The sequence below is a fragment of the Oncorhynchus nerka genome, linkage group LG3 (genome assembly GCF_034236695.1).
Source record: "Oncorhynchus nerka isolate Pitt River linkage group LG3, Oner_Uvic_2.0, whole genome shotgun sequence".
Classification (NCBI taxonomy): domain Eukaryota; kingdom Metazoa; phylum Chordata; class Actinopteri; order Salmoniformes; family Salmonidae; genus Oncorhynchus; species Oncorhynchus nerka.
This window is the reverse complement of record NC_088398.1, coordinates 62,953,474-63,025,562: the sequence shown is the minus strand read 5'-3', so window position 1 is coordinate 63,025,562 and position 72,089 is coordinate 62,953,474. Positions and strand designations below refer to the sequence as shown.

The following is a 72,089-nucleotide window of genomic DNA, read 5'->3' as shown; positions in this document are numbered from 1 at the left end:
GCTTTCCACCAGACACTGGGAGATGAACTCACTTTCACCAGGACAATAACCTAAAACACAAGGCCAAATCTACACTGGAATTGCTTACCAAGAAGACAGTGAACAACAAGACTGAGTTGCCAAGTTAAAGTTTTTACTTAAATCTACTTGAAAATATATGGCAAGACCTGAAAATGCTTGCCTAGAAATTATCACCAACCAATTCCACAGAGCTTGAAGAATTTTGAAAATAATTATGGGCAAATGTTGTATAATCCAGGTGTGGAAAGCTCTTAGAGACTTACCCAGAAAGACTCACAGTTGTAATCACTGGCAAATGTGCTTCTACAAAGTATTGACTCAGGGGTGTGAATAGTTAAGTAAGTAAATTAGATATTTCTCTATTTCATTTTCAATAAATGAGTTACAATTTCTAAAAACATGTTTTCACTTTGTCATTGTAGGGTATTGTGTGTAGATGGGTGTGACTTTTCTTTTTATTTAATCCATTTTGAATTCAAGCTGTAAAACAACTAAAAGTCAAGGTGTATTAATACTTTCTGAAGACACTGTATGTGTACATCACTGTGGATACATCATTGTACACACCCATCTGAATGGGGAAGTTAGGAAATTAGTTGGGAAGTTAGGAAATGTTTGGAAGCGCTAAGAAGTGTGAGCATACCTTAAGAAGATAGGAGCATACCTGTATCTCTTATTGTCCACAGGAACAATGTCCATGGCTATGTAATACTGCTGATGGGGGTCAAGACCCACGATCTTTACTCTCATTGCAGGGAACATCCGCCTATGAGAGGACAGAGAGAGGGAGAGAGAGAGAGTGTGTGATATTAGCAAACTAGCTTGCAAAGTTTAATATTGGATTATGAGTATCAGCAATAAAAAGGGGAAACGAAACCCTGCACCATGCAGACATTAAGTATAATTAATGCAGACATTAGGTATAATGTCACTTGAAATACATTCTAGTGCACCACTGGGCAAATCACTGAGAAAATTCACAACACCCAAGAGAGAGACAAGGTTTGAAGTTAGACCAATGTTTTGCCAGTCATATGAGGTCATTTTCACCCCTCATCCCATCATAACAGGGCCTAGATGCACAACTTTATGATAATTCATTAAAATGTCTATCAAAGTTCCATGTCTTCATTAAATAAATATTATTCTGATTTAAGAAAGTAGGTAATTTCATCATCAAAGAAGATTGAAACTGTCTTAATGCACGAGCTGGCAACAAACTCACTCTTCCTTGACAATGTGTACCCAATCATGAGAAGTTTTTTTGTTGTTATTCGACACAAATCAAACCAGGAAAATAAGTTTAGAACGCAAACAGACGCCATATTAAAAGCAGGACTGCATACACAGAGACATTTACAAGTTAATTCCTCGTTGTACACTTCAAAAGCAGCATTTTTATTTCATTTAAACGCCATACATCTTTTCCCTCATAATGAGAAAAGAGGGCTGTTTTCTTACTTCCTTCCCCCTCTGAATTTATAGGCTTATTATTAGCAGAGCCATGAAATACACGCAGCCAGTCCTGTAAACTCTAGGCCTACTGCATTGAAACAGGGACTGATTCTATTCATGGGGCGATTAACAACGTAAATCTGATTCATGAATATCATAAAAACAACGTTGATCATATATTGTTTAGGTAAATCTGATTTACGGGTTAGCTGTCAAATTAGCTTACATATATTATTAACATAAGAGCAAACCGGAAAATACAACTTTACAACTTCACAGTACAACTTTAGAATATTATGCAATTTGATATTGGCCGAGGCCTACCAAAAGAAAATTCAACACGCAAACAACGTGGTCCTTGACATTTCTCCATAAAAACATGTAGACTAATTGGCCAGCTTCAAATAAATTAAGTTCGACAAAAATAATCAGTGAATATCTAGTTTAACAAAATGGAAAGCATTTTCAAATGAGAAGGGAAATATGCGCATCCATATGTTAGGCCATAGAACATTCCGCTCTGCCCTCGCTCTCCTCTGATGCATGTTACATAGTCAGAGGAATTATCATATGTTTAATAAATGTGATTAATATCATAATATTTTTGTTGTTCAAATTAATATCGTACGATCTTCTGTTGTTAAAAGTAGTAGGTCTATATTAGCCTATACTAGCCTAGACTAGATGGGGACAAATCTAAAGGTTTGATGCTGATGTTTTTACTGGGCCTCTATTTCTCCTTAATTGACATTAAATGGTAGCCTAACACATAAGTAATATTTCTGATCCATAAAAAAATGAAATCTATATATATGTATTTTGTTTCAAATATTTTTTATTAAACACACACAAGAATGGTGTATAAACAGGTATACAATTCTTATCTAAACATAAAAGAGCATACAGGAACAACAAGACCCAGAGTTCTGGGTGCAGAACAAATAATACAAAACATGACATACAAAACAAAGACATGTAGAAAGAAAGAGGGTAGATGCGCCCCCCCTCTGAACTCAAAACAGGGTGCTGAAATGGCCTTAAAGGAGTAGGTCATTATTTTAGAACTTGATGTTAGATGGTTCCTCACCCTGAAAATAAGAGAAACTGTAATCCATGGTTCAGTTATCGTTAAACCACTACAAACTTCAGCTAACTTTAGCCACCACAAGCTAACAATCAATGGAAGTGATGGGGGCATGTGAGCATGTTTTTTTTATGGCCAAATCACCTTTAAGAAACATCAAACCAAACATGGAGTTGAGTTGAATTTATTTCAGGTGATTTGGACATTTTTTTTAATTAAACATACTCAGATTCTCCATCACTTCCATTGATTGGTGGCTTGTGGTGGCTAAGGTTAGCTGAAGTTTGCAGTGGTAAAGAAAACTGAACTGTAAAATCAACTGGCCTACTAAACTAAACTAAAGTCAGTTATGCCTAGGTTAGATAAACCTCTTCACCTTCTATCTGCAAATACCCTAATATCTGCAAATACCCTAATAAACAAATATGTAAATAGGTTAATGTATTACAAACTATAGACCTACAGAGGAACATTCTTTCCCAATGTTTTTCATTTGTTTCATGGAGGGAATAGTAATACCCTAGACCGGTTTATTTTTAGGCTTACTTTGTGAATAAGTGGACTTCATAAATTTCCTTGACGGCAAAAAAAAAAAATCAAGCAATAAGTTCCCTTCTCATATTGCTTGATCATAAAATTCGAAATGGACGGGAAATACATGGCCTTCCCGGTGAGAGCGCGCAGGGGAAAGGTCTTCCTGAGAACAGTGTAGGTTTAGTTATATGCTCGGTTTAGGTTGTAATTGCTACCCAAAAGGGCAAGAAAACCGAAAACATGTTTCAAAGAGATGAATTGGAAACAGTTCCTTTCTGCTCCGGCTATTCTCTGACATCAGCCATGGAATACCCTCACACTTCATGTATGGCCTGTGATTGGAGCGGCCCTCGCACGTCCGGAGCCCTTTCCCCCATGTGCAACACATTAGCACCCCTCAAAAACAGGGTTAATTCCCATAGAGGACGGGCATCTTCTGCGCAAAACTAGGCTCGGTGTGCGTGTGTCTGTGTGCGTGGAAAATGTAGCAATTATAATCAATTTTGCACAGAACTTCATAAACAATTTTGCGTCATCAGAGGCAATGCACCTAGTCGTAAAACCTATAGAAAACTAGGTCATATGCCTAGTCTATCCTATAGTAGGCCAACACAGAACATGTGTTCAGCGCAGCCTATTCCTAGAAGGAAATATAATATCAGATGAGTCCCTTAATAAATCATAAATATGCAGCAGTTGCTTTACCTCCCCGCTTTAGTGATGATCATCTCCGTGCCAATTTCATGGAAGCGCTTCCAGAGGTCTGCGCACTGCAGCTCCACCTGAATATCCTCCATTGAGGCAGCGGGAGACGGCTCGCAGGCCGCCGGGGCCAGGTCCACCGGGGAGCCGAAGGAGCACGACGTCCTCTCCGCCAAACCCTCACCGTCTGATCCGGGGCTCGCCTCCGAATCTGTGGAGATTATCAAGATTATGAAAATGCAGCCAGAAGTAGAGCCGGGGCTTTAGGAAAATTGGCGTTGAGCATTGACCTGTTTTTTATGGTCTCTGGTATTGCCCGTTGAGGCCAAATCACCTGCAGCATGGAACTCAAAGAAAGCACCAAAACTGGAGAAAATTGAAATCTGACTAAAACTATTCCACTTACGTTTGAAATGTCATAAAGTATCCAGGGGTATACCAAAAAGCACAAGGGTAAAGCATGCATCAAACGAAATTAGTATTTTACATGAAAAAAAATGACCACGAACAAAATAAAAAAATATGAAAAATGAACCCAATTGAATGCCACGCCACAGTCAATGAGAGCATAAAAAATATAAAGTATGACTAACAGACTCATGCTCATATGAATTTAAATCCATTTAAATAATTCAAATAAACATACTCACGAACTGCACACTTTAATTCATATTACGATGTATATAGTCTTATGTCATATATTACTACGCCATATGAAAAGGATCCACGACAAAGTTATAACAAAGTTCTTCTATTTTTTCCCATGAAATCTCTAATAGAGGCAACACAATAACATCAATGAAAATGGCAAAAGAAGTGTAGCCTACATAAACAACATGAATTGACAACATTTCCCAGATTAACTGTTCCAGATCTTAGTTTCCATATAAAGTAATGGAATCCAAAAGGGTTCCAAAATGGCTCTTTGGCTGTCCCCATAGGAAAACCATTTTTTGCTTCCAGGTAGAGTTCTATACAGTCTACTGTAAAGTTATGCATTCTATTTCTTATTAATGTACTGTCTCCTTTGTTTGTGCCAATATCAAATCAAATCAAACCAAATTTTATTAGTCACATGCGCTGAATACAACAGGTGTGGGTAGACCTTACAGTGAAATGCTTACTTACGAGCCCCTAACCAACAATGTAGTTTAAAAAAATAAGGATAAGAATAAGAGACAAAAGTAACAAGTAATTAAAGAGTAGATAGTCTGGGTAGTCATTTGACTAGATGTTCAGGAGTCTTACGGCTTGGGGGTAGCAGCTGTTTAGAAGCCTCTTGGATCTAGACTTGGCGCTCCGGTACCGCTTGCCGTGCGGTAGCAGAGAGAACCGTCTATGACTAGGGAGGCTGGAGTCTTTGACAATTTTTAGGCCCTTTCTCTGACACCGCCTGGTATAGAAGTCCTGGATGGCAGGAAGCTTGTCCCCAGTGATGTACTGGGCCGTTCACACTACCCTCTGTAGTGCCTTGTGGTCGGAGGCCGAGCAGTTGCCATACCAGGCAGTGATGCAACCAGGATGCTCTCGATGGGACAGCTGTAGAACCTTTTGATGATCTGAGGGCCCATGCCAAATCTTTTCAGTCTCCTGAGGGGGAATAGGTTTTGGTGTGCCCTCTTCACGACTGTCTTAGTGTGCTTGGACCATGTTAGTTTGTTGGTGATGTGGACACCAAGGAACTTGAAGCTCTCAAACTGCTCCATTGTAGCCCCATCGATGAGAATGGGGGCATGCTTGGTCCTTATTTTCCTGTAGTCCACAATCATCTCCTTTGTCTTGATCACGTTGAGGGAGAGTTGTTGTCCTGGCACCACACGACCAGGTCTCTGACCTCCTCCCCATAGGCGATCTCGTCGTTGTCTGTGATCAGGCCAACCACTGTTGTGTCATCGGCAAATTGAATGATGATGTTGGAGTTGTGTCTGGCCGTGCAGTCATGAGTGAACAGGGAGTACAGGAGGGGACTGAGCACGCACCCCTGAGGGGCCCCTGTGTTGACGATCAGCGTGGCGGATGTGTTGTTACCTACCCTTACCACCTGGGGAAAACCTGGTCAGAAAGTCCAGGATCCAGTTGCAGAGGGAGGTGTTTAGTCCCAGGGATGTAATATTGTATTATTTATTGAGAGCCCTGACATGAGTAGGTTTCTTTGGAAGGACACACCAGGTAAGCAGGGTTATGCAGATGCAGGACTGCTAAAGACTGGAGTGTGGCCCAGGACTAACCACCAAGTGATCACCAGCCCCAAAACAAGAGACAAGAGCATTGAGTGGAGACATGAAGACACTGCAGGCAGGACAGATACACCACAGAGACAGAGAGAAAGGGATGAGAGGGAGGGAGGGAGATAGAGAGAGATTGGGGGGATGAGAGAGGGAGAGAGAGGGGGTGAGAGAGAGAGGGAGAGAGGGGGTGGGGGTGACAGAGAGGGGGGTGAGAGAGAGAGGGGGTGAGAGAGAGAGAGAGAGAGAGAGAGAGAGAGAGAGAGAGAGAGATTAGTGAGAGAGGGGGTGAGAGAGTAATATGAGAGAGAGAGAGAGAGAGAGAGAGAGAGAGAGAGAGAGAGAGAGAGAGAGAGGAAGAAAGAGAGCGAGAGAGGTGCAGAGAAAAGGAGTGAGATATTTAAGGGAAAGACTTTTCGTCATCCACTTGAGAGATCCTTTCAGCGTATTGGCGGTGATGATCCTCTCTCTCACACCATGTGTGAGCCGAAGAACAAGGCTGACAGAGTGGCTGTTGATTTGGCCCATACAGCCCCACAACCATCAGCCACACAGTGGGAGAGGCCAAACCAGATATCTGTGCCTGCTCAGAGCAACCATGACAGCCTGGTTGCTGCTGTCATCTCAGGCCTTTGCTGTCATCAAGCTGCACTGTGTACGTCTACCAGCCCTCAATGAGTCACCACGTTGTCCCTCATATGTCACCAGACCAGTCCCTGTCCACCACAGTTATCCCACTGTCCCCCTACTCACTGACAGCCTGCTCTGTCTCACCCACTATAACCAGTCAGTACAGCTGAGCAACACAAGTGAGAGAAACGACACACATCTATCCCACATTACACAGGATATTGCTGTGTAAAAAGAAACATATCGAGAGAGAAATGGGGAGACAATGAATGAGATGTAGTGAGAGGAAGAGAGGAACAAATACATATATTTAAGGAAGTAGCACCTCGCTGCAGCTAATAGAGAGAAAGGTAGAAGCAGAGTCAGAAATCTGGCGCTAACCTCAACTGCATGATTAATGCAGACCAACTACAATCATAGACAGTTGTCCAATAAAGACTGCACCAGACTCTACTAAACTATGGAGAACAGCACTCACTTTTTCAAAACCCTATAAACTAACTTGTGGTTAGGCACAGAGAAATCAACTTGTGTTGAACCTCATTAGACGGAGAACATTGATTTTCCCTGTACGTCTACCAAGTTTGAAAAAAATAACAATAATGATGTCTTCGGTTTGTCACAACAAGAAGTCTGGATAGTTTGAATGTGAATTATAACACTTTTATAACACAAAGAATATTATGGATTTTAGCTTCTTATTCTCACACACAAACTCATTCACTATGTAATGATCTAATTTGGAAAAAAGCATGTTAAGAAACTAACAAATGTGTGTGTGACTATTGAATTGGAACAATGGACTATTCAAAGAGTATGACTGATCTGGTCATTGGTGATCATTACACACTTGCCTTACAAGGTAAAGTCCTTCCTATGGAAACAGGTTTATGAATAGAAGATGCATTTAATACAGTTGTAACAGAGTGGGTAAGTAGCAATCTACCAACCATGAAATTGAAGAGTAACCCAATCCACAAGAAGCAGAACCACCTGTTTCTGCCTGAAGTTAATTCAGACCCATGTTAGGGAGAGGCAATAAAATAAAGATTTAACCATTTTAATAGCGCACACATATGTTGTCTTACATTTTGGCTTTTCTTCTCAGAGGCAGAATTTTTACATTTGAGTCACTAATGTAGAAAATGGTTCTGGGATAATCAGTACCAAGTGACAATTTATATATCATACAGTATATAATATATTGTTATACAGAATATGAAAACATATTTAAACCACAGAGTTAAATGAAGTACGGACAGAATAAACACAAAATCACAAATATATGGTTTAAAATAAAGATTCAACAGTTCAGTGACAGTAGCCTATGCCTGTCTCTTAAGATCCAGTGTCACCCCATAGACTGTAAAAATACAAATACAAGTCTAAATTATTATCCATAATATAATTACCGATTCCCTGTATGAGACATAGATGCTATACAAACCATTTAGTAATAGGCCAGTAATAGGCTTTCTTTAAGAGTGAGATTAAAGGCAATCTGCAATATGTTATATATATGTATTTGTAAATCCACAATGACAGTACTCTGTCTTATTATTACAGGTTTTGTATGTTCTCTCTTCCACACACCTGACAGTGCTGATATTTACATTTCAGGCAAGTCATTTAATATTGATAATAGTCCTTGCTTTGGAGGGGAAATTCTGCAGACAGGCCTACATGTGCTTATCTGAAACTAAGGTCATGTTTGTCATACATGTTGGTTCTCTGGGAAAACACATTGGGATTCATTCAGTTTAAGCTATTGTGTGGTGTTCTCACTATTTTTATATATTCTTCCAAGACGTGTCTTTCAATAAGAATGTTATATGACCATGTCGGTTTGAAAGCTTCACATGGAGGCAAAATCATTAAGTAAAAAGCCTAAACCGCACAAACTGACCACAGAGACGAGCTGTTTTCAATGATGGCTGGTCTACGCGTCAATTGGAGGCTAGTCAAGGCTGGATACTCTCACACACTGCCTGCAACGCTGCCAGGAATCTGGCTCATAATGACATGGAGTTCGTCGAAACAACGTGACTTTTCAATTAACGACGACTCCAACTGGAACAGCTCATGTGAAACCGTGGAGGATATATAACCTGTATTTGACTGACTGGCTCGCTGTCCAATTGTCAATGGTAGTACCGATACCCTGCATCTCAGCTGTGAACTAATTTAGTTCGGTTCTCCTCATTTGTGAGGCATCCACCAAATGCCCAACGCTTGGCGGCTGGCGTATTTCAGTCAGCAACCTCTGTGCGCGGGGGTCCAGTCATTTTGCGGAAGGCTTCTCGACCATGCAGCTTGACCAGGCCTCAACAATGTATTGTAAAATTAAAAATAAATATGTAGATCATAAAGCCATGCACGTGACGCTAAATTAGTCTACAGTGATTTTAATGAACCAAATAATATATATATATATGGGCATATAGCCTGTAATGCAAAACGTTTTAGACCATTTTAGATCATTAATGCAGGCCTACATATTTGAGAAAAAGCAGGAGGGACTTCGCATTTTGTCTATAGGCTACAAGACCTATTGTGAATCCAGTTGTAATGGGGATTGTTGGTTTACGTGTCTGTTGAAATTCAATGTAGGCTATATTGAGCTGAGAGGATATTTATCAATTTATATTAGGCCTACGATTAATATCTGAGGCCAGAGGAGGTTAGAATAGGCCAGGGTATGGAATATCTCCATCGTCATGTAGTTAATAAAGCAATGATACTCAAGCTCGAAGCCTCAAGATTGTGTCATTGTTGTCTGCTTTTGACATCAGTCTCTCCGATAAGATCAATGCAGTGTTCTTCAATTCAATCCTGCCCCAAATCCCACAAAACGTAGAAAATACGATTCATTAGTGACATATAAAAGTTTTTCATACAGATTTTGCTGTCTTCGTTAATAATTTAGAACATTCTAGCATTTAAAATTATAGATAGGCCTATCCTAACTTGAATATAATGTGACAAGGCCCAGGCCTGCAATAACTTCGACCTATTGAAAATCCTGATAGGCTAAGCTACTTTCTTTTGCTTATTACAACATTTCCAACAAATAAAAAACGATCAAAGATTTTGAAAAGATTTTGAGAATTGCGATTTGTGGATATGAAATGTTTTGACAGCAATAAAAAGCCTACGTGATTCATAGCAGGCCATTAAAATTAGCCTGGGCATTTCAATTTTGGGATTTAGGCATACACAATTCATATTCATCCATTTGAATTAAATATACATTGATGTCCCAATTCTGTTTTAAGCTATTCTGTATACCCACCATTGCTCATATAGGTGAGTGCTACTTGGAGATTGAGGCCCGAGTCTCTACATAATCGCCGTTTTTCCTATAGCGAATACACTGTAAAAATACATATATTTAAAACGTTACAAAATAATATTATGGCTCAAGAATTGACTGAAAGTTGTGTTGATGTTTTCCTTAGACTTAAAGTAATCCACTGAACACATTTTGAGTAGGCCTATAGGTCAAACGCAGACGGGGGTTGCGTGTTCTTCATTTCATATAGCGAAATAAACCAATACAACATAATAATACAAATTGTTTAAACGTACGTTTCATTGGCCTATTGTTTCCCAAATATGAACAATTATGGCGTCAGACTAGGTCTGTATATGCTGCACGAAATTGGAATAGAAAATACACACAGGCTAACCATGTGCAAACAACACACACACTCTCTTCACACACACATTGTCTTATATTATATTTGGACTCACAATTTTTTTGGTATAAAACCCCCAGATTTGGCTTATTTCTACGATATCTTGTATGCAAAAATGCATGATTTGCATTGAACCACAGAAACTACACTAATTCGTGTAACCTTGCTGCTAATGTAGGCCTCATCTCATCTCTGCCAAATATCTCTCTCAATTCAAGACCATCTTAATATGTAAATATTAATTACAATTGATCATGTCTCCACTGGCGTCACCTGTATGGCCAATTGTATTGTATCAATAGAGACCCTCTGGTCACACACTGGTTGAATCAACGTTGTTTGCACGTCATTTCAATGAAATTACATTGAACCAACGTGTAATAGACGTTGAATTGACGTCTGTGCTCAGTGGGAAGGCACACGTGAAATAGATTTTACCCAGCTAGGCCTAATAGAGAGGGGGCACTGGCCTCACATGCCACCTGTATGTTGTACCAATATGTCATTTGTAAAACAATGGTAAAACAACTTTTAAGGTAACCATTTACGTTATGAATGAATATAGTAGCGCTATAAGAAAATTAACCGTGACCTTCCACGAGAGGCTACTACGTTTTCTGCGTGCTTCTACTGACATGACAATTAATTTGTTAAAGCAATGGTTCTTATACAAAATCAATACTTTGTGGTTAACTTCTTTGATAATTTACACAATGTTAATACACCACTATTAGGCCAACGGTATATAGTTATGTTAAACTACAAACTTATATTATTTACGGGCACTATTAGCCTACAGTAGTAGGCTACTATATTATTCCACATTAGTTATCTGAGGAAAAAGAATGACTCGTAATCTTTGAGATGGTGATGAAATGGTTGCCTTTTCTGTATTCCTCTTTTCCATGAGATATAATCCGTATTTTTGTGATGGAAGCATAACAATATTCAACAACCCCAAAATATGAAGTAATGATGGTTACGCACTGACCGGGGTCGATATCTAGACAATGTGCAGGGTCGTCGCCGTCTCCCAATTGTCCGTTGGTGGCGAGGCTCTCCATAGACAACTCCAGCTCCTTTTCCTCCCAGGCGCGGAGCTTTCTCTTCTTGTTTGACCCGATCAGGGCTTCCACCGAAAAGGCGTGCGCTCTCGAGCTCAGAGCAGCGGCAGATCGCCTCCTGTCACTCATTTCTCCCAAGGCAAATCCACAAGAGGGAAAACAAAAACTCCGTCCAAGCAGTGAGCACAAGGAAAATGCGCACGTCAATGTTTACAACAGTGCAAAGAGTCGACAATGACGAAAGTAATCCAAAAACTATGACTATAAATGATGTTTCAAACCTCTAACGATATGATATGCCATCTCTACGGCGCGTTTGATTGCTCGAAAGTAATGTTATCTATCGCTTTTGTCTCTCCGTCCTGCTTTTCTGCCTCTTCCTTCTTCTGTTTTTGTCCTTCTCCCCGCTCTCTGATTGATACTCACTTCTGGATAACTTTTTTTCCGAAGCGTTAAGTGCAACCCTCTCGCTCACTGTCAAACCTCGCGCGTCCAATGAGAAGCCTAGAAAGAGAGAGAGCCAAAATGTGTCAACCAATTGCAGATGAGAGAAAGAACAACTCCTGGAAGAGGAATCCGAAACTGGACTCTCGTAACTGACCATCCAGCACTAAATCAACATCGTCAGGGATTTGTGGAAAAAATAGTACTACATTTATTTGATAAATATCATTCAGAACGTATCATAACCTACTGCACGAGTAGGGCTTTATTTAATTTAAAATTTAGCAGATTTAATTAAGTTGTGTTGGAGCTTCATGAACAGCTGAAAATCAGAGCGAGCTCAAAGACCATGACAGGTGGCCTGGTCAGAAGCAAGATTATTTGTTTGAGGGGAGAATATAGAAGATAATATGTATCCTTACCAAGTTATTGAAACGTTGTATCTATAGCTGTGCACTGTGTACTAGAAGACACTGAAAACAAGGCTTTGATAAGTTTTATTTGCCTCTATTCTTTTCATCCTAAAGCGCGCATGTTGTTGGTAGAGTCGGAGAGCAAGTTGGAGGCCAAATGTTTAAAACTGTTTAGGAAAACCATCTAAATAGCCTATCTAATGAATAACGTTAACACACTCAAAACATAAGGAAAAGTGGTTGGCTTATCCTATCTTTCCAAATGGAGAAGATTCGACAAACATAATAGAAATGTTATTCTTGAGTTATTACAATGTTTTTATGGTAGACTTAATCATATTTTCTATTAGACTATAGCCTAATCATTACATTACAGGATTCTTCAGAAAACCTGAGTGTGCCACTAGAAAAAAAGATACGGGACAAACACGTATGAAATATGTCGTATATATGGTGGGTTAATGTTGAACGAAGCAGTAATATCTTGTTATGTGGGCCAGCAAAAAAGCATTTGTGCAAACGTTTAATATCAGAGATAAAACAACAGTACACAAAAATCCCCTGAATAAACTTACTTATATATCACTTTTATAATTAGGAACGTTTTTAGTTTGAGACCCCTTGACTCTAATCAAACGAGGTTTCCTTGGGCCAAGAAACCCCATGTACAGAAAATAAAAAGTCGCTTGGTAAACCATTCATTTTCAAACAAGCATAACATTTATTTGATTATTATAATTAATGTAGGCTATGCATTGTTGTATGTTTCTGCCTACAGATCTGAGGATCCTCTAATTAAAAGCGCTGAATAACAAATTAAATTAATTATAAAATAATTTTTCTAAAACTAATATCAAAATATAAACAATAGTGTTGGAGTTGCGGTAAAATTATAATTTCATAGACCTACAAAATTACAAAATTGTGGTTGCATATTAGTCTATAATTTGATGATGAAATGATCCTATAGTCTAAATGCTCCTTGCGTTCCTTGGGATCTGGATAAATAAACTGCCGATCAATCACCAGCTGAGAATTAATCGTTAATAATACATCAATTCAGAGTAAATAATAATTAAAGGACAACAAGGGTTAAACGTGTTAATTAATCGTTAAATTCTTTAGAATATATAGGAGAAGTTAAAGAAGATCACTTTAATTCAAGATGTGATGGCTGAAGGCCTATCAATGTGGAACTTAAATTCACAATGCATACATTTTGAAAATATTTAAACACAAATGTGAACAACAACACCACAAAAACAGTCAATTATTGTGTTCCTTTCTCGTACAAAGATGAACGTATCACATAGGTTACAGTCCTATTGGGCTACATATTAAATTAAAATACTTGTCAACCATAATTAAAAACGTAAAACGGGAAAGAGTTTGAGGTTGGGTGAATAAAAGCTAATATTTGCAAGGAATGGTTTTGTTATCGAGTTTATTAACGAACCGATGGCCGATATAACAGAGCATTGTGATGAATATGGTTAACCATATAACAATATTATAATGATACATCAAACAAACTTTGATATACGGTTATGAACAATATTATGCAATGTGCAAACGTTAATACTTAAAATGCCTGGATTTTTTAGAGTGCCCCCTGCCGTGGCCACATAGCCCTAAAATGGCGCAATGCAACATTTGTGCATAATGTCCAATATTCCAGGACAAATAGTGTGAATCCGGTATTGTTTACATTTAGGTGCAGGAGCTCCACAATACGTTTGAGCTAATATTCTATAAGAGGAACAGGACCTCAAGCAGTAGAAAATGTGAGGTGTCGGTACTCAGCTCGACGAGGTGCTCCCTAAATCAAGCACTGTCTCAGAGCCTCAGGGAAGAATTGGGCCTATAATAATAAAATACTCGAGCCCTGTTGACGATTCTAAAAGCATAACGTTAAACTAATTTATGTTAATGTAAAATGTAAAATATCGTCACTAATCTACCCAATTAGGGTTGTCCATTTCAGATGATCATCATGAGGGTTTTACATGACAGCCCTTTTAGCTAATCTGTGAAATAAAATAGGTTACTTCTTAGTTTCCACTATCTAGCCGGATATAATTTTGTTGATTATGAAAGGGTTAAAGACTTCAACACCCACCGTTCACCTTAAATTAGTGCAATAAGTTGTTTGACCCCGTGACCCCGGAGAAATAAACCATGCAACGGCGGAAACAGGTCGGGTGCAGTAGGCTAAACCATCCAAAATGACAACACATCGGCTGTTATAACACTTCCAAATGAACTGACAGTTCAAGCTATAGGCGACCCGGTCCTCTCTACATCAACTGACAGCTCAAGGCCTCGTTTCCCAGAGCCTTAGTAGTGTTAAGATAATCGTTAAAACCTTCTTATGATGCATCTTTATAGTAGCGGGGGTGTCTCCCAGAGCCTTCGTTTGTAACATGGCTTCTAAAAATATTCGCCCATCTACGAATGATCCAGACCACGTGTAGAGCAGCCAAAGTGCATCAGATTATGTTGTGCCCTTCTGCATCACTTTATTCACAGAAGATATCTGCTAAACATAGAATGAAGATGTTTAGGCTGTGACTGTGACCGCCGATAACTTCAGAACGAAGTTGACTACAAATACAAAGTTGCCAAAGTAGGTCTATTTGCAATTGTTACAAACAAGTGAAGGATAAAATGATGCTTCAAATGAAAACAGAGATGACTGCATCAATAGATACATAGAATACATGGGCCTATATAGGCCATTTCAAACATATTTAAATACAGTTCATGTTCAATTAATTGAGTTGTAATTTGCTACTAGGCTACGGTCTGTCATTTTTTCCTCAATATGTTTGTGTGACGTGCGCTATTATGTGCCCTCTGTGATTACGTGCATTATTATTGGATAAATCAAATTTAAGCATAACAATCCGCATCAATAGCCTATTTGCAGCCATAGGTGGTAATATCTCTCTAGGAGCTGATATGTCGTCAGTATTGTGTAACAATTATAATGTAAAGGTAATATTTAAATGGAGAAAGCTGATCTGAGAGCGCTGCTTTTCGTTCGATCCTATCAATGTGGACAGTCTAACGACACACTTAGCAAACGTTCTCTCTATGTGCTTGTTTGGGAAACACATAAAAACTTGGCTCATAAATAATGATGCATCTGGTACGATCATCAGGTTAAGTTACGTCACAACTGGGAAACGAGGCCCAGGACCCGGTTTCCGATAGCGATGGAATTTAGGCATAGGACTGTTTTAATGATGCATCTTTCGTTGACACTCTTACTGACCGTGTGGCTTCTTCGCGTGATGTGTGGACCTTCTTGCCCTTTGTGTTGTTGTTTGTGCCCAATAATGTTTTACCATGTTTTGTGCTGCTACCATGTTGTGTTGCTACCATGTTGTGTTGCGCTGTCATGCTATGTCGTCGTCTTAGGTCTCTCTTTATGCAGTGTTGTGGTGTCTCTCATGTCGTTATGTGTGTTTTATCACAGCCTCTGTCCCCGCAGGAGGCATTTTGCCTTTGTAAATAAGCATTTGTTATTAACTGACTTGCCTAGTTACATAAAGGTTAAATAACATTTTAAAAACAGCCGAAGATGTAACGTTTCCCAAAACACCACACAGAGAACGGTCGCTAAGGAAAGAAATCGAGCTCTGCTCTCAGATCAGCTTTTTCCATTCAAATCTTACCTTAATATTATAATTATTTCACAATACTGACGACGGATCACCCACTGGGCCACAACTGGTTGAATGATGTCATTTCAACCCAAAAAAATCAATATGATGACTTTGAAACTACATAGAAAACTAATTGGATTTGCAAAAACTCATCCAACAACAAGCTCTCACAGTCACTGCAGAATTATACATTCATCCACATTCTCTAAACGTCACATTTCGAAGTTTTTGTTGCTCCTGCTGCTTTGTATCTTCCATTTATCCAAATGTAAAAGTTAAGTTAAGGGTTAAGTTCAGGCACTCATTCCGAATGGTTAAGGTAAGAGTTAAAGATTGTGATAGGGATAAGGTTAAAACCAAAAAAGTAAAACCAGTGATCCGGAGTCATGGGTGTACGCCCATCGACCATCCGATCCACAACATCCTAGCAAAACCCAAGCCTACTTGATGGTAATAGCGCTCACTTTTGCCCCTAGTGGCCGGTTTTGAAGGCATTTTCCGATGTCCTCTGGACATGGATAGAAGTCCACTTCGACATCAATCTTCAAGGATCTCCCTGCAAGTAAGAGAATTTCGTATTTTACCCCAAAACTTTTAACCTAAGTCCAATGACAGAGTACATTTTTTTGTTGATTACACGTTAGTTGACAACTCAACCAAATGTAAATCAAAACCAGACATTGAACTGATGTCTGTGCCCAGTGGGCGGCTGGTATTACCACTAAATATTGAGGTGCTTATTCTAATGCTTACCCAATAACAATTCACAAAATCACAGATGTGGCACATTATTGCGCATATGCCAGGCTACACATCATGAAATATATTGAGACAAATGACAGAACTCAGTTGATAGAACATAAAATTTATTTCAACATGATTGAAATATGCATAGCAGACTGTTAATATATTAATGCAGTCATCTCTGCTCATTTGAATCATATTTTCGCACATTGCTTGTTCGTATCAATTGCAAAGACATTGGCAACTTTGTATTTGTAGTGAACTTAGTTCTGAAGTTATCAGCAGTAACACAGAGACGGATAAACTATGTGATTCTATTTTTAGCAGAGATGTTTGTGTATAAATTGATGCAGCAGTGAAGAAAGAAACCCTATAAGGAAGCACTTAGTTCTTGCTGTTCTCCGACTGCTCTGAGGCAGGCGTTAGATTGAGTGTTTTCAAGTGCAACATTAATAACGATGGTTTTGCGAAACAGCTCAGAGATTTAAGATGATCCTATGAAGGTTCTGGTGGTGACCCGTCATTCAGCTCTGCTCCACCTGTTTTGAGCCCCAATTTTTTTGCACACATTTTTGGGGGGCTTGCCTGTTTTACATGTTATTTTGGGGGGCTTGCCTGTTTTACATGTTATTTTGGCATTAATACGTGTCACATATCAGTTTGCAAATAATGTAAAAACATATGTAATTGAGTTAATAAAGCCGCATACAAACATGGTCTATTTTTTTTTCTTGATTATGGCGGCACAAATGCAGGGGTTTCAGCCTAGCACAGTGCTTTCTGTGGTGGTGGTGGGGCAAGCCAGCAAAAAATAAGGAGCATTGCGCTGTGATTGGCTCAGTGTTCTGTCACTCATGGGGACATAACGTCACCTCGAAGTCTAAGGGGACACCTCGAAAATTCTAGCTCCTTTGGTGCTGCCATAGATATACGTTAGAAGTGCTCATCCAAGAAGGCTCAAGGTCATTGGCCACAGATAAAATGGCCACGTTATATGTACAGTAGCTTTGATTGGACTGATCATATCAACATCATACTTTCAAAATCTTAGCTAGCAGTCATCATGAATCAAGTCGACAATCTATTGGAAAATCCTTTTTAATCCTTGTCATATGAAGATAAATAATGAAGAGAAATTATAGATAAAACATATCGGTGCTCATCAACTATAGGACATAAACATTACACAACAAGTTGGAAATAGCAAATTCAACAATTGGTGGTTTGGAAGGAATCAGTGACAGTGGCTGTTTGGTCCCAAATCTAGGATTAAGGGGCTCTTTTCCAAGTTTAAAATGATAAACATTCAACATTGGCCATGTTGTCAATGAAGCATGATTTGTGCCGCAATAAACGAGCTCTGACTGGGAAAATATGTTTTGAACGGTCATCTAACTCGGAATAGTAAATCCAGCCTCTTTCTAGAGCTACGAACTGAAGATCAATGGCATCATCATGATTCAACCTTGTTTTTTCCCCCAGAGATCCCAGTTGTTTTGAAAGCCCCATAAATCCAGAGAATGCCAGACTTTGATGACAAAATTTGCCCACGAAGGACCGCCGCACCATCTTCCTTTCATGTGAGCACAGCACAACAAGGTGAGTCCAAACATGTATTGTATGCTGCTGCATAAAGGATGTAATATGCCAGGGAGATAGTATTACTTTACTAGCTACAGTATACATAAGGGTATGTTGTGTAGTAAGATGTTAGTAGCCCATGGGCCTCACCCTAATAATTTGGTCTATTTACCACTCTTAATTTCACCCACTGTTCTGACTTGGTGGTGCACATGTAGCCTATAACCAGTTTTAGAGAAATGTAATCATTGAATATTGTAAGAGCTTTCATTGTGAGCTTATATGCCCCCTTCATTTATACTACAGTTCTGACTTGGTGTACAGGGAGAAAACTGTAATAACCATGTTCTGAATTCTGTCGCTGTACATTTCAAAAGTGTTAAACAAATAGTTATATTGACTACGTCCGTCCTAGCTCGCTCATTAATCTCTTAATCTGAATGATGGATCGCCTCTTATCCGCTTGTTGTCCCCTTATGCCATAGTTTGTTGATCTCAATTTTCATTGGAAACAACATTTGTTTAAGCAAGTCAGCTATATCAGCTATGTTTTTTAAAAAGGCAGTAAATGAGGCTGAATTAACTGTTTCGCTGCCATACAAGATTCCGCTGATAGGACTGCTGTTGGGACAGCGTTATGTAGGCCCTAACAGTTTGTGGGCACAGTTTGTCACCGTTATAGTTCAATTAATGTATTGTTTAGTGTTGTGTGGTGTAGTGGCTTTGCTGGCATGCATCCCACTTAATTATATTTTTGCCCCACCAAGATTTATATGCTAAAATCACCACTTGAAGGTTCTAATGACGAAATTAGCCTTAAAGAGGACTGTCTTTAAAAAGCAACGAATGCCTGTGGCATCAATTTGAGTCAGAAACAGTTCATCTAATGTCATAATTGACTACAATGTGTAAATAGGATAATTTGTCATGAAGTCAGTCTGGTTTAAAACTGAGTTTGGAACGTCCATACATCACAACGGATAAATTAAGGTTGAGTTTTGATTTGACGATGTCCATTTACCCACTAACATGGGGTGAACAGCTACAGTGATGCGCTCTATCCAAGCGCATAGACAGTGAGACAGTCCTTTCCAGCAGCTCCGACTTTGTTTACATAAGACAAGACATTGAGAATTTTTTTACTTGAGAAATACTGCACCAAACACCTTAGTTAGATGTACAGTTGTGAATCGAAAACATCCTTGGCAAAAATGTAAAAATGACAGATTTGAGTTTTTGGGTTATTTTGAGGAAGTAAAATCCACGTTTACAGTGTTTCATGGGGGACAAACATCATTAACCAAACGTGAAATCGGTCAGGAAACAGCTCCAAGACTGAAATATCAGTTTTCTAAAGAGCAACAGAAAAACACAAGTGTCAATCATCGTTATAATGGCTCTTAAAAAATATATATTTTATCTTTACCTCTTTTTTGTGGTATCCAATTGTTTTAGTAGCTACTATCTTGTCTCATCGCTACAACTCCCGTACGAGCTCGGGAGAGACGAAGGTTGAAAGTCATGCGTCCTCCGATACACAACCCAACCAAGCCGCACTGCTTCTTAACACAGCGCGCATCCAACCCGGAAGCCAGCCGCACCAATGTGGAGGAAACACCGTGCACCTGGCAACCTTGGCTAGCGCGCCCTGCGCCTGGCCCGCCTCAGGAGTCGCTGGTGCGCGATGAGACAAGGATATCCCTACCAACAATTTTTTACAGACAGATTATTTCACTTATAATTCACTGTATCACAATTCTAGTGGGTCAGAAGTTTACATACACTAAGTTGACTGTGCCTTTAAACAGCTTGGAAAATTCCAGAAATTATATCATGGCTTTAGAAGCTTCTGATAGGCTAATTGACATCATTTGAGTCAACTGGAAGTGTACCTGTGGATGTATTTCAAGGCCTACCTTCAAATTCAGTACCTCTTTGCTTGACATCATGGGAAAATCAAAAGAAATCAGCCAAGACATCAAAAGAAGAATTGTAGACCTCCACAAGTCTGGTTCATCCTTGGGAGCAATTTCCAAACACCTGAAGGTACCATGTTCATCTGTACAAACAATATTACGCAACTATAAACACCATGGGACCACGCAGCCGTCATACCACTCAGGACGTAGACGCATTCTGTCTCCTAGAGATTAACGTACTTTGATGCGAAAAGTACAAATCAATCCCAGAACAACAGCAAAGGACCTTGTGAAGATGCTGGAGGAAACAGGTATAAAGGTATCTATATCCACAGTTAAACGAGTCCTATATCGACATAACCTGAAAGGCCGCTCAGCAAGGAAGAAGCAACTGCTCCCAAACCGCCATAAAAAAAGCCAGACTACGGTTTGCAACTGCACATGGGGACAAAGATCATACTTTTTGGAGAAATGTCCTCTAATCTGATGAAACAAAATATAACTGTTTGGCCATAATGACCATCGTTATGTCCAAATGGACAATGACCCCAAGCATACTTCCAAAGTCATGGCAAAATGGCTTAAGGACAACAAAGTCAGGGCATTTGGAGTATCCATCACAAAGCCCTGAATTCAAACCTATAGAAAATATGTGGGCAGAACTAAAAAAGCGTGTGCGAGCAAGGAGGCCTACCAACCTGACTCAGTTACACCAGCTCTGTCAGGAGGAATGGGTCAAAATTCACCCAACTTATTGTGGGAAGCTTGTGGAAAGCTACCCGAAACGTTTGAACCAAGTTAAACCATTTAAAAGGCAATGCTACCAAATACTAATTGAGTATGTAAACTTCTGACCCACTGGGAATGTGATGAAAGAAATAAAAGCTGAAATAAATAATTCTCTCCACTATTATTCTGACATTTCACATTCTTAAAATAAAGTGGTGATCCTAACTGACCTAAGACATGGGATTTTACTAGGATTAAATGTCAGGAATTGTGAAACATCGAGTTTAAATGTATTTAGCTAACTTCTGACTTCAACTATACCTTCTGTTGCTACTGTTCAAATCACATTTGTGATGGTACGCTGCAGGGACCAGTCAACAATGATCATAAATATGTGATCGTATGCACCAAAGGGTTAAACAGGTTAATGTAAAATAATGAATTATGTTAGCTTACACTTATGGCACTTCCAAGGCTGTTTCATGATGATTATTATAGTTGTGTCAATCATGTTCTATACTTAGGCATATGCCAGCATTGTAGTCCTACCACCTCTGCCCAGAGGCCTACTAGGCTTTCATGGCAACAGCCGTTAGAGCTCACTTTGCCACGTATGAGCCCTGGTTAGTCCCAGCTTTCACTTTCTTATGCAACACTGGTCCCAGCTCATTTCCAATTATGTGATCTAGTGGTGGTAAGCATTCTGTTTTTCAACATTGTGTTGGGTGTAATTACATTGGTGCTTACGAGATAAATCAATGGGCATGATAGATAGAGGTAGTCACAGCAGGTGTGATCAAGCCTTTACATCCAAGTTGCCTGAAGCTGAATGGAAAGTGTTATGCCCTGACCAGTTATTCAGAAGAAAATCCTCTGTGACTATCATTTACATACAGTGGCCTTCGGGAAGTATTTAGACCCCTTGATATTTCCACATTGTTTTCCTCAATCAATCTACACACAATACCCTGTAATGACAAAACATTTTTGATAATGTTAGTAAATGTATTGAAAAAAACTAAAACAGAAATTACTATTCAGACCTTTTGCTATGAGAGTCTAAATTGAACTCAGGTGCATCTTGTTTCCATTGATCATCATGTTTCTATAACTTGATTGGAGTCCACCTATGGTGAATTCAGTTGATTGGACATGATTTGGAAAGGTAAACACTGGTCTACATGAGGTCCCACTGTTGACCGTGCATGTCAGAGCAAAAACCAAGCAATGAGGTCGAAGGAATTGCCTGTAGAGCTCCGAGACAGAATTTTCTCGAGGCACAGATCTGGGGAAGGGTACCAAAAAATGTCTTTAGTTTTGAAGGTCCCCAAGAACACAGTGGCCTCCATTATTCTTAAATGGAAGATGTTGGAAACACAAAGTCTATTCCTAGAGCTGGCCGCCCTGCCAAACCGAACAATCGGGGGAGAGGGGCCTTGGGTCAGGGAGGTGACCAAGAACACGATGGCCAATCTGACAGTGCTCTAGAGTTCCTCTGTGGAGATGGGAGAACTTTCCAGAAGGACAACCATCTCTGCAGCACTCCACCAATCAGGACTTTATGGTAGAGTGGTCAGACTGAAGCCATTCCTCAGTAAAAGGCACATGACAGCCCACTTAGAGTTTGCCAAAAGTACACCTAAAGACTCATGACCATGAGAAACAAGATTTTCTGGTCTGATTAAACCAAGATTGAACTCTTTGGCCTGAATGCCAAGCGTTACGTCTGGAGGTAACGTGGCACCATCCGTATGGTGAAGCATGGTGGTGGCAGCATCATGCTGTGGGGATCTTTTTCAGTGGCAGGGAATGGGGGACTAGTCAGGATTGAGGAAAAGATGAACGGAGCAAAGTTCAGAGAGATCCTTGATGAAATCCTGCTCCAGAGCGCTTAAGATGTCTGCCCCAGTCTAAGGTTCACCTTCCAACAGCACAACGACCCTAAGCATACAGCCAAGACAACACAAAAGTGGCTTTGGGAGAAGTCTCTGAATGTCCTTGAGTGGCCCGGCCAGAGACCGGACTTGAACCCGATCGAACATCTCTGGAGAGACCTGAAAATAACTGTGCAGCGACGTTCCTCATCCAACCTGACAGAGCTTGAGAGGATCTGCAGAGAACAATGGGAGAAACTCCCCAAATACAGGTGTACCAAGCTTGTAGTGTCATACTCAAGACTAGGCTGTAATCACTGCCAAAGGTGCTTCAACAAAGTACTGAGTAAAAATGTCTGTATACTTATCTAAGTGTAATATTTCCATTTGTTATTTTTTTGTAAATATTAGCAAAGAAAATCTAAAACCCTGTTTTTGCTTTGTCATTATTGGGTATTGTGTGCAGATTGATGAGGGGGAAAAAACTAATTTAATCCAGGCACTGTAAGGTAATTTACAGTGTGGACCCAAAACAAGCACATTCTATACATTTACAAACTACCCGTTTTAAGTGTTATTACAACCATGGTGTTCTGTTATTACTGAAGCTTATATACTGTATCTAATAACCTGACAATGAGTAGACAAATGGTAGACAAATAATGTGTGTTATGCAGCAAAACACAACTATCCTTTTAAGGATGCAAACCAGTAATTTGAATCACTGTTGATCCATCCTGTTCTGATGAGATGGATGGTTTTCTACAGCCTAGAATCAAGGGCTTTCCCAGTCATCTTACCTTTATTTCATGAAGAACAAAGCTAGGCCCCTCTTGGTTCTCATTGGCGAAGAATGAACTCAAGTTAGGGGTTATTTGTCAGACTCTCTTATACCACTTCGCACAACATGTTATACCCCGTAAAATAAACCCCTTTTAAGGTGATATATCATCATTATTATAGGGCTGTGAAACCCATTGGCGTATTTATTTATTTATTTGACCTTTAGGCAAGTCAGTTAAGAACAAATTCTTATTTGCAATGACTGACAAGGAACAGTACTTATGAGTAGCCTAAATCAATTAGCCAACTATTATAGTACAAAAGCCAAACAATTTAAAATAAAACATGAATACAAAACCTCAATGTTTGTTTTTAGTGTCAAATACGATTAATACTAAATACTTGAACCTGCATTTGCCTCCATTACTGTTTTCTATTTTAATGAAATTCATCTAACACTTCATAAAGTAGCCTGAGTCCGGCTACTTGTGTTGCGGATTAAGGTGCCTTTCCGTCCTTTCAGAGTATTTCAGCAGCTTTGGAGGTTCAGGCTATTTTCCTATGAGTTTTTAGCCTATACCATCGAGATACAATACAGCTTTTCCTATGGACAAATTGGGCATACACTCCATTTAACACAACTATCGGATAGGCCTACAAACCAGGACATATTCCGGGCACAAATGACGTCTGGATCGAATATAAATCCGAGAGGAGATTCAGCCGAGAAACTAAAAATACAAAATCAAGTCGACCTCCTTCGTAAAAACATTAGAAATTCGAATAAACCCATTTTTATTTCTCATGCTAGATTAGATTACATTAAAATGATCTTATAAAATATATTATACGTTTTATACTGAAAGATCCTTGAATATATAAATATATTGCATGTATTAAATTAAATTTGGTAGCCTACTCCTTAGTCATTGTAGGCTATTATTGGCTATTATGAATAGACTATTTTCTGCCATATTTGTCCAGCTCCCACAGAGGGTTTGTTTTTCATCACCAGGACTGTGGGAGAAAATATCAGGATAAACCACAGAGTGTAAAAATATTATCCTAAGCAGTCCGGATCGCAGGTTAGTCTATCCAAGTATCACAGTGAGGCTGAGCTCTTCTCCATGTTCCATCTCCTTCTATAGACCAGACCCCATAACTGAACAGGCAGAATGCCTACTATTGACAGGGCATTAGCCTACTCACTACCCAGACTGTCTGATGAAGGCCATGAAGGGAAGGTGTGTGTGTGTTGTGTGTGTGATAGAGCTTGAGAAACCCACAGAGCATACTGCACATATTTATTCTTTAAATATAAAATAAAAAAAGCATTATCAGCAATATGAAACAAGGCACAGAGCCTCATAAATGACAACCCATAGTCAAGCACCATAGCCAATCTTCCAGTCACACACACACACACACTTTCTGGATTGGGATTATTCAGAAGTAAATTCAATTCATTAATTGACAAATCATAGAAAACAGGCAATTTGATCCCCCCTTTTCCCCTCAGCAGAAGCCTACTCTGTGGCGGACCTCCTTGAGTACAGGTGCAGCCAGCTCCCTGGCCCTCTGGGCTCCGTGGGCCAGCAGCCTCTCCAGGTGCCCCCTGTCCCCCCTCAGCCTCTCAATCTCCTCCCTGATTGGTGTGAGCCGCTGCACCACGGCATCCGCTACCAGCTGTTTGTACTTTCCCGTGTCCAGCCCCTTGGCCCACCCTACTGCCTCCTCTACCGTGCACCCCGCCACTGCCGCATGAATCAGCACCAGGTTGGACACGCCCGGACGAACCTCAGGGTCAAATGTCACCTCAGAGGTGAAGTCTGTGACGGAGCGGCGGATCTTGAGGACGATGTCGTCGGGAGAGTCAGTGAGGTTGACAGTGGCCATCTTCTGGGGGTCTGATTTGGACATCTTGGAGGAGGGGTCACGGAGGGATTTCACCTTCCGCGTGGAGCCTGATTGGGATGAAAGAGAATAGGTCTTGTTAAGGCTGGGTTGTGTTAGGCAGCAATATGGCTATAGCCTCTTATTAAAAGTGGATGTATGCATGATATCCTTGCTTCAAACGAATCCCTTTTGAATCATGTCACTATAAGAACCAGGTCCTGGCAGTATGCTGTGAGCAGAGAAGTCAGTGTGCATGGGGGGTGGTAATAGAGGGTGAAGAGGGGGTGTGAGGGTCCATATCCTGATAAGCTCTTAGTTTCAGGGTGATTTAAGAGGACATCTTTGATTTGGTTTCAAAGACGCAGCTGATGATTGACAGGTGTCAAACTGCTGACAACCTCTGTAATACACACACATCTATTCATCTCAACACACACAGCATCAACACACACCAAGTCATCTTGAGGACAGACCCCCACCGCCCCCCCAAAAAAAATGATTTTCACTCTAGTTCTCAGATAAGATGACAGGAACAGTCCTTTAATCAAAGCCCCATTACACGCATGATTGGTTACATCTTATGCTTTTACGATGGCCATAAGGATGGAGAACATGCTGGCCATGTGTCTTTCTGTCAGTCTCCATCCGTAGAACATGCTGGCCATGTGTCTTTCTGTCAGTCTCCATCAGTAGAACATGCTGGCCATGTGTCTTTCTGTCAGTCTCCATCAGTAGAACATGCTGGCCATGTGTCTTTCTGTCAGTCTCCATCGGTAGAACATGCTGGCCATGTGTCTTTCTGTCATGCTCCATCAGTAGAACATGCTGGCCATGTGTCTTTCTGTCAGAGTCTCCATCAGTAGAACATGCTGGCCATGTGTCTTTGTCAGTCTCCATCCGTAGAACATGCTGGCCATGTGTCTTTCTGTCAGTCTCCATCCGTAGAACATGCTGGCCATGTGTCTTTCTGTCAGTCTCCATCAGTAGAACATGCTGGCCATGTGTCTTTCTGTCAGTCTCCTTCAGTAGAACATGCTGGCCATGTGTCTTTCTGTCAGTCTCCATCCGTAGAACATGCTGGCCATGTGTCTTTCTGTCAGAGTCTCCATCAGTAGAACATGCTGGCCATGTGTCTTTCTGTCAGATTCTCCATCAGTAGAACATGCTGGCCATGTGTCTTTGTCATGCTCCATCCGTAGAACATGCTGGCCATGTGTCTGTCAGTCTCCATCAGAAGAACATGCTGACCATGTGTCTTTGTCAGTCTCCATCAGTAGAACATGCTGGCCATGCGTCTTTGTCAGTCTCCATCCGTAGAACATGCTGGCCATGTGTCTTTCTGTCAGCCTCCATCAGTAGAACATGCTGGCCATGTGTCTTTCTATCAGTATCCATCAGTAGAACATGCTGGCCATGTGTCTTTGTCATGCTCCATCAGTAGAACATGCTGGCCATGTGTCTTTCTGTCAGAGTCTCCATCAGTAGAACATGCTGGCCATGTGTCTTTCTGTCAGTCTCCATCAGTAGAACATGCTGGCCATGTGTCTTTCTGTCATGCTCCATCCGTAGAACATGCTGGCCATGTGTCTTTCTATCATGCTCCATCAGTAGAACATGCTGGCCATGCGTCTTTGTCAGTCTCCATCCGTAGAACATGCTGGCCATGTGTCTTTCTATCAGTATCCATCAGTAGAACATGCTGGCCATGTGTCTTTGTCATGCTCCATCAGTAGAACATGCTGGCCATGTGTCTTTCTGTCAGTCTCCATCCGTAGAACATGCTGGCCATGTGTCTTTCTGTCATTCTCCATCAGTAGAACATGCTGGCCATGTGTCTTTGTCAGTCTCCATCCGTAGAACATGCTGGCCATGTGTCTGTCATGCTCCATCAGTAGAACATGCTGACCATGTGTCTTTCTGTCAGTCTCCATCAGTAGAACATGCTGGCCATGTGTCTTTCTATCATGCTCCATCAGTAGAACATGCTGGCCATGCGTCTTTGTCAGTGTCCAGAACATGCTGGCCATGTGTCTTTCTGTCAGTCTCCATCAGTAGAACATGCTGGCCATGTGTCTTTCTGTCAGTCTCCATCAGTAGAACATGCTGGCCATGTGTCTTTCTGTCAGTCTCCATCAGTAGAACATGCTGGCCATGTGTCTTTCTGTCAGAGTCTCCATCAGTAGAACATGCTGGCCATGTGTCTTTCTGTCATGCTCCATCCGTAGAACATGCTGGCCATGTGTCTTTCTATCATGCTCCATCAGTAGAACATGCTGGCCATGCGTCTTTGTCAGTCTCCATCCGTAGAACATGCTGGCCATGTGTCTTTCTATCAGTATCCATCAGTAGAACATGCTGGCCATGTGTCTTTGTCATGCTCCATCAGTAGAACATGCTGGCCATGTGTCTTTCTGTCAGTCTCCATCCGTAGAACATGCTGGCCATGTGTCTTTCTGTCAGTCTCCATCCGTAGAACATGCTGGCCATGTGTCTGTCATGCTCCATCAGTAGAACATGCTGACCATGTGTCTTTCTGTCAGTCTCCATCAGTAGAACATGCTGGCCATGTGTCTTTCTATCATGCTCCATCAGTAGAACATGCTGGCCATGCGTCTTTGTCAGTCTCCATCCGTAGAACATGCTGGCCATGTGTCTTTCTGTCAGTCTCCATCAGTAGAACATGCTGGCCATGTGTCTTTCTATCAGTATCCATCAGTAGAACATGCTGGCCATGTGTCTTTGTCATGCTCCATCAGTAGAACATGCTGGCCATGTGTCTTTCTGTCAGTCCCCATCCTTAGAACATGCTGGCCATGTGTCTTTCTGTCATTCTCCATCAGTAGAACATGCTGGCCATGTGTCTTTATGTCAGTCTCCATCAGTAGAACATGCTGGCCATGTGTCTTTCTGTCAGTCTCCATCCGTAGAATATGCTGGCCATGTGTCTTTCTGTCAGTCACCATCCGTAGAACATGCTGGCCATGTATCTTTCTGTCAGTCTCCATCAGTAGAACATGCTGGCCATGTGTCTTTCTGTCAGTCTCCATCAGTAGAACATGCTGGCCATGTGTCTTTCTGTCAGAGTCTCCATCAGTAGAACATGCTGGCCATGTGTCTTTCTGTCAGTCTCCATCAGTAGAACATGCTGGCCATGTGTCTTTCTATCATGCTCCATCAGTAGAACATGCTGGCCATGCGTCTTTGTCAGTCTCCATCCGTAGAACATGCTGGCCATGTGTCTTTCTGTCAGTCTCCATCAGTAGAACATGCTGGCCATGTGTCTTTCTATCAGTATCCATCAGTAGAACATGCTGGCCATGTGTCTTTGTCATGCTCCATCAGTAGAACATGCTGGCCATGTGTCTTTCTGTCAGTCCCCATCCTTAGAACATGCTGGCCATGTGTCTTTCTGTCATTCTCCATCAGTAGAACATGCTGGCCATGTGTCTTTATGTCAGTCTCCATCAGTAGAACATGCTGGCCATGTGTCTTTCTGTCAGTCTCCATCCGTAGAATATGCTGGCCATGTGTCTTTCTGTCAGTCACCATCCGTAGAACATGCTGGCCATGTATCTTTCTGTCAGTCTCCATCAGTAGAACATGCTGGCCATGTGTCTTTCTGTCAGAGTCTCCATCAGTAGAACATGCTGGCCATGTGTCTTTCTGTCAGTCTCCATCAGTAGAACATGCTGGCCATGTGTCTTTCTGTCATGCTCCATCCGTAGAACATGCTGGCCATGTGTCTTTCTATCATGCTCCATCAGTAGAACATGCTGGCCATGCGTCTTTGTCAGTCTCCATCCGTAGAACATGCTGGCCATGTGTCTTTCTATCAGTATCCATCAGTAGAACATGCTGGCCATGTGTCTTTGTCATGCTCCATCAGTAGAACATGCTGGCCATGTGTCTTTCTGTCAGTCTCCATCCGTAGAACATGCTGGCCATGTGTCTTTCTGTCATTCTCCATCAGTAGAACATGCTGGCCATGTGTCTTTGTCAGTCTCCATCCGTAGAACATGCTGGCCATGTGTCTGTCATGCTCCATCAGTAGAACATGCTGACCATGTGTCTTTCTGTCAGTCTCCATCAGTAGGTCATGCTGGCCATGTGTCTTTCTGTCAGTCTCCATCCGTAGAACATGCTGGCCATGTGTCTTTCTATCATGCTCCATCAGTAGAACATGCTGGCCATGCGTCTTTGTCAGTCTCCATCCGTAGAACATGCTGGCCATGTGTCTTTCTGTCAGTCTCCATCAGTAGAACATGCTGGCCATGTGTCTTTCTATCAGTATCCATCAGTAGAACATGCTGGCCATGTGTCTTTGTCATGCTCCATCAGTAGAACATGCTGGCCATGTGTCTTTCTGTCAGAGTCTCCATCAGTAGAACATGCTGGCCATGTGTCTTTCTGTCAGTCTCCATCAGTAGAACATGCTGGCCATGTGTCTTTCTGTCATGCTCCATCCGTAGAACATGCTGGCCATGTGTCTTTCTATCATGCTCCATCAGTAGAACATGCTGGCCATGAGTCTTTGTCAGTCTCCATCCGTAGAACATGCTGGCCATGTGTCTTTCTATCAGTATCCATCAGTAGAACATGCTGGCCATGTGTCTTTGTCATGCTCCATCAGTAGAACATGCTGGCCATGTGTCTTTCTGTCAGTCTCCATCCGTAGAACATGCTGGCCATGTGTCTTTCTGTCATTCTCCATCAGTAGAACATGCTGGCCATGTGTCTTTGTCAGTCTCCATCCGTAGAACATGCTGGCCATGTGTCTGTCATGCTCCATCAGTAGAACATGCTGACCATGTGTCTTTCTGTCAGTCTCCATCAGTAGAACATGCTGGCCATGTGTCTTTCTATCATGCTCCATCAGTAGAACATGCTGGCCATGCGTCTTTGTCAGTGTCCATCCGTAGAACATGCTGGCCATGTGTCTTTCTGTCAGTCTCCATCAGTAGAACATGCTGGCCATGTGTCTTTCTGTCAGTCTCCATCAGTAGAACATGCTGGCCATGTGTCTTTCTGTCAGAGTCTCCATCAGTAGAACATGCTGGCCATGTGTCTTTCTGTCAGTCTCCATCAGTAGAACATGCTGGCCATGTGTCTTTCTGTCATGCTCCATCCGTAGAACATGCTGGCCATGTGTCTTTCTATCATGCTCCATCAGTAGAACATGCTGGCCATGCGTCTTTGTCAGTCTCCATCCGTAGAACATGCTGGCCATGTGTCTTTCTATCAGTATCCATCAGTAGAACATGCTGGCCATGTGTCTTTGTCATGCTCCATCAGTAGAACATGCTGGCCATGTGTCTTTCTGTCAGTCTCCATCCGTAGAACATGCTGGCCATGTGTCTTTCTGTCAGTCTCCATCCGTAGAACATGCTGGCCATGTGTCTGTCATGCTCCATCAGTAGAACATGCTGACCATGTGTCTTTCTGTCAGTCTCCATCAGTAGAACATGCTGGCCATGTGTCTTTCTATCATGCTCCATCAGTAGAACATGCTGGCCATGCGTCTTTGTCAGTCTCCATCCGTAGAACATGCTGGCCATGTGTCTTTCTGTCAGTCTCCATCAGTAGAACATGCTGGCCATGTGTCTTTCTATCAGTATCCATCAGTAGAACATGCTGGCCATGTGTCTTTGTCATGCTCCATCAGTAGAACATGCTGGCCATGTGTCTTTCTGTCAGTCCCCATCCTTAGAACATGCTGGCCATGTGTCTTTCTGTCATTCTCCATCAGTAGAACATGCTGGCCATGTGTCTTTATGTCAGTCTCCATCAGTAGAACATGCTGGCCATGTGTCTTTCTGTCAGTCTCCATCCGTAGAATATGCTGGCCATGTGTCTTTCTGTCAGTCACCATCCGTAGAACATGCTGGCCATGTATCTTTCTGTCAGTCTCCATCAGTAGAACATGCTGGCCATGTGTCTTTCTGTCAGTCTCCATCAGTAGAACATGCTGGCCATGTGTCTTTCTATCATGCTCCATCAGTAGAACATGCTGGCCATGCGTCTTTGTCAGTCTCCATCCGTAGAACATGCTGGCCATGTGTCTTTCTGTCAGTCTCCATCAGTAGAACATGCTGGCCATGTGTCTTTCTATCAGTATCCATCAGTAGAACATGCTGGCCATGTGTCTTTGTCATGCTCCATCAGTAGAACATGCTGGCCATGTGTCTTTCTGTCAGTCCCCATCCTTAGAACATGCTGGCCATGTGTCTTTCTGTCATTCTCCATCAGTAGAACATGCTGGCCATGTGTCTTTATGTCAGTCTCCATCAGTAGAACATGCTGGCCATGTGTCTGTCATGCTCCATCAGTAGAACATGCTGACCATGTGTCTTTCTGTCAGTCTCCATCAGTAGAACATGCTGGCCATGTGTCTTTCTATCATGCTCCATCAGTAGAACATGCTGGCCATGCGTCTTTGTCAGTGTCCATCCGTAGAACATGCTGGCCATGTGTCTTTCTGTCAGTCTCCATCAGTAGAACATGCTGGCCATGTGTCTTTCTGTCAGTCTCCATCAGTAGAACATGCTGGCCATGTGTCTTTCTGTCAGAGTCTCCATCAGTAGAACATGCTGGCCATGTGTCTTTCTGTCAGTCTCCATCAGTAGAACATGCTGGCCATGTGTCTTTCTGTCATGCTCCATCCGTAGAACATGCTGGCCATGTGTCTTTCTATCATGCTCCATCAGTAGAACATGCTGGCCATGCGTCTTTGTCAGTCTCCATCCGTAGAACATGCTGGCCATGTGTCTTTCTATCAGTATCCATCAGTAGAACATGCTGGCCATGTGTCTTTATCATGCTCCATCAGTAGAACATGCTGGCCATGTGTCTTTCTGTCAGTCTCCATCCGTAGAACATGCTGGCCATGTGTCTTTCTGTCAGTCTCCATCCGTAGAACATGCTGGCCATGTGTCTGTCATGCTCCATCAGTAGAACATGCTGACCATGTGTCTTTCTGTCAGTCTCCATCAGTAGAACATGCTGGCCATGTGTCTTTCTATCATGCTCCATCAGTAGAACATGCTGGCCATGCGTCTTTGTCAGTCTCCATCCGTAGAACATGCTGGCCATGTGTCTTTCTATCAGTATCCATCAGTAGAACATGCTGGCCATGTGTCTTTGTCATGCTCCATCAGTAGAACATGCTGGCCATGTGTCTTTCTGTCAGTCCCCATCCTTAGAACATGCTGGCCATGTGTCTTTCTGTCATTCTCCATCAGTAGAACATGCTGGCCATGTGTCTTTATGTCAGTCTCCATCAGTAGAACATGCTGGCCATGTGTCTTTCTGTCAGTCTCCATCCGTAGAATATGCTGGCCATGTGTCTTTCTGTCAGTCACCATCCGTAGAACATGCTGGCCATGTATCTTTCTGTCAGTCTCCATCAGTAGAACATGCTGGCCATGTGTCTTTCTGTCAGTCTCCATCAGTAGAACATGCTGGCCATGTGTCTTTCTGTCAGAGTCTCCATCAGTAGAACATGCTGGCCATGTGTCTTTCTGTCAGTCTCCATCAGTAGAACATGCTGGCCATGTGTCTTTCTATCATGCTCCATCAGTAGAACATGCTGGCCATGCGTCTTTGTCAGTCTCCATCCGTAGAACATGCTGGCCATGTGTCTTTCTGTCAGTCTCCATCAGTAGAACATGCTGGCCATGTGTCTTTCTATCAGTATCCATCAGTAGAACATGCTGGCCATGTGTCTTTCTGTCAGTCCCCATCCTTAGAACATGCTGGCCATGTGTCTTTCTGTCATTCTCCATCAGTAGAACATGCTGGCCATGTGTCTTTATGTCAGTCTCCATCAGTAGAACATGCTGGCCATGTGTCTTTCTGTCAGTCTCCATCCGTAGAATATGCTGGCCATGTGTCTTTCTGTCAGTCACCATCCGTAGAACATGCTGGCCATGTATCTTTCTGTCAGTCTCCATCAGTAGAACATGCTGGCCATGTGTCTTTCTGTCAGTCTCCATCAGTAGAACATGCTGGCCATGTGTCTTTCTGTCAGAGTCTCCATCAGTAGAACATGCTGGCCATGTGTCTTTCTGTCAGTCTCCATCAGTAGAACATGCTGGCCATGTGTCTTTCTGTCATGCTCCATCCGTAGAACATGCTGGCCATGTGTCTTTCTATCATGCTCCATCAGTAGAACATGCTGGCCATGCGTCTTTGTCAGTCTCCATCCGTAGAACATGCTGGCCATGTGTCTTTGTCATGCTCCATCAGTAGAACATGCTGGCCATGTGTCTTTCTGTCAGTCTCCATCCGTAGAACATGCTGGCCATGTGTCTTTCTGTCATTCTCCATCAGTAGAACATGCTGGCCATGTGTCTTTGTCAGTCTCCATCCGTAGAACATGCTGGCCATGTGTCTGTCATGCTCCATCAGTAGAACATGCTGACCATGTGTCTTTCTGTCAGTCTCCATCAGTAGAACATGCTGGCCATGTGTCTTTCTGTCAGTCTCCATCCGTAGAACATGCTGGCCATGTGTCTTTCTATCATGCTCCATCAGTAGAACATGCTGGCCATGCGTCTTTGTCAGTCTCCATCCGTAGAACATGCTGGCCATGTGTCTTTCTGTCAGTCTCCATCAGTAGAACATGCTGGCCATGTGTCTTTCTATCAGTATCCATCAGTAGAACATGCTGGCCATGTGTCTTTGTCATGCTCCATCAGTAGAACATGCTGGCCATGTGTCTTTCTGTCAGAGTCTCCATCAGTAGAACATGCTGGCCATGTGTCTTTCTGTCAGTCTCCATCAGTAGAACATGCTGGCCATGTGTCTTTCTGTCATGCTCCATCCGTAGAACATGCTGGCCATGTGTCTTTCTATCATGCTCCATCAGTAGAACATGCTGGCCATGCGTCTTTGTCAGTCTCCATCCGTAGAACATGCTGGCCATGTGTCTTTCTATCAGTATCCATCAGTAGAACATGCTGGCCATGTGTCTTTGTCATGCTCCATCAGTAGAACATGCTGGCCATGTGTCTTTCTGTCAGTCTCCATCCGTAGAACATGCTGGCCATGTGTCTTTCTGTCATTCTCCATCAGTAGAACATGCTGGCCATGTGTCTTTGTCAGTCTCCATCCGTAGAACATGCTGGCCATGTGTCTGTCATGCTCCATCAGTAGAACATGCTGACCATGTGTCTTTCTGTCAGTCTCCATCAGTAGAACATGCTGGCCATGTGTCTTTCTATCATGCTCCATCAGTAGAACATGCTGGCCATGCGTCTTTGTCAGTGTCCATCCGTAGAACATGCTGGCCATGTGTCTTTCTGTCAGTCTCCATCAGTAGAACATGCTGGCCATGTGTCTTTCTGTCAGTCTCCATCAGTAGAACATGCTGGCCATGTGTCTTTCTGTCAGAGTCTCCATCAGTAGAACATGCTGGCCATGTGTCTTTCTGTCAGTCTCCATCAGTAGAACATGCTGGCCATGTGTCTTTCTGTCATGCTCCATCCGTAGAACATGCTGGCCATGTGTCTTTCTATCATGCTCCATCAGTAGAACATGCTGGCCATGCGTCTTTGTCAGTCTCCATCCGTAGAACATGCTGGCCATGTGTCTTTCTATCAGTATCCATCAGTAGAACATGCTGGCCATGTGTCTTTGTCATGCTCCATCAGTAGAACATGCTGGCCATGTGTCTTTCTGTCAGTCTCCATCCGTAGAACATGCTGGCCATGTGTCTTTCTGTCAGTCTCCATCCGTAGAACATGCTGGCCATGTGTCTGTCATGCTCCATCAGTAGAACATGCTGACCATGTGTCTTTCTGTCAGTCTCCATCAGTAGAACATGCTGGCCATGTGTCTTTCTATCATGCTCCATCAGTAGAACATGCTGGCCATGCGTCTTTGTCAGTCTCCATCCGTAGAACATGCTGGCCATGTGTCTTTCTGTCAGTCTCCATCAGTAGAACATGCTGGCCATGTGTCTTTCTATCAGTATCCATCAGTAGAACATGCTGGCCATGTGTCTTTGTCATGCTCCATCAGTAGAACATGCTGGCCATGTGTCTTTCTGTCAGTCCCCATCCTTAGAACATGCTGGCCATGTGTCTTTCTGTCATTCTCCATCAGTAGAACATGCTGGCCATGTGTCTTTATGTCAGTCTCCATCAGTAGAACATGCTGGCCATGTGTCTTTCTGTCAGTCTCCATCCGTAGAATATGCTGGCCATGTGTCTTTCTGTCAGTCACCATCCGTAGAACATGCTGGCCATGTATCTTTCTGTCAGTCTCCATCAGTAGAACATGCTGGCCATGTGTCTTTCTGTCAGAGTCTCCATCAGTAGAACATGCTGGCCATGTGTCTTTCTGTCAGTCTCCATCAGTAGAACATGCTGGCCATGTGTCTTTCTATCATGCTCCATCAGTAGAACATGCTGGCCATGCGTCTTTGTCAGTCTCCATCCGTAGAACATGCTGGCCATGTGTCTTTCTGTCAGTCTCCATCAGTAGAACATGCTGGCCATGTGTCTTTCTATCAGTATCCATCAGTAGAACATGCTGGCCATGTGTCTTTGTCATGCTCCATCAGTAGAACATGCTGGCCATGTGTCTTTCTGTCAGTCCCCATCCTTAGAACATGCTGGCCATGTGTCTTTCTGTCATTCTCCATCAGTAGAACATGCTGGCCATGTGTCTTTATGTCAGTCTCCATCAGTAGAACATGCTGGCCATGTGTCTTTCTGTCAGTCTCCATCCGTAGAATATGCTGGCCATGTGTCTTTCTGTCAGTCACCATCCGTAGAACATGCTGGCCATGTATCTTTCTGTCAGTCTCCATCAGTAGAACATGCTGGCCATGTGTCTTTCTGTCAGTCTCCATCAGTAGAACATGCTGGCCATGTGTCTTTCTGTCAGAGTCTCCATCAGTAGAACATGCTGGCCATGTGTCTTTCTGTCAGTCTCCATCAGTAGAACATGCTGGCCATGTGTCTTTCTGTCATGCTCCATCCGTAGAACATGCTGGCCATGTGTCTTTCTATCATGCTCCATCAGTAGAACATGCTGGCCATGCGTCTTTGTCAGTCTCCATCCGTAGAACATGCTGGCCATGTGTCTTTCTATCAGTATCCATCAGTAGAACATGCTGGCCATGTGTCTTTGTCATGCTCCATCAGTAGAACATGCTGGCCATGTGTCTTTCTGTCAGTCTCCATCCGTAGAACATGCTGGCCATGTGTCTTTCTGTCATTCTCCATCAGTAGAACATGCTGGCCATGTGTCTTTGTCAGTCTCCATCCGTAGAACATGCTGGCCATGTGTCTGTCATGCTCCATCAGTAGAACATGCTGACCATGTGTCTTTCTGTCAGTCTCCATCAGTAGAACATGCTGGCCATGTGTCTTTCTGTCAGTCTCCATCCGTAGAACATGCTGGCCATGTGTCTTTCTATCATGCTCCATCAGTAGAACATGCTGGCCATGCGTCTTTGTCAGTCTCCATCCGTAGAACATGCTGGCCATGTGTCTTTCTGTCAGTCTCCATCAGTAGAACATGCTGGCCATGTATCTTTCTGTCAGTCTCCATCAGTAGAACATGCTGGCCATGTGTCTTTCTATCAGTCTCCATCCGTAGAACATGCTGGCCATGTGTCTTTCTGTCAGTCTCCATCAGTAGAACATGCTGGCCATGTGTCTTTCTGTCAGTCTCAATCCGTAGAACATGCTGGCCATGTGTCTTTCTGTCAGTCACCATCAGTAGAACATGCTGGCCATGTGTCTTTCTGTAAGTCTCCATCAGTAGAACATGCTGGCCATGTGTCTTTCTGTCAGTCTCCATCAGTAGAACATGCTGGCCATGTGTCTTTCTGTCAGTCTCCATCAGTAGAACATGCTGGCCATGTGTCTTTCTGTCAGTCTCCATCAGTAGAACATGCTGGCCATGTGTCTTTGTCATGCTCCATCAGTAGAACATGCTGGCCATGTGTCTTTGTCATGCTCCATCAGTAGAACATGCTGGCCATGTGTCTTTCTATCATGCTGCATCTGTAGAACATGCTGGCCATGTGTCTGTCAGTCTCCATCCGTAGAACATGCTGGCCATGTGTCTTTCTGTCAGCCTCCATCAGTAGAACATGCTGGCCATGTGTCTTTCTGTCAGTCTCCATCAGTAGAACATGCTGGCCATGTGTCTTTCTGTCAGTTCCCATCAGTAGAACATGCTGGCCATGTGTCTTTCTGTCAGTCTCCATCAGTAGAACATGCTGGCCATGTGTCTTTCTGTCAGTCTCCATCCGTAGAACATGCTGGCCATGTGTCTTTGTCAGTCTCCATCCGTAGAACATGCTGGCCATGTGTCTTTGTCAGTCTCCATCAGTAGAACATGCTGGCTATGTGTCTTTCTGTCAGTCTCAATCCGTAGAACATGCTGGCCATGTGTCTTTCTGTCAGTCTCCATCAGTAGAACATGCTGGCCATGTGTCTTTCTGTAAGTCTCCATCAGTAGAACATGCTGGCCATGTGTCTTTCTGTCAGTCTCCATCAGTAGAACATTCTGGCCATGTGTCTTTCTGTCAGTCTCCATCAGTAGAACATGCTGGCCATGTGTCTTTCTGCCAGTCTCCATCAGTAGAACATGCTGGCCATGTGTCTTTCTATCATGCTCCATCTGTAGAACATGCTGGCCATGTGTCTTTGTCAGTCTCCATCCGTAGAACATGCTGGCCATGTGTCTGTCAGCCTCCATCAGTAGAACATGCTGGCCATGTGTCTTTCTGTCAGTCCCCATCAGTAGAACATGCTGGCCATGTGTCTTTCTGTCAGACTCCATCAGTAGAACATGCTGGCTATGTGTCTTTCTGTCAGTCTCAATCCGTAGAACATGCTGGCCATGTGTCTTTCTGTCAGTCTCCATCAGTAGAACATGCTGGCCATGTGTCTTTCTGCCAGTCTCCATCAGTAGAACATGCTGGCCATGTGTCTGTCAGCCTCCATCAGTAGAACATGCTGGCCATGAGTCTTTCTGTCAGTACCCATCAGTAGAACATGCTGGCCATGTGTCTTTCTGTCAGTCTCCATCAGTAGAACATGCTGGCCATGTGTCTTTCTGTCAGTGTCTCCATCCATAGAACATGCTGGCCATGTGTCTTTCTGTCAGTCTCCATCCGTAGAACATGCTGGCCATGTGTCTTTCTGTCAGTCTCCATCCGTAGAACATGCTGGCCATGTGTCTTTCTGTCAGTGTCTCCATCCATAGAACATGCTGGCCATGTGTCTTTCTGTCAGTCTCCATCCGTAGAACATGCTGGCCATGTGTCTTTGTCAGTCTCCATCCGTAGAACATGCTGGCAATGTGTCTTTGTCATGCTCCATCAGTAGAACATGCTGGCCATGTGTCTTTGTCATGCTCCATCCGTAGAACATGCTGGCCATGTGTCTTTGTCAGCCTCCATCAGTAGAACATGCTGGCCATGTGTCTTTCTGTCAGCCCCCATCAGTAGAACATGCTGGCCATGTGTCTTTCTGTCAGTCTCCATCAGTAGAACATGCTGGCCATGTGTCTTTCTGTCAGAGTCTCCATCAGTAGAACATGCTGGCCATGTGTCTTTCTGTCAGTGTCTCCATCAGTAGAACATGCTGGCCATGTGTCTTTCTGTCAGTCTCCATCAGTAGAACATGCTGGCCATGTGTCTTTCTGTCAGTCTCCATCAGTAGAACATGCTGGCCATGTGTCTTTCTGTCAGAGTCTCCATCCATAGAACATGCTGGCCATGTGTCTTTCTGTCAGTCTCAATCAGTAGAACATGCTGGCCATGTGTCTTTCTGTAAGTCTCCATCAGTAGAACATGCTGGCCATGTGTCTTTCTGTCAGTCTCCATCAGTAGAACATGCTGGCCATGTGTCTTTCTGTCAGTCTCCATCAGTAGAACATGCTGGCCATGTGTCTTTGTCATGCTCCATCAGTAGAACATGCTGGCCATGTGTCTTTGTCATGCTCCATCAGTAGAACATGCTGGCCATGTGTCTTTCTGTCAGTCTCCATCAGTAGAACATGCTGGCCATGTGTCTTTCTGTCAGTCTCAATCCGTAGAACATGCTGGCCATGTGTCTTTCTGTCAGTCTCCATCAGTAGAACATGCTGGCCATGTGTCTTTCTGTAAGTCTCCATCAGTAGAACATGCTGGCCATGTGTCTTTCTGTCAGTCTCCATCAGTAGAACATGCTGGCCATGTGTCTTTCTGTCAGTCTCCATCAGTAGAACATGCTGGCCATGTGTCTTTGTCATGCTCCATCAGTAGAACATGCTGGCCATGTGTCTTTGTCATGCTCCATCAGTAGAACATGCTGGCCATGTGTCTTTCTATCATGCTCCATCTGTAGAACATGCTGGCCATGTGTCTGTCAGCCTCCATCAGTAGAACATGCTGGCCATGAGTCTTTCTGTCAGTACCCATCAGTAGAACATGCTGGCCATGTGTCTTTCTGTCAGTCTCCATCAGTAGAACATGCTGGCCATGTGTCTTTCTGTCAGTGTCTCCATCCATAGAACATGCTGGCCATGTGTCTTTCTGTCAGTCTCCATCCGTAGAACATGCTGGCCATGTGTCTTTCTGTCAGTCTCCATCCGTAGAACATGCTGGCCATGTGTCTTTCTGTCAGTGTCTCCATCCATAGAACATGCTGGCCATGTGTCTTTCTGTCAGTCTCCATCCGTAGAACATGCTGGCCATGTGTCTTTCTGTCAGTCTCCATCCGTAGAACATGCTGGCAATGTGTCTTTGTCATGCTCCATCAGTAGAACATGCTGGCCATGTGTCTTTGTCATGCTCCATCCGTAGAACATGCTGGCCATGTGTCTTTCTGTCAGCCCCCATCAGTAGAACATGCTGGCCATGTGTCTTTCTGTCAGTCTCCACCAGTAGAACATGCTGGCCATGTGTCTTTCTGTCAGAGTCTCCATCAGTAGAACATGCTGGCCATGTGTCTTTCTGTCAGTGTCTCCATCAGTAGAACATGCTGGCCATGTGTCTTTCTGTCAGTCTCCATCAGTAGAACATGCTGGCCATGTGTCTTTCTGTCAGTCTCAATCCGTAGAACATGCTGGCCATGTGTCTTTCTGTCAGTCTCCATCAGTAGAACATGCTGGCCATGTGTCTTTCTGTAAGTCTCCATCAGTAGAACATGCTGGCCATGTGTCTTTCTGTCAGTCTCCATCAGTAGAACATGCTGGCCATGTGTCTTTCTGTCAGTCTCCATCAGTAGAACATGCTGGCCATGTGTCTGTGTCATGCTCCATCAGTAGAACATGCTGGCTATGTGTCTTTCTATCATGCTCCATCTGTAGAACATGCTGGCCATGTGTCTTTGTCAGTCTCCATCCGTAGAACATGCTGGCCATGTGTCTTTCTGTCAGCCTCCATCAGTAGAACATGCTGGCCATGTGTCTTTCTGTCAGTCTCCATCAGTAGAACATGCTGGCCATGTGTCTTTCTGTCAGTTCCCATCAGTAGAACATGCTGGCCATGTGTATTTCTGTCAGAGTCTCCATCAGTAGAACATGCTGGCCATGTGTCTTTCTGTCAGTCTCCATCAGTAGAACATGCTGGCCATGTGTCTTTCTGTCATGCTCCATTCGTAGAACATGCTGGCCATGTGTCTTTGTCAGTCTCCATCCGTAGAACATGCTGGCCATGTGTCTTTGTCAGTCTCCATCAGTAGAACATGCTGGCCATGTGTCTTTCTATCATGCTCCATCTGTAGAACATGCTGGCCATGTGTCTTTGTCAGTCTCCATCCGTAGAACATGCTGGCCATGTGTCTGTCAGCCTCCATCAGTAGAACATGCTGGCCATGTGTCTTTCTGTCAGTCCCCATCAGTAGAACATGCTGGCCATGTGTCTTTCTGTCAGGCTCCATCAGTAGAACATGCTGGCCATGTGTCTTTCTGTCAGTCTCCATCAGTAGAACATGCTGGCCATGTGTCTTTCTGTCAGAGTCTCCATCAGTAGAACATGCTGGCCATGTGTCTTTCTGTCAGTGTCTCCATCAGTAGAACATGCTGGCCATGTGTCTTTCTGTCAGTCTCCATCAGTAGAACATGCTGGCCATGTGTCTTTCTGTCAGTCTCAATCCAGTAGAACATGCTGGCCATGTGTCTTTCTGTCAGTCTCCATCAGTAGAACATGCTGGCCATGTGTCTTTCTGTAAGTCTCCATCAGTAGAACATGCTGGCCATGTGTCTTTCTGTCAGTCTCCATCAGTAGAACATGCTGGCCATGTGTCTTTCTGTCAGTCTCCATCAGTAGAACATGCTGGCCATGTGTCTTTGTCATGCTCCATCAGTAGAACATGCTGGCCATGTGTCTTTCTATCATGCTCCATCTGTAGAACATGCTGGCCATGTGTCTTTGTCAGTCTCCATCCGTAGAACATGCTGGCCATGTGTCTTTCTGTCAGCCTCCATCAGTAGAACATGCTGGCCATGTGTCTTTCTGTCAGTCTCCATCAGTAGAACATGCTGGCCACGTGTCTTTCTGTCAGTTCCCATCAGTAGAACATGCTGGCCATGTGTCTTTCTGTCAGCCCCCATCAGTAGAACATGCTGGCCATGTGTCTTTCTGTCAGTCTCCACCAGTAGAACATGCTGGCCATGTGTCTTTCTGTCAGAGTCTCCATCAGTAGAACATGCTGGCCATGTGTCTTTCTGTCAGTGTCTCCATCAGTAGAACATGCTGGCCATGTGTCTTTCTGTCAGTCTCCATCAGTAGAACATGCTGGCCATGTGTCTTTCTGTCAGTCTCAATCCGTAGAACATGCTGGCCATGTGTCTTTCTGTCAGTCTCCATCAGTAGAACATGCTGGCCATGTGTCTTTCTGTAAGTCTCCATCAGTAGAACATGCTGGCCATGTGTCTTTCTGTCAGTCTCCATCAGTAGAACATGCTGGCCATGTGTCTTTCTGTCAGTCTCCATCAGTAGAACATGCTGGCCATGTGTCTTTGTCATGCTCCATCAGTAGAACATGCTGGCTATGTGTCTTTCTATCATGCTCCATCTGTAGAACATGCTGGCCATGTGTCTTTGTCAGTCTCCATCCGTAGAACATGCTGGCCATGTGTCTTTCTGTCAGCCTCCATCAGTAGAACATGCTGGCCATGTGTCTTTCTGTCAGTCTCCATCAGTAGAACATGCTGGCCATGTGTCTTTCTGTCAGTTCCCATCAGTAGAACATGCTGGCCATGTGTATTTCTGTCAGAGTCTCCATCAGTAGAACATGCTGGCCATGTGTCTTTCTGTCAGTCTCCATCAGTAGAACATGCTGGCCATGTGTCTTTCTGTCATGCTCCATTCGTAGAACATGCTGGCCATGTGTCTTTGTCAGTCTCCATCCGTAGAACATGCTGGCCATGTGTCTTTGTCAGTCTCCATCAGTAGAACATGCTGGCCATGTGTCTTTCTATCATGCTCCATCTGTAGAACATGCTGGCCATGTGTCTTTGTCAGTCTCCATCCGTAGAACATGCTGGCCATGTGTCTGTCAGCCTCCATCAGTAGAACATGCTGGCCATGTGTCTTTCTGTCAGTCCCCATCAGTAGAACATGCTGGCCATGTGTCTTTCTGTCAGGCTCCATCAGTAGAACATGCTGGCCATGTGTCTTTCTGTCAGTCTCCATCAGTAGAACATGCTGGCCATGTGTCTTTCTGTCAGAGTCTCCATCAGTAGAACATGCTGGCCATGTGTCTTTCTGTCAGTGTCTCCATCAGTAGAACATGCTGGCCATGTGTCTTTCTGTCAGTCTCCATCAGTAGAACATGCTGGCCATGTGTCTTTCTGTCAGTCTCAATCCGTAGAACATGCTGGCCATGTGTCTTTCTGTCAGTCTCCATCAGTAGAACATGCTGGCCATGTGTCTTTCTGTAAGTCTCCATCAGTAGAACATGCTGGCCATGTGTCTTTCTGTCAGTCTCCATCAGTAGAACATGCTGGCCATGTGTCTTTCTGTCAGTCTCCATCAGTAGAACATGCTGGCCATGTGTCTTTGTCATGCTCCATCAGTAGAACATGCTGGCCATGTGTCTTTCTATCATGCTCCATCTGTAGAACATGCTGGCCATGTGTCTTTGTCAGTCTCCATCCGTAGAACATGCTGGCCATGTGTCTTTCTGTCAGCCTCCATCAGTAGAACATGCTGGCCATGTGTCTTTCTGTCAGTCTCCATCAGTAGAACATGCTGGCCACGTGTCTTTCTGTCAGTTCCCATCAGTAGAACATGCTGGCCATGTGTATTTCTGTCAGAGTCTCCATCAGTAGAACATGCTGGCCATGTGTCTTTCTGTCAGTCTCCATCAGTAGAACATGCTGGCCATGTGTCTTTCTGTCATGCTCCATCCGTAGAACATGCTGGCCATGTGTCTTTGTCAGTCTCCATCCGTAGAACATGCTGGCCATGTGTCTTTGTCAGTCTCCATCAGTAGAACATGCTGGCCATGTGTCTTTCTATCATGCTCCATCTGTAGAACATGCTGGCCATGTGTCTTTGTCAGTCTCCATCCGTAGAACATGCTGGCCATGTGTCTGTCAGCCTCCATCAGTAGAACATGCTGGCCATGTGTCTTTCTGTCAGTCCCCATCAGTAGAACATGCTGGCCATGTGTCTTTCTGTCAGGCTCCATCAGTAGAACATTCTGCCCATGTGTCTTTCTGTCAGTCTCCATCAGTAGAACATGCTGGCCATGTGTCTTTCTGCCAGTCTCCATCAGTAGAACATGCTGGCCATGTGTCTTTCTATCATGCTCCATCTGTAGAACATGCTGGCCATGTGTCTTTGTCAGTCTCCATCCGTAGAACATGCTGGCCATGTGTCCGTCAGCCTCCATCAGTAGAACATGCTGGCCATGTGTCTTTCTGTCAGTCCCCATCAGTAGAACATGCTGGCCATGTGTCTTTCTGTCAGTCTCCATCAGTAGAACATGCTGGCCATGTGTCTTTCTGTCAGTCTCAATCCGTAGAACATGCTGGCCATGTGTCTTTCTGTCAGTCTCCATCAGTAGAACATGCTGGCCATGTGTCTTTCTGTAAGTCTCCATCAGTAGAACATGCTGGCCATGTGTCTTTCTGTCAGTCTCCATCAGTAGAACATGCTGGCCATGTGTCTTTCTGTCAGTCTCCATCAGTAGAACATGCTGGCCATGTGTCTGTCAGCCTCCATCAGTAGAACATGCTGGCCATGAGTCTTTCTGTCAGTCCCCATCAGTAGAACATGCTGGCCATGTGTATTTCTGTCAGAGTCTCCATCAGTAGAACATGCTGGCCATGTGTCTTTCTGTCAGAGTCTCCATCCATAGAACATGCTGGCCATGTGTCTTTCTGTCAGTCTCCATCCGTAGAACATGCTGGACATGTGTCTTTCTGTCAGTCTCAATCCGTAGAACATGCTGGCCATGTGTCTTTCTGTCAGTCTCCATCAGTAGAACATGCTGGCCATGTGTCTTTCTGTCAGTCTCCATCAGTAGAACATGCTGGCCATGTGTCTTTCTGTCAGTCTCCATCAGTAGAACATGCTGGCAATGTGTCTTTGTCATGCTCCATCAGTAGAACATGCTGGCCATGTGTCTTTGTCATGCTCCATCCGTAGAACATGCTGGCCATGTGTCTTTCTGTCAGCCTCCATCAGTAGAACATGCTGGCCATGTGTCTTTCTGTCAGAGTCTCAATCAGTAGAACATGCTGGCCATGTGTCTTTCTGTCAGAGTCTCCATCAGTAGAACATGCTGGCCATGTGTCTTTCTGTCAGTGTCTCCATCAGTAGAACATGCTGGCCATGTGTCTTTCTGTCAGTCTCCATCAGTAGAACATGCTGGCCATGTGTCTTTCTGTCAGTCTCCATCAGTAGAACATGCTGGCCATGTGTCTTTCTGTCAGAGTCTCCATCAGTAGAACATGCTGGCCATGTGTCTTTCTGTCAGTGTCTCCATCAGTAGAACATGCTGTCCATGTGTCTTTCTGTCATGCTCCATCTGTAGAACATGCTGGCCATGTGTCTTTGTCAGTCTCCATCCGTAGAACATGCTGGCCATGTGTCTTCCTGTCAGTCTCCATCAGTAGAACATGCTGGCCATGTGTCTTTCTGTCAGTCTCCATCAGTAGAACATGCTGGCCATGTGTCTTTCTGTCAGTCTCCATCAGTAGAACATGCTGGCCATGTGTCTTTCTGTCAGTCTCCATCAGTAGAACATGCTGGCCATGTGTCTTTCTGTCAGTCTCCATCAGTAGAACATGCTGGCCATGTGTCTTTCTGTCAGTCTCCATCAGTAGAACATGCTGGCCATGTGTCTTTCTGTATGTGTATATATTTGCATCTGGACGTGTATGAGAAACAGAGAGCGAGAGAAATGTTGAGTACTCTGCCTGCAAATATAACCAATGATCATACAGTGTGCTGACTTACTGAGCAGAGCACGTGGCTCAGGGAAGAAGTCTCCGTAGGTGTTGTTGAAGATGCGGGCCAGGTCCTGAGCCAGCTCCAGATGTTGAACCTGATCTTCTCCTACTGGGACGTGAGTGGACCTGTCAGAACATAAAGGAGAAAACTCAAACTTACTAAACGTTGTCTTAAATATTTTATTCATTTGAGGCAGCAGCAACACACAGACACAATGTGGTACTGTAGAGACTGTGCTCACTTGTAGAGGAGAATATCTGCAGCCTGCAGGACGGGGTAAGTGTACAGCCCCACACTCCCCTCATTCCTCTGTTTACTCTTCATCTGGGGAGAGGGGATAGAAAGAGAGAGGGAGAGAGAGCAGGAAGAGAAATAAAAGGAGGGGGAGAGAGGGAACAAGAAAAGAAAAACGTGTTGGGTTATTTTTAAGAAGGCATTTTCTCTTTACGAGTGAAGAGTGCTCCCACAAACCCAACATGGCTGAATTCAAGGGACATTTTCTGCCACGTTTGACATGAACTCATCTGTTGAGTAAACAAAAGGTGTTTTCTGAGTAGAACCAGAACACTGCTGGCTGTCCCTTCCTTCCCTCTGGCATCCTAGTAAAACTGCATGTGGCCAGGGAAATCACTGTCATTATGAGAACGATAAAACAGATCTGGCAGGTGAGGTATGAGAAACAAACAGGACTAAAACAATAGTCAGGACGCTGAAAATGGAGGAAGATGGAAGAAAAGCATTGACTTTTCCACCATTTGTAACTTGACTAAATAATTGTACGTATCAGCACAATTCTCCCATTGAAATCAATGTATAATTTACAAAAACTCGTGATTTGTCCCCAAGTAAACTCATTCAGTGGTTCTACCACTGTATTTCAAAGTCCACAGCAGCATTCCCAAGCCGTTCTGTACCTTCCACTGAGGCAGATGTCTGAGTCTGGGCATACTGGTAAGACAGCCTAGGATCCAGGACAGTTCAGCGTGCTCAGAGACCTGTGGAAGAGAGGGAGAGACATCACAACCAGTCAGTCAACATAATTGAAGCCCAAATATTGTTTGTCTGTAGTCTTTTCCAATCGTATCCGTATACTGGTTGAAAAATGAAAGATTTGGACATAGATAAGCACAGGAATTGGAACGCAGTGTCTGTACAGTAACATGCTATACATTTAAAAAAAATATATATTTTTTTTTAAATTTGACCTTTATTTAACTAGGCAAGTCAGTTAAGTACAAAATTCTTATTTTCAATGACGGCCTAGGAACAATGGGTTAACTGCCTGTTCAGGGGCAGAACGACAGATTTGTACCTTGTCAGCTCGGGGGTTTGAACTTGCAACCTTCCAGTTACTAGTCCAACGCTCTAACCACTAGGCTACCCTGCCGCCCCGGCTCTGCTACCCTGCCGCCCCAGGCTCTGCGCTTCACAGCTCTGTATGGGTTTTGACTGACAGCCGTTCTGAACTTGAGTACCGCACACATCAAGAAATTGCCCCCATCCTCCGGCTAATTTGGCAACATTGTCTTAGGTCTGGGTGAAGGAAATGCTGTAAATTACAAGGGCTCTATATATTTTGAAAGATAAGTTGAGGATTATAATAAATACCGCTTTGATGTCATACAAGCATGCCAAACACCCATGAGTCCAAATGTGCACTTCACATTTCCATATCATAAAGCGCATGTAATATACAGTGTCACCATTTATGATCACTATGTCTGATGTACAGTTACAAGATGACATGCCGTTATACTCTGGGTTGTCCTGAACAGAACGAGCCTGTTTGCTAAGAAAATTTGCCATGGATCACACATATGAATGGACTCATGACTCCATTCTATTACGATCTGCTTCTCTGAATTGCCTTGCGAAAGCCTGACACTAAGATCGTATTTTATAACTTAGCTAGTCATGTTGGCAATAGAACAAGCTTTCAAATTATGCCCACCTGACTCAGATTGCGTTATATAATAGATTGTTTTCGGATTGCGTAAACAGTAATTGTGTAAAGACGGGGATGCAGGGCTGTGTTCCAAAAGTGTGCTTGCTCTAGTTCCTCATTGGGACAGTTAGGAGAGCATGGTTATGCATATGCTTCCATATTTCCTCTGTAATAAATATTTCAATTTATCCCTATAGGCCAAGTGTAAGGGGTTAGACAAAGCCTACCTGTAAAATGAAAATCAAAGTCTCTTCTCCACTAGTCTTGTTGACCCCATGGGTCAAGTCAGCCAGGCTACTTCTCCACCACTACAAAACATACTGTAACTAAAAACCTTTCAGATTATCTGGGGACAGGTGGGGGTGACGCCTAGCCCCACCATGTGGCAGAGATAGGAACTCCACTGGATTCCCCCCACCCCCCCCTCTCTGAGTCTGCACGCCTTAGCAGGTGCTCTTTTGTCCTAGAGGGCATAGCCAATAGCCATACTTTATTATACATCGGTATCAAGGCATTAGAGCCATTAAATAACTCCAATAACCTAAGCCTTAGCAGGGCTGGTTTAATGACTCCCTCTACACAAGGCTACAACCATCCTATGCTTCTCTCTTTCTGACATGGTCCTCTCTCAAATCAATGGGCCTGGCCAACAACTCATTGGTGTGAAAAAAAAATTCTGCTTCAGAGAATTAAAGTTTATTGGCACTGGCAAAGTGGCTGCCATCCCTCTCCATTTAAAATGGATTCTAAAGAGTCTGATTTAAATTTAGGACAGCACAGAACTAAACCAGGACTTTAAACTGAATGAATGTAAGTAGAGAATTCCAGCCAGACGATGAAGGTGAGATAAGAGGTTGATGAAAGCAGAGTGAGGGACACACTGACACGGCTCTAGTTTCAATAAAATACTTTTTAGAAGGTTCATAATGAACAACTGCATTCATATTGAATGTGATCTTTTTTCATAGTAGCTGAAACAAAGACCCTACTATTAATGTTATGGACTATGTCATTATAGGACGACTGATTTAGTCATTACACAGTAGATCAACAGCTCTTTCATTTCATTAGCGGGTGGGAGCCAAGATATTCCTATAAAACTCACAGCTTTGTCGATCTGCTGCTGTTATTCCAGTAAGAAAGGGTCTAACTTTACTATGGTCTTTCACACACACACACACGCTTTTCCATTCTCAAGATGAGGGCCCTTCCCTTAAGACACTATTGATTTCGGCTTGTAACCACTTTTTCAATGAAGTCAAGTGTTTTCTTTGGGTGGTTGTGGTATTTGTACATGTGGAACAGACTCCGGCTCATGTGTTCGATGGGAGGTCCCCTTCGCTGCCAAGATATGTGGCATGAAGCTAAACGGGAATAAAAATAGGGCTGTGTGTGTGTGTGTGTGTGAGGAAAATCACAGATGATCACACTATCAAAACAGACAAGGCATTTCCAGAGATAGACACAAACACACAATTTAGGTGTCCAGGGAAAATAAAATGTCATGATTCACTTCTATTCCTAACACCTCCCTGAAACTGATCTGTTGAAGTGGTGCATATGGTTAATCTATCATTATCCCCCCTTCATGTTGTTTCCTCTGAAGTAAATGGTGTTCTGTGAATGCGTTTTCCTAATCCCTGTGAATTTGCAGAGCACACAAAGATAAGGATCACGTAAACATTGAGCTTGCCATGATAAAACATACGTTCCAAAATGGCTGCTGCTCCAGCTCAGTCTCTTGTTGACATGCTGGGAAACAGATCCAAGGCAGCCTGCTCAGACCGCCAAGTCACAAAAACACTCTCAGCTTTTAGTCCAGTTTGTAAACCACAGAATGTAGAGTACCAGTCAAAAGTTTGGACACAACTACTCATTCAAGGGTTTTTCTTTAATTTGACTATTTTCTACATTGTAGAATAATAGTGAAGACATCAAAACTACTATGATTGTGGAGGCCAGCTCATCTGAGGCAGCACTCCATCACTCTCCTTCTTGGTCAAATAGCCCTTATACAGCCTGGAAGTGTGTTGGGTTATTGTCCTGTAGAAAAACAAATGATAGTCCCACTAAGCCAAATCAGATGGGACGGCGTATCACTGCAGAATACTGTGGTAGCCATGCTAGTTAAGTGTGCATTGAATTCTAAATAAAATCACTTAGTGTCACCAGCAAAACACTCCCATACCTCCTCCATGCTTCAGGTGGTTACCACACATGCAGAGATCATCCGTTCATCTACTCTGCATCTCACAAAGACACAGCGGTTGGAACCAAAAATCTCAAATTGACTCATCAGACCAAAGGACAGATTTCCACCGGTCTAATGTGCATTGCTCGTGTTTCTTGGCCCAAGCAAGTCTCTTCTTATTAGTGTCCTTTAGTAGTGGTTTCTTTGCAGCAATTTGACCATGAAGGCCTGATTCATGCTTATCCTCTGCAGTAGAGGTAACTCTGGGTCCTTCCTTTCCTGTGGCGGTCCTCATGAGAGCCAGTTTCATCATAGAGCTTGATGGTTTTGCGACTGCACTTGAAGACTTGCAAAGTTCTTGAAATTGTCCAGATTGACTGACCTTCATATCTTAAAGTAATGATGGACTGTAATTTCTCTTTGCTTATTTGAGCTGTTCTTGCCATAATATGGACTTGGTCTTTAACCAAAAAGGGCTTTCTTTGGTATACCATCCCTACCTTGTCACAACACAACTGACTGGCTCAAACGCATTGAGGAACAAAATTCCACAAATTAACTTAAGGCACACCTGTTAATTGAAATGCATTCCAGGTGACTACCTCATGAAGCTGGTTGAGAGAATGCCAAGGGTGCGCAAAGCTGTCAAAGGCAAAGGGTGGCTACTTTAACCTCTCTAGGCTAGGGGGCAGTATATTCACGTCCAGATGAAAAGCGTTCCCAAAGTAAACTGCCTGCTACTCAGGCCCAGAAGCTAGGATATGCATATTATTAGTAGATGTGGATAGAAAACACTGAAGTTTCTAAAACTGTTTGAATGATGTCTCTGAGTATAACAGAACTTATTTGGCAGGCGAAACCCAGAGGACAAACCAACCAGGAAATGTGTTTTTTGAGGTCACTCTCTTTTCAATAGGTTTTCAATGGGGATCTAGAATTTTAAGGCAGTTGCTTGCAATTCCTATCGCTTCTACTGGATGTCAACAGTCTTTAGAAATTGGTTGATGTTTTTCCTGTGAGAAATTAAGTAGCAGCCCTGTTCAGAACGAGGGTCGAGTGAAGTGTACTGTTGTGGTCGGGGCGCGTGACCCGAAAGCTCGCTCCACTTTGTTTTTATCCACTATTGAACGCAGTTTATCCCATCTTAAATTTGATCGATTATTTACATTAAAAATACCGAAAGTTGTATTAGGAAAGTTTGACATTTTTGGACAAAGATTACAGGTAACTTATTAGATATTTTGTAGTCATGTTGCGCGAGTTGGAACCGGTGTTTTTCTGGATCAAACGCACCAAATAAATGGACATTTTGGAGATATAACGACAGAATTAATCGAACAAAAGGACCATTTGTGATGTTTATGGGACATATTGGAGTGCCAACAAAAGAAGATCTTCAAAGGTAAGGCATGAATTATATCATTATTTCTGAGTTTTGTGTCGCGCCTGGCAGGATGAAATATGATTGTCTGTGTTTGTTTGACGGGGTGCTATCCTCAGATAATAGTATGGTTTGCTTTCGCCGTAAAGCCTTTTTGAAATCTGACACAGCGGCTGGATTAACAAGAAGTATCTTTAAATCCGTGTATAACACTTGTATCTTTCATCAATATTTATGATGACTATTTCTGTCATTTGATTTGGCTCTCTGCAATTTCACCAGATGTTATTTGAGACAACGCGCCAATTTAAACTGAGGTTTTTGGACATAAAGAGGGACTTTATTGAAAACAAAACAAACATTTATTGTGTAACATGGAGTCCTGGGAGTGCCACCAGATGAAGATCAAAGGTCAGCGATTTAGTTAATTGCTATTTCTGACTTTTGTGAACCCTCTCCTTGGCTGGAAAATGTCTGTATGGTTTTTTGTGGCTAGGCTCTGTCCTAACATAAATTGCATGGTGTGCTTTTGCCGTAAATCCTTCTTAAAATCAGACACTGTGGTTGGATTAACAAGAAGTTTATAATTAAAATGCTGTATAATACTTGTATGTTTGAAGAATCTCAAATATATTTTGATTTGTTTAACACTTTTTTGGTTACTACATGTTTCTATATGTGTTATTTCATAGTTTTGATGTCTTCACCATTTTTCTACAATGTTGAAAATAGTACAAATAAAGAAAAACCCTTGAATGAGTAGGTGTCCAAACTTTTGACTGGTACTGTAGGTTCAAACTCTTAATAGAGCAGTGTGTGTGTGGGGCGGGGGGGTGAACACTATTGCAGGTGTATGGTGGTCTGTGTGTGTGCGTGTCTTGACTAACCTGTGACTGTTGGAAGAGGATAGATGTCTCTGGGTTGATGCCACAGGCCAGCAGGCTGGCAGCCATGTCCAGTATGTTAACCCGCAGCAGGGCTTGGTCCTGGGGCTGGGTGATGGCGTGCAGGTCCACTATGCTGTAGAGCACTGAGGGGTACTGGTTCTGCAGGGACACCCAGCTCTCCAGAGCCCCAAGGTAGTTCCCCAGGTGGGGCACACCCGTGGGCTGGATTCCTGAGAACACACGCCCACCTGGAGGCTCCTTGGGTGGAATAGAGATTTGATGTTCATTGATGAGCTGTTATTGAGATGCTGAATTATCTCCATAGCTAGCACCTCTAACAGACAGTGGGAGAACAGAACAGCCAACGAAATGAGCCAATGAGGCCAGAGCATGAACAACTACAAACTGCCAATGAAAGCAGGGCAGGCTATAAAACCAATAAGAGTAATTAAAAAAGGCTCCTATTTAGTGTAGGTATATAGTCAGAGCACAAATCAAATTTGGGAGAGAGAGGGGTCATACTCAAGATCGCCATAAACCAAAGTGTATCAGAAACAAAGGCCTTATTTTAAAGCCATGGAATGGGCCCTTTCCCCTCTAAAAGAGAGAGATCACTCTTCCCTTTCTGATCTGTGGGTAAATAGTGTTTCTGGTTTTGCTGGGTTCTGTCATGCTCAGGTCTGGCTTTTACTTATTCCATTGATCCATGGCATCGATAAAGTCTGCTATGTTCTGGCCTTGATCCATTCCTACTAGATATGACATTGTGCCAGGCCTGCACCAAATACTGCGGTACGGAGGTGGCATGGAAGGGGACCTGGAACTTCGCTTATGACTTGAGGGATTTCTTGGCTAAATATATTATACAGCATTGCTGTTCAGCAGAAAAGCATAAACAATTTGGGTTGAAATCCCTTGCTGTGTAACTGCAATCTTTGAAATTCTTTTTATTTCTTTTTTTTTGTTGGTATTTACCATCTTGTCTCATCGCCACAACTCCCGTACGGGCTTGGGAGAGACAAAGGTCGAAAGCCATGCGTCCTCCGAAACACAACCCAACCAAGCCGCACTGCTTCTTAACACAGCGCGCATCCAACCGGTAGCCAGCCGCACCAATGTGTCGGAGGAAACACCTGGCGACCTGGTTAGCGACCTGGTTAGCGTGCACAGCGCCCGGCCCGCCACAGGAGTCGCTAGTGCGGGATGAGACAAGGATATCCCTACCGGCCAAACCCTCCCTCACCCAGACGACGCTAGGCCGCGACAGGGCCCAACGGACCCCGAAATTCTTTATCTTGACAAATCTTTAGCAACTTACTCTCAGATATCGTGCAGGTAATTGTACAGTATTTTGGGTTATCATAACTAATCAGAAAACCAAAACATTCAAAGGATATCTTGTACGTTCAGCAAACAGCAGCAGTAGTCTGAATCCCAATCAGTTTCTGTGATGGACAGACAGCCTTCCACAGCCTCTGGGATAAGATAACAGCAGTTCCTAGACCAGTCCCATCCTGTTTGTCGTCTCTGTCTGTTCGGCCTAGGGGATCAGATAACTGCTCTGAGACCAGCCCTCTGGGATCAGATTCCAGGTCAGTACGGGGCAAGCACTCAGCGCCAGCAGGAAGGAACTGGGTGCTTATGTCATTATTACTGAGGCGGTAATTTCAGCAGAGAGCCATTGATGCTGAGGGCCCCTTCAGAGGTGTCAGGAGTGATTTGGGTGTGGACGGCCTGAATATGGCTCATGTGTTCTCACCTCGCGTTGACATGACAAATGCACCCCCCCTACTCTCACCCTGGGGGAGGCTATTAGCCATGCAGACATGGTAATGGTGTTATTTGAGACAATCGCAGACTAACAGAGTAAACGCTAACTGCTAACTAGCCACTGGGTAATCAGGCTCACACATCACAGACGCCTGCCTGACACCTCTGCTCAGTTTAGCATTTGGTCAGAGAAAATTCTAAAACTTTCTTTAACATGTGCAACTACAGTTGAGGAAAGACATTAAGATACGTAGGAAAGTATGCTAAATGCTGACACCGCGACAATATCGGGATAATTAAGGCAAAAATTGAACATGAAAGTGGCTGTTCTTTGAGGAACTGAAATGACCAGATGCTAGGTGAATACCTCTCCCATTCGTAACCAAACCCCCTCAACCTGTCTCGCCCTCTCTCTGTGCGTCTCGTCCTCTCTCCCACCCGCTGTGGGCCTGTTGATGACGCGTAGCAGAATCGGTAACCTCTACTCATATTTTACTATGAGGGGTACGATGCTGTCCTACCACAGCGTAGCCTAGGTGACGAAAGGTTTCTTCATCCACATCTAACATATGGTGATTACATTACACACAGAGTGTGACTAACGCCAACAGCTAGAAGGGTTACGTATACTTTCAGGCCATGTTTCCACAATCACAGACACTTTCCGGGATGCGTGTTCGTATAACAGGTGTGAGTGTGTAAGAGAATGATGGAAATAAACTGAGGGAGGGATGGAGGTTGTGTGTGCGCACACACACACACACACACACACACACACACACACCAGGAATATGACAGAACTCATCACAGATGGAAAAAGTGAATCACATCTGACATCGAAACCACACTAATGACATTACAGAAATGCAACGCACGGCTTCTATTAAGGAGAAAAACATCAACAATCATCGATGGAAGTTTTGGAAAAGATTCAGTTAATCAGAAAAACTGTTTTCTTTATGACTTATTTAACCAGAGAAGACCTGTGGCCTAAATTCAACAGAACAGCACAACTCTCCTCCCCAAATTCTCCTCCTAGTTTCCCCCAGACCACATGTGGATCACAGCATATGTGCAAAGAGGAATGCCAGAAATCCTTATTAATTGTGTGCAAAGTACAGTGCTGTGACATCTTTCCACTGGAATGTTTAAAAGATGACAAATATATTGCTTTACAACGGGAGAGAGAGAAATCATTTTTAATTGAATTGGATTGTGCTCTCAAAGGCATTCCAAAGGGAAGTCCTCCAAGTTACCACCAAAAGAAGAGTCTGCTTTCCTGACAGTCCTCCAAGCATGTTGTGTAGGTCTACATCACTTGAGCTACTTCAACTAGGTGGACTTCCAATCTCAGTTGAGTTGACTGGCTGCTGACTTGCAGCCTGTCTGTCTAAGTCTGTGTCCAGCCAGCCAACACCATAAATCACTGGAGTAGCTTGATTGCCATTGGGCAAGAGGCTGGGAAACTGATTTTCTTCCGGACTTTTCTCCTCACACATCATATGAGAGTGGCTCACTGACATCCCCCTCACAGGGCTTCCAGAGAACCGGCCCCTGCAGTGGCCACAACTCCACCATGCCAATTTCAACACTTCTCAAGAGTCTCCACCGGGGGCACCGGCCACCTCCACAGGGTACCGTCAGCCCCTCCGTGGGACCAGATCCGTCACAGCATGGGAAGGTTCAAGCTGGGCCTAAGCGGTGGGGATTAGATGCTCTCTGGTCCTTGTGTCCGTTTGCCTTAGTCCCTCTCGGTCTCCCACTGAGACAGACACACAGGGTCCAGTGTTCACCCTCACCCCAGGCATCCCATTAAACACAGAAACCATGCTGAACCAACCTCTAAAAAAGGCCTCGGTCCTGCCGCTCCCACCACCTCCTTCGTCTCCCCCCTCTCCATCATCCCTCTATTCTCTCCATCCCACTCTCGCATAGGGACCTGTTAAGGCAGGCGACTAACAGAGTCCCACATCAGTGAGCTATTGAGCAGGAAATGGTGTTTAATGTACACCCTCACTTTTAGAGGGTGATAGGGCAGTGTGTGTGTGTGTGTATAGCCTGTATCAGATCACAAAGTGTGAATGATCACAGAGAAAACACAGGGGTAGAATGAAAGCGAGAAGGAAGATATAAAAAAAACGAGAGAACTTAACAAAGTGAAGGAGAGCAACGTAGAAGCCAGAGAGGGAAAGAAGGTAGGTCTGGGTGAAAGAGAGATTATTTGTTCTAAAAAGGGGTTGTGAGGGGTATGGATGGAGGAGTGGGGTGCCCAAACGGAGCGTTTGATTAAATCTGTGGTTGACGTGCGGGACAGGTGAGATTGATGAGGTTCCTCTGTGCTTCATACTGTGCAGAAAGCGGGGAGGAGAAGGGAGAGAGGAACAGAATGTGTCAGTGAGGCGGGACAGGGAACAGGGCCTGCTCAGACCATGGGGTCCCCCGGCTGATTAATGGGACTGGAGGCCCTTCAAAAACAGTGCTCCCTGCAGACAGAGACCGACAGCACTCCAAAAATAACCAGGAGGCAGCCCAGCACAGGACTACCCCAATACAGAGCTATGGCTACAGTCGGATATCAGACCAAGCTTAATGCCTACCCAATAAAGCCCTGGCCTAGCTAAGCCGATACAGTTACCGGCCTAGCTAAGCCGATACAGCTACCGGCCTAGCTAAGCCGATACAGCTACCGGCCTAGCTAAGCCGATACAGCTACCGGCCTAGCTAAGTCGATACAGCTACGGGCCTGGCCTAGCCTGTTATGGCTGCATCCCTTTGTTCTCAATTTCCGCCTGAAGACATACCCAAATCTAACTGCCTGTAGCTCAGCCCCAGAGGCAAGGATATGCATATTCTTGGTATCATTTGAATGGAAACATTCTGAAGTTTGTGGAAATGTTAATTGAATGTAGGAGAATATAACACAGTAGATCTGGTGGAAGAAAAGAGAAAGAGCATACGTTTTCTGCTTTTTTATTGTTGTAGTATCATCTTTCACATGTACTAGAATAGCCACACAGTCAGATAGGATGCTGCTGATAATTTTGATGGATAACACAAGAGGGCAACTGTAGGTGTGCAAAGTTTCAGACTGATAACTGCAGGAATGGGTGAGCTACATGACATTTAGCATGAAGTCACCCAGGTGTCCCACACAAGTTGCCCAAATGTACCCAAGTGGCCAAATTGGTGAAATGACCTATAACTATATACAGGAGTGCAAATAACTATATACAACACATCAAAAAGCAATTCTAACACACACAAAAAAATGTTTACAAAAATATTAGAAAAAAATAAGAGTACACCCCTTGGAAGTACTCGTCACAGTATTTTGCTGCCTGTGCCATGTCCCATAGCAGTCTCTTTCTGATGTAAAGCAGAGGCAAACTGAACAAGTGGTGCATTTCATGCGACAGAAAAAGGGCCCTTTTGGCCCTGAGGCACAGTCATGCCTGCAGTAATGAACTGTTGCATATGAACACCACTGGGGGCACAGGTAGAGCGGGCAGCTTGGCACCGGGGGCTCCCAGTCGGAGTCGCTATCACTGTGAAAGAAAACATTGAAAAAATATTTGTATTGTATGAGCTTTTTATCATCACATAAAATAAACATATGTATTGTATAGAGCAGAGGGAACAGTCCCTAAGGTGAAGTGCTGTTCCATTTAACTCCGGCCATTGTGTGTGTGTGTGTGTGTATATATATTTTTTTTTGCAATGAAATGTGTGTGTTGGTTTGTGTGTGTGTTATATATATATATATATATATATATATCACACACAAACCAACACACACACACATTTCATTGCAAAAAAATCTATTTTTTATTTTTACATAATATATATATTTCATAAAACGGCATTAGCACTTACCCGTCCAGAAGTACGTCCTGTCCTTGCAGAAACAGCTCCTCAGTTCGTTTGAATCATAACACTCCAAGATTCCTCAAACAAAAAAACTCACTTTCACTTTTACTTTAGACTGACTTCGCTTTACATGATTTATTCGCCATGATATCTTCAATGAAATCGTTGAAACTACAACTTTCCGAAATACAGCTGCGCGTAAAAAGCCTTACAGCAACTCCTCTGATCGTCAAGGCGAGAATGGAGTTCCCTGCGCGTGCGATTACAAACAAGGAATTGTGGTCCAACCCAAAACCATTACATACTTGCGTTTACCTCAGCTCATTGGCTATCTACCCAGCTAGATTTCAAGAAGATCAGTGGTCATTGGACAGAAATATAGTCAATCAATGAAGCTTCGCTAAAATTATTGGTGCGTAAGGTAGTCATTTATCATTGTCTTCAAATCAGCTCACTTCGGTCAATACTCCCCGCAAAAAAACAATGACGTTTGGCTGTGTTGCAAACATCCAGAGGAATGCACTGAAACCAACCATGACTAGATAAACGATTGTTTACAGGGGGGAATCACGTCGAATGCTCCGTAAAAAAATGATAGAGATGGAATTCACGGCACAAACGGTTTACAAAATGTTTCGATTTAGGCTATAAAAATGGATTTTATCAAAGAAAACGGCACTTCATTTGATCACTGGGACCCTCAGGAAGAGAAATAAGATATCAGAATGTTAGTCATAATTTTACCTTCAGATGTGAATGTGTAAAAACTGTCATGGCGGAAAATGTTTCTGTTGTTGATTGCTCTTCTCAAACAAAAGCATGGGATTTGTTCTCTGTAATAGCTATTTTAAATTGGAAAACAGTTTGATTACCAAGATTCTAATCTTTTGAAGGGTGTAAGACACTTGCATTTTCAAGAATGTTTAATGTTACGAAGTTGTATTTTTAGTTGTCACTCTGAAATTTCCCCTAATGTTGGTCCCTGTACGGGGATCGCAGCCATAACAGGCTAGCTAAGCCGATACAGCTACGGGCCTGGCCTAGCTAAGCCGATACAGCTACGGGCCTGGCCTAGCTAAGCCGATACAGCTACGGGCCTGGCCTAGCTAAGCCGATACAGCTACGGGCCTGGCCTAGCTAAGCCGATACAGCTACGGGCCTGGCCTAGCTAAGCCGATACAGCTACGGGCCTGGCCTAGCTAAGCCGATACAGCTACGGGCCTGGCCTAGCTAAGCCGATACAGCTACGGGCCTGGCCTAGCTAAGCCGATACAGCTACGGGCCTGGCCTAGCTAAGCCGATACAGCTACAAGCCTGGCCTAGCTAAGCCGATACAGCTACGAGCCTGGCCTAGCTAAGCCGATACAGCTACGAGCCTGGCCTAGCTAAGCCGATACAGCTACAGCTTTGTTGGGCACACCATGGACAAATCAAGACATTGGATAAATTAGGTCCTTGTCAACAGCATTTGATACCATTAATAGGCCTTTGCATTAAGTAATGAGTGTTTTAAATGTGCCTATAAAAAGATTGCTGAATGAATTAATGATGGAGTGGTGTAATTTTACTACACAGACTAGAAATAATAATACCATAAACACAGCAAAAATAACCTGGAGACACTTCATAAATTATTCAATCTATAATGATGGTAACACTGAGGCCAGGGCCAACCTCTGCCAGGAAACACACGCAGCGTCTGTTGACTTGAGTGCGGCCCAAAAGCACGATTCCAGATACATCTTAATTAAAAACCATCAGACCTTCTGTCCAACGTCTGGGTCTCCACAGATTAAGACATGGGATTGGAAAGCTTTTAAGGCTCCCTGGGTATTAGCATAGACATATTAGAGACAGACTTATTCTGTAATTCAGTTTAGGTACATCGAAGAAAAAAAAAATGCTGACATTCGGGGGAGTTTGGACAAATGGCTGATTTGCAAAGCATTGGTGGGCCTAGCAGGCTTTTGACACACCTAATTATCCTGGATGGAGGAGACTGGTGAGAATTAGTGGGTTTTTCTGACAGTTTCAAATAAATAGAGCAATGAATGAATGTACTCAACTTGAAGTCCATGATGTTTCCTTGTTCCCCTTTCCCTGTTGTGTGGGGCTAGGGAGCTGCTCTAATGGTTTTAGCTGACACCACAGTGAGTGAACTTGGAACTGAGCAGAGCAGAGGCGAATTAGAAGTCACTTCCTTCTTCCTGGAGCGTGGGGTTGAGATGACTGATATCAGCCATTAGGAGCACAGATGAGTTAAGGAGCGGACAGAGAGGAAGGGAGGGAATACCATGTTACACAATGCTAGGAGGAATCATGGCTGCCCAAAGCTGCTGCCACAAGTCTGTACTCAGGTTACTCGCTCTCTGCCCCTAACAACGAATGTAATATCAGTTCTGCTACACCACACCCTAGCCTAAAATAGATGCACCATTATGGCCTTCTCTGGCCAGCTGTACATTCAACTGCCCACATTCTCATGCTGCAAAATACTTCAAAAAGGTATAATATGCAGAAATCGCTCCGCCATTTCCTGGTTGATAAAATTGGAATGGTTTGCCTTATTTCACTTTATGTGACAAAACAAGCAATTGTAGAGAATTATTCTACCATCTAAACTGCTGTGAAATATCATTTCAATAACCAAAAATATTGTATCTTCAGCTGGTGTACAAAATCCAAAGCAAAACTAAATTTAAGAGCAGGAAGCATAGAATAGCACAATGAACAGATCTACTGCTTTTTAGATTTGCTTTCAATTTGATTTTTTATTTTACCTTTATTTAACTAGGCAAGTCAGTTAATTAAGAACAAATTCTTATTTTCAATGACGGCCTAGGAACAGTGGGTTAACTGCCTGTTCAGGGGCAGAACGACAGATTTTTACCTTGTCAGCTCATGGATTTGAACTTGCAACCTTCCGGTTACTAGTCCAACACTAACCACTAGGCTACCCTGACAGATCTATAATTCACATTTCTATGTGAATTTGGTCAGGTCTCCCAAAAATGTACATATTGCAGATTTAAAGAAAATGTGTTAATACATAACTATCTACGTTAAAGGTCATTTCCAAACGAGTAGACAGATGCACCGTTTACCATGGATGCAGTCTCCGTGAATGCGGGAACATTGACTTTAAATGTCAATCGAGCTATAATACAGATCTACACCTATACTTCAACAATACGACCTTAGTATTTAAAGGTTCCATAATTTTCCACGACTTTGTAGACTGACGGAGCTGTGTAAACACAATAGTTAAACTATCTCACTATAAATTGTATGTGTGGATAGGTTACTAAGAAAATATGGCTACAAAATGTGTTAAATAGTCTCAGATTTATAAAAGGCCAAGTCAAATGTCATGGGCTGCTCTAGATCAGTGACAGTTTATAGTTAATCTCTATTGGTCTGCAGAGGTTCTGTGATTTAACACACTTTTTCGAGCTCAATGTCTTGACGCACATCACACATTGTGAGCATTGTGTCCGGATTTGCGCGCTGCCGTCGACGTTTGGAGAAGATTTAAACAAATGAAAACCAACACTTCATTTCTGATGTTATTTCAGGTAATGAAGCACTGCTGTGATGATGCTTTCGGTTCCTCCACTTCCATCTAGCCTTCCGCCTCGGCGCGCACACACCTCTCCAAAATCTCGAGAGACTTAGCCTTAACAAAACACAGATGCAGCGGCGGTGAGCGCGCATTCCGTTCCTCAGTACCACTGGCCAGTCATTAAGGCCCCACAGCTCATACATCAGTTTAAAAAAATAACTCGGTCGTAACACAATAATTAGCATCCTTACTGTGCCAAAACGCAAACTATTGTTCGCGGATTGTTGTTGGATTTAACAGTATATTAATTTATCCAAGGGGGCTCGTGTCATTGCAAGTCAAGAGTGCAGCGCAAGCTCAAAATAGTAAACGATCCTAGAATAAATTACGAATTTTAAGGAGATCAAATATGTAATAATTATAGACCTCTAGATTTGGACACATTTCCTCATGAAACAGCAGTCTAAAGCACTAGGCTATATCAACTGCTGAGCATTTCACACATGGCCTTACTCAATAGCCTACTCAGTGTGCAGACTTTTGTTCCAGCCCAGTACTAATACACATGAGGGCTTGCTGATTGAATTCATTAGTGGGGAGTTAGAACAAAAGCCTGCATGACCAGAGTTGGTGACCACCATTCTAGCAAAAACTACTACATTAATTGCCTATTTAAGTGTAAGGTTTTTAGTAGTTAGGTTTATTTGATATTGTACACATTCACAGCTAAAAGCTGAATTACATGATAGACAAGAAATTGAACAAATAATTAGATTGAGGAAATTGAAGAGTGATGGATTAAAAAGTTGATTGAAGCAGTTCGGGATGAATGGCGTGTGGTGAAGCACCATTGTATCAAATATGACAACTGGCAGGATAATACTACACAGCCACATTGATCATAATCTCAATATTTTACCACTAGGAAAATAATAGTAGGCAACTACTAGTTGTTATTATAGAACTCATACAAACGATCGAAATCATCATTATTATAGCACTAACATTGAATTAATACAGCCTACGCGGCGGCTGGGGTGGAGGGGGGATTTTTGAACAAATTTAAATACATTAACTACATCGTTTTCGTTTATAAACCATGCATTTTCCCAACAAGATAATGTCAGGAAGCCTTGCATCAACTAGCACTGTTTCATGAAAATGAACTGTCAAAAACAGCGTCCTACAGTTATCTCCTGGTCTAAACATAATATCAAATCAAATTTGATTTGTCACATGCGCCGAATAGAAAAGGTGTAGTGGATCTTTGTGAAATGTTTACTTACGAGCCATTTTCCAACAATGCAGAGTTAAAACAATAAGATCAATTTGGAAAAGGAAATGGTAACACAAACAAATAACGAGGCTAATATACAAGGTGGACAATAACAAATGAATATACAGTACATGTGCATTTGAAACACACTACCTTTCCGTCCGCACATTGTCCAGCGCAGAATAGTCTTTTTGGAGAACGACGCTTTTGAATGAATTGAAGGAGATATTTCATATTTACCCTGATCGGGAGCGCCATCTTGGAATAAGGAACTACGGTGGCTAACATAGGCCAAACAGCGCGTTCATAATGTACTCCTATATCGGCTACTCTCAGAAATGTGCCTTTTGAGAACTAATTTGAGTTGTATGAGATGGCTGGGGAGCCTGCATATTTAATATAATATTATTATACAATAATATAATATTTACTATAATATATTTACTCTAATGTAAGATATTTTTCATAGCAAATTTGTTTTAATCAAGCCCTTTTACTATAGATAAACTCTTTCCCGAAACATGTAGCTACTTTTTTAAGTGGGAAAATAGTATTTGATTTAACAAATAGACATACATAAGTTAAAAGTTATAATAGTGCAAATGTGAAGATGCTGTATATTATATTATATACATTATATATTATGTATATTATATACATTTTCAATTCCTATGATATTGTTTGTCTTTGTATTTTTAGTATGTATTGGGAAGGCACAGTATAGTAGACCCGACATATATATGTATACATATGTATAGTTGTGTGACAGACATGTGTGGTTTCCTCTCTGTCTGAAACCTATGTCTAATTGGTTGGTGTTGTGTCTAGCCAGCTCCTAAAACTTCCCCAGCAGCTGCAGAACTCTGCTCCATACCTCCCTAATTACGAGAGGCGATATATATGATTATATGCTGAGGTGGATTGAATTTCACACGTTTGGAGGGCACGCTCGATCCTCCAAGTCCTCAGAGTTCAGACCCATTGTTTTGCCCCAATCAACATCTGCTCCTGGTTTTTCTCACCTTTACATCTGGCTGTATTTGCACAAATATAATTCCATATTCATTATTATTTCCTGAGGCGCTGAGCTCCTAATGCACCAGGTCTCTGTGGGGATCCTCTCCAATCTGAGTTAGCGGTTGGTGTGTGTGTGTGTGTGTGTGTGTGTGTGTGTGTGTGTGTGTGTGTGTGTGTGTGTGTGTGTGTGTGTGTGTGTGTGTGTGTGTGTGTGTGATGGGCCTGGTGTGTGTTGGCTGGTTTCTCCCGCTTCACCAATGAAGCCTCTGGCCCCGTTTCCTGGCCACCCACTTGAGGTTTGTCTCTCCTCTCCTCCTTCTCTCCCTCACTCAAGAGGAATTTACTCCCCTTGTTTCAAAGTACCAAAGTGTGTCTGCAGGTTATTCCTCTTCATCTCTATTGGTACGGGGAAGGAGGGTTTTGTTTTATCCCCTCTTTTTGTTATCGTCCTCTTCTGTTCTTTTCACACATGGTTTGTTAAATTAACACCCATGTCAAATTAGAGTTTTTAAGTAAATGTATTAAGAATGGGCCTTCCTTCATTGACTGTGTACACTGCCATCTACAGACTTTTGGCAGACTTTTCAGACAGTCCATCTGTGGAAAATGGAGGGAGAAACAACGAGGGCCATTTTGTGCCAAAGTCAGCAGATCTCCTGAGGCCCCTCCTGCATGTCCAGCAGCCTGCTGAGAAATGGTGAGAAGCTGCCAGCTTGCTGAGTGACAGCCTCACCCTTTCATCACTCTCCACAGATCACTAATTGTCTGTCCTTTCCCCACACGTCCATCTGGGGGATTTATCTTTGATCCTCCACAACTTGACTCCTTCACCTTCCTTCACCACCCCTTCAATAGGCAACATTGGGGCCCTATCCCCTTCCAATAGGCTATGTATTTGGGCCAAACCCCTTGTCCAGACATATGTATTTGGCCCGAGACCTATTGACCGCCCCTCCTGAGCTAAACAGAGAATGGGCAGGGTGGTGGCGACCGACGGCCCACCTGTGATAATAAAGACAGGCAGGGGGCAGCGGCCCACCGTGGGCCTGGGCTGGGAAGCCTGGGGCTCTGCAGCACTGTGTATGGGCCTCAGTGTGGATCAACGGATCCCCGACACGGCTGTATCCTGACACTGAAAGACAGGCCCTCCCCTCTGACACAGCGGCTGGCTGAGACCATGGGGTGTCCGCCACCCAAGTGGATGGACAGATGAGTGGAGGGGTGGATGGACTGAGGAAAAAGAGGGGGCCGAGGGGGTCAGAAAATTGGAGAAGATGAAAATCTCTGCGTTATTTAATGGAAGGTGTCTCTATGGAGTGAGTGTGTAAGGCCTGCAGAAACATTCCCCAAACTCATTTTATTATTTTCTTAGTGTGAAAGTCTCTGGAAGGATAATAAACATTTTTTGCACTAAAGTATTTTGTGTAAAGCAATGTTTGCTTCCCTGAGGAAGGTCTGGCTTTCATTAAGGCAGCAGCGTGTTTGTCTGTCTGTTGTAGCCTGCAGGCAGGCAGGCAGCACAGAGAGACAAGCAGACAGGTAGAGCAGCTGGGCAGAACCCCCCAGGCCTGACAGAAAGGGGCTTTAAGTGAGTTGTCTCTGTCACAGCATCTGATGTGACTGACACCAGAACACCAATCACACGACCAGGGGTCACCTGGGCCTGGACATCAACTAACCACCATGAGCAAGACAGACACTCAGAGTTTCTCTTTTCTTTCTTACACACAGTCTCTCTTTCTATCTCTATCTCTCTCTCATGTGCCTCTGATTTGCTGGCATCTCCTATGGATAGGTATATAGTATACAATGAGCGGGTACTGTAACTTTAGCATGTCTACAGCAAAAAAGGAAACCTACAAAACCCTTAGGCATGTTTTGCATTGTGGTTGAAAAATGGCGATGGTAACATTTGGTATATTGTCGATGATATATTGTCATCATGTATATTCATCATGTATATTTCTTTGTTGAAATATTTTGAAAACAACATTGATTGTGTCCAGTAAGTTCTCTCTAGTGGGATTTTAAGTCTGTTTAATAGATCTAAATTTCCATGAAAGCTATTTCTACAAGAGTGTCATCATGTCGGATTAAGACAACACACAAGGGGGTGTGTTTGCTGCTCATCTCCACAATAACAAAGATCTGGGGATGACTGTATGTTAGTTAGCGTGTAATCAAAGCCAGCTTCTTACATAAATCAATGCTCGGGTTTATCAGAAAACGACTGACGCTAGTAGATCAAGACTTCTCCTGATTTGACCACAATTGAGGACCAGCATTAGCCAGACTGGCATTATTCATTTAGTGTGAATGCATTAAAATAATGTCTTTAGATGCAAGGTCTTCCTGAATCCCCCCTTAGACTGGGTGCCACAGAGCCAAACTCAATTTTGTTGACAGTTTTTTTCCCTTCATAGTTTCACTACATCCATGTGACCGATTACAAAGATCTATCTTCTTGCTCATATTTTCCTCTGTTTTTGTCTCGCTAGTTTTGGGGTACAGTAAGGATTCAGTGATGTGGGAGGAGAGAGGGAGGGAAAAGAAAGAAAAGAGGGTTTACCAGATCGTAGCCAAACAGCCCTGCTTGGCTTACTGTGTGGATTGGTACACACACACACACATACACACACACACACACACCGAATAGACTCTCCATGGAGCGAGGGAGTGTGGTCAAGCCCAGCTATGGAAGGGGGTTTACTTTTGCTCGGCCTATAAGTCTTTGATGATTAAATAATTCATTGTTTCAGGCTATAATTACCCTGCATTAACACATGGTGGAGGGCGGCAATGACGTAGGCGTCGCCCGCCTCTCTCACAACCTAATGACTGATGAAGCGTCAGAACAGTGCACACACTGTTCGCTCAAGTGTCAGGAATCTAGTGTGTACTAGCGGGAGTGTGGGTATTTTCAAGGGTTGCTAAAAACACCTCATTTTCTCCAGTTTTAAAGCCAGAGAAGGGGTGAAGGAAAGGTCAGACGTTTTTTTCACTGTACAGATGTTCAAAACACATCAATTTACAGCAAAGTTTCAGCTGGAATTATCTAGATGAATTAGTGATCGTTAATTGATGATTAATGAAAGATGCAGTCCGGGATCTTAAGCACAAAAAATCTTAACATATTGTACGAATTGGATTCATAACATATAATACCAAATATATATATATATATATACTTTTTTTTGTAGGACGTAACGTAGCATACGAAATGTACACAAATGTACACAAAAAAATTGGGATTTCAAACCCAGCTGAAATCATACTAACATTCCAGAGCATCACTTTATAAAAATAAAACACAGAAAATCACGTTTTTGACTGCACTGGGCCTTTAACAAGATCTATATGAATAAGACTGTTTGGTCGGTAGAATGTTCCTGCTCCAGGCTCACCTGGTGCAAAGTCTGGCATCACCTGGTTCATGGATCAGACATGAGTAAGCACAAATCAAGATGTAGACTGTTGTAGTTCTTTACACTTGTATCCGTGTATGGGTTGAAAATGGCAGATTTGGGCGCTGATAAGCACCTAAATTGGAACTCGGTGCTGAACAGTAAGCAACATTTCCTTTTGTAGGATACCCGGAGGCAAAGTCATTCATATCTGTTGGGTTGAGGCTTCTTGGGTGGCTTCTTGGGAGGCTTCTTGGGTGCTTGACATCACTCCGAGACCTTACCAAAACACAAAACATGGCAGACAATTTCTCTTGCCTCGGATCTGAAACCAGTAGTAACCACCACCTTCAATTATACGTTGGTGGACTAATCTAACATTCTCGCGCGCAAATAACATTGTCTCTCTCTGCATCGTCAGCCTCTCTCTGCATCATCAGCCTCTCTCTGCATCATCAGCCTCTCTCTGCATCATCAGCCTCTCTCTGCATCATCAGCCTCTCTCTGCATCATCAGCCTCTCTCTGCATCATCAGCCTCTCTCTGCATCATCAGTCTCTCTCTGCATCATCAGCCTCTCTCTGCATCATCAGCCTCTCTCTGCATCATCAGCCTCTCTCTGCATCTTCCTCTACTTCTCTCTCTCAAGGTACAGATGTGCCCAATCACTCCTAAAACTCTCCTAGAAGATGAGTATGCTTAGGTCCAACAAACACTGCCACCAACAGAAACAATCCTACAGTCCTCCAGCACTGGCATGTAATTAGATGCTTAATTACAGCACACAATAGCCGGCTCTGAGACACACAGGATCTGCCGGCTGCTTTTACAGGTAGCTTAGTTTAAGGTTCTTTCTCGGATAATGAAGCGTAGAGGAGCCCAGGCAATACCCGCCCCAGTTGGAGTTCATCCTGAAATGACTGCAACAAACCGTAAAAACAAACCATAAACATTTCAGACAGATCATTAGTAGTGGCTGTGTAGTGGCGGGAGGAAAGGCTATATCTACTGGTTGTAAGGCAGGAATGTCGTTAACAACGCAAACGTTGTTGTTTATGTTGCCAGCTAAAAGTCACAAGTTCACAGGTTGTTGCTGTTTCAATTAACAGGTTGTTCTTTCCCATTTTCTGAAATTATTTGTGCAAAAATAAATCTAGATAAACTGTAATAGTCTAATAAAAACCATGCTAACACACCTTTCTTTTCTCCATTGGTATTGTTATACTCTTAGCAGTATTTATTCTGTTACTAATTACTTGATTCACATCTACAGTATGGTCTCAGATAAATCAATGAAAATCCATTTATAATTTTTATAATAATGATATCATTTGGATTATATAAGTAGTATATCAATCATAACTAGCCACAATATCTCTCTTTGAAACTAGGAAAGTGTCTTCTAGCGGAAAGGGACCAGCCTTTTTACATTTCAAAGCGACTGACAGTTAGGGGGATAGTATTCTCACAGAGAGCGAGACAGAGAAATGGATCCTGCACATCTGCCTGATCTAAGCAGTGCCGCTTCCAAACGGCCTGCCTTTGTAACCCACATCCTCTGTACAGATGCAGGATCTTCATTTGACCAGCATTGTCGCAGCAAAATAATCATGCTGCAACAGGATTTCAATGTTTAATCCATATTCACACTTTTCCACCCACCGCTGTAATGTTGCTTGATCGGCCAAAATAAGGCTACAAGAAAAGTTCAATACTGTTAATATAACATGTGTTAGTGCGGGTTTTCAGTGAATTTATGTAAATCCTGCAGTGCAGCAACAACAGAAGATCCTATATCTGTATGTTATCCAATGACTCTATTGACTTAGCATTTCAAACATCTCCCACATTCCTCCAGGCGTTTGTTCAGCTGGGTCCATACCTCAGGTTCAACAGTTTCTCAGCTCACAAGAGATTCGCACACCCACAACCCTCTGGCCCGAGGCTCAGAACAGACTGCCTCTGCTAACTGTCCACCTTGCCCGCAGCAGCCTGAGCAAATACGTTAACAATAATTACATTTACTGATTTCCCCATTTAAAAGAGGTCACAGGTGCTCCATGTCTTACGGCTGAATAATGTGCTTGTCTTTAGAGTAGTGAATTATTTGATTCATGGAGGTATGACATCTAATAACATGTTATAGTTTAATTAGTTGAAAGAATGAGGTGTTGGCGAGAGAGGTAGGGCCCTCTACTGGTTCTGATTGGTCAGCCGGTCTCTGCTGACACTACTGGGGTTGTCCAGATGTTGTACACTCAATTCACCTATAACCCCTACCTCCACCACCCCTAACCCCTAAACTTTAAATGTGTAAATGTGCAATCTGGCAAATATTCCAAAAGCCTATAAGAGGGCAAGGTAAAGATATAACCCATCGAATAGTTCAATATACACAGACAAAGACACATCTTTCTCTGGTATATTTTCTGGCAACAGAAGTCAGACAGAGATAGTCAGGTCATAAAAGCAGAGACATATTGAAGGCCTACAAGACTTCTACGTCCCACGTCTGCTTGTCTTCTCCTCAGTCATTTCACATTTCATCTGCAAATCTCCTCACTAGGAGAGATGCCTGAGGCCAGCAGGCTGAAGCCCTGACTCCACTCCAGGGGCAGACAGCAAGCCTTGGCAGAACACTACTGCAACTATAGCAACCCATGTCAAACAATCCTCCACTTTAGATGGTGAAAGATAACAGCTTTTATCAATTCCCAAATGAAGCAGAATATGTACTGTATATATACACAGTAATGCACAATTTATTTCACCGTTATGTTAAAATTTTCCAAAATCCCCCCCCAAATGATTGTTTTCACAAAAATACCAAATGTGACTACTGAACAGAGTAAATATTTCACTAGTTAAACCTCTACACAATATGTGGCATTCCTGATGACGTGGATGTCGTTGAAGGCAGCCTCCCGCACCTCTCTGATTCAGAAGGGTTGGGTTAAATGCGGATGACACATTTCTGTTGACCGCATTCATTTATACAACTGACCAGGTATTCCCCCCCGTTGCCTTTCCCTTTCCCAATACATGCAATGTACAAGCAGACAGTGTATCTTTCCTGTGTGAAAGGCCTCCGCCTACTGGCCAGACTGAGAAACCCCTCAGAGAGCAGGGCCCCCATCCACCAGGCTCTTCCCTGAGCAGGAGAGACAGAGAAAAACAACGAAGTGTCATGAACAGAGTTAACCATCCATGACCGCTCTGAGAGAGCGATAAGGTAATCCCAAAGCCGACCACAGTTTACTGGTGAACGAAGCAGAGGCGCGCTACACTAATGGCAGCAATACAGAGTGATCAGGCTTTAATGTGTTCTCAACCCAGGTGGATTGAATATCATAGTGGAGGAAAGTGTGTGTGAGCACGTGCATGTGTGTGCGAATGTGTGGCAGTGTGTGCGTATACATATACAGGGTGTACTGTATTCAAGAGAAGGTGCATCAAGTGTGACACTACATCTGCGCATCAGCAGTCCCATCCCTCCATGAAAACCATCTTCAATCCCGCTAATCAAGGGCCCTGGAAGAAGAGGAGCCGTGTAAATGGAGCTGGGTTGCCGTGGAAACCGAATACGGTACATATTAATTACGTGATCTATTGGTGCCATCTGGAATAGATTGGACCAGGGTGCCGTCGCTGCCTTCCTCTCTCTATATGAAGGGATTCATTACTGTATTTATTTGTGCAACTAAACCCTGGTCGGCAAATGAGATTATGTTGTGGGGGATTGAGAGTATATCCTAAACAAACAGAGCTATTAAAGCTGGATCTCAGCTATATCCTGAACAATAATGCATTTGCAAGGCAAGAGTTTTCACTTTTCACAACCTCTTCATTTTCCAGAAATTGAAACCAGACCCAGAGAAAGAGAGTTCCCTGCTATGTGCACAGTGAGGGGGAGGGACCTGGCCAGTTTAGTTATCATAGTTTAAAAAATCTGAAGTGAGGGAGAGCGAGAGACAGAGATGGACTAGAGAGAAAATACTTACAGAATGAATGTACTTCTCCATACAAGCAAGTTCTGTCAATCTATTTTTTATCTGATCATTCTAGCTACATTCCTTATTTCATCATCCCTTCTAATCCTTTCTCCTGCTCTCAGAAGAACATCATTCTACCTCTCTTTCTCTCTCTCCCTCTCTCTCTTTCTCTCTCTAGCCTACTTCTTTAGCATTCTCTCTTATTGTACATGCTCTACCGTTCGGTCTTCAGATTTTCTGTGTTCCTCTGAACAACTCTCTTGCCTTTCTCATGCCAACTGATCAGTGTCATTGTCACTTATTAAAAAACACTCAGGCAAGCAAACTCATGTTAAACTCAATCATCTCTCAGTCAGTCAGCATTAGCGAGGGCTTCCCACAGTGGTGGTGGTAGCTAGTGAAGACTGGCTCTGGATCTGGCCTCTTCTCCATCAATAGACCGGGAGGAATCTTTATCTACTGTTAGTTACTCACTGCATGCTTTTTCCATCTGAGCCGTGTCCAGAGGCCTGCTGTAATGTACTGCTCTCTGCTGTGTAGCCTCCTCCAGGGCCTCTGCTCTGTGTTCAATTCTCCAACCTCTACCTGAGCAGAACCAGCTATGCTGTTCATCATGTACTGTACCGTACTGTACTGTCCATCATGTACTGTACTGTCAATCATGTACTGTACTGAACTCAGCTACACACATATGTGTGAGATGTACAATATGCTTTAAAAACATGTGCATATTGTATTTCTTCATGAGAAATATGTGAGTTTATATATATGTTTATAACAGTACAGTAGGCCTAATGCTCAGATGTATCTTTACATTCTTCTGTTAGTCTTGGGAGAGTAAGCCAGGTCCTGTCCCAGCCCTGTGAGTGAGACTGTTGATATCCCTGACCAGCTCTGAATGAGTGAGACTGTTGATAT

General features: G+C 43.2%; 2 protein-coding genes across 6 annotated transcripts in view; both read right to left on the bottom strand.

The window, feature by feature from the left end:
* tbx15 (T-box transcription factor 15) overlaps window positions 1-11,839 on the bottom strand; it is a 22,813-nt gene extending 10,974 nt beyond the window's left edge. For all 4 annotated transcript variants that reach the window (XM_029639193.1, XM_029639211.1, XM_029639201.1 and 1 more), the window contains exons 1-3: window positions 11,341-11,839; window positions 3,800-4,007; window positions 686-787 (exon numbers count right to left, since the gene is read on the bottom strand). In XM_029639193.1, coding sequence (XP_029495053.1) covers window positions 686-787; window positions 3,800-4,007; window positions 11,341-11,542 — 512 coding nt within the window. In that variant the 5' untranslated portion in view covers window positions 11,543-11,839. The remainder of the gene's footprint in view (window positions 1-685; window positions 788-3,799; window positions 4,008-11,340) is intronic.
* Window positions 11,840-24,861: 13,022 nt separating this feature from the next.
* Window positions 24,862-63,033, bottom strand: wars2 (tryptophanyl tRNA synthetase 2, mitochondrial). 2 transcript variants are annotated; one of them, XM_029639181.2, is made up of 6 exons: window positions 63,000-63,033; window positions 52,285-52,542; window positions 46,795-46,875; window positions 46,122-46,204; window positions 45,887-46,005; window positions 24,862-25,535 (listed from the first exon to the last, which is right to left on the bottom strand). In XM_029639181.2, exons 1-6 carry the CDS (start codon window positions 63,015-63,017, stop codon window positions 25,087-25,089), a joined length of 1,008 nt encoding a protein of 335 aa, XP_029495041.1. In that variant the 5' UTR covers window positions 63,018-63,033; the 3' UTR covers window positions 24,862-25,086. The 2 variants fall into 2 exon arrangements, with proteins under 2 accessions (XP_029495041.1, XP_029495036.1); XM_029639176.2 differs by having other exon boundaries at window positions 62,913-63,032.
* Window positions 63,034-72,089: the final 9,056 nt, after the last annotated feature.

What these genes read in the sequence shown, in the direction of transcription:
- wars2 (XM_029639176.2), bottom strand. Translation starts at nt 63,017, where the DNA reads ATGGCGCTCCCGATCAGGGTAAATATGAAATATCTCCTTCAATTCATT. An exon ending in TCCTCTTCCAACAGTCACAG is followed by an intron (nt 46,876 to 52,284) that starts GTTAGTCAAGAC and finishes TCTCTTCCACAG; the next exon opens with GTCTCTGAGCACGCTGAACT. An exon ending in TGAGCCACGTGCTCTGCTCA is followed by an intron (nt 25,536 to 45,886) that starts GTAAGTCAGCAC and finishes CATCCCAATCAG; the next exon opens with GCTCCACGCGGAAGGTGAAA.